General features: G+C 39.3%; 1 protein-coding gene and 1 long non-coding RNA gene across 6 annotated transcripts; both read right to left on the bottom strand.

The window, feature by feature from the left end:
• Window positions 1-7,335: 7,335 nt before the first annotated feature.
• LOC142181624 (uncharacterized) lies at window positions 7,336-23,713 on the bottom strand. 5 transcript variants are annotated; one of them, XR_012710385.1, is made up of 6 exons: window positions 23,189-23,713; window positions 21,545-21,605; window positions 21,003-21,054; window positions 8,936-8,996; window positions 8,394-8,445; window positions 7,336-7,686 (listed from the first exon to the last, which is right to left on the bottom strand). It is a non-coding gene; the product is annotated as an uncharacterized LOC142181624 (long non-coding RNA). The 5 variants fall into 5 exon arrangements; XR_012710384.1 differs by lacking the exon at window positions 8,936-8,996 and having other exon boundaries at window positions 23,189-23,701; XR_012710386.1 differs by lacking the exons at window positions 7,336-7,686; window positions 8,394-8,445; window positions 8,936-8,996 and adding exons at window positions 19,083-19,609; window positions 20,198-20,295 and having other exon boundaries at window positions 23,189-23,710.
• A 27,374-nt stretch (window positions 23,714-51,087) lies between these two features.
• On the bottom strand, window positions 51,088-56,147 carry LOC142181623 (uncharacterized). Its single transcript, XM_075254797.1, has 2 exons — window positions 55,648-56,147; window positions 51,088-52,569 (listed from the first exon to the last, which is right to left on the bottom strand). The coding sequence occupies exon 2, from the start codon at window positions 52,518-52,520 to the stop codon at window positions 51,579-51,581; it is 942 nt and encodes a 313-aa protein (XP_075110898.1). The 5' UTR covers window positions 52,521-52,569; window positions 55,648-56,147; the 3' UTR covers window positions 51,088-51,578.
• Between the last annotated feature and the right edge of the window lie 15,942 nt (window positions 56,148-72,089).

The following is a 72,089-nucleotide window of genomic DNA, read 5'->3' as shown; positions in this document are numbered from 1 at the left end:
TCGCGCTATTTTGGACTGTCATGCTAAGACAATGACATTGACTATGCCAAGTGTGCCACGGATTAAGTGGCGAGATTTGACTAATTATGTACCCAATAGGGTAATTTCATTCTTGAAGGCCCAGGTATGGTTGGGAAGGGTTGTCTTTCATATCTAGCCTTTGTGTGGGATTTCGGTGCAGAGACTCCTAGTATTGACTCTGTTCCTATTGTGAGGGATTTTCCCGATGTGTTTCCTGTAGACCTGCCCGCATGCCACCAGATAGGGATATTGATTTTGTGATTGACCTGGTGCTGGGCACTCATCCTATTTATATTCCGTCATATCGTATGGCACCATCAGAGTTGAAGGGGTTAAAGGAGTGAGAGTGCCTTTTGAAGTAACAATCAAGAACAAGTACCTTTTGCCTCGTATCGATGATTTGTTTGACCAGCTTCAGGGAGTGAGAGTGCTCTCCAAGATTGATCTTCATTCAAGTTATCACCAGTTTAAGATCAGGGACTTGGATATTCTTAAGACAACCTTCAGGACCAGATACAGTCATTATGAGTTCCTTGTTATGTCTTTCGGGCTGACCAATGCCCCGACAGTGTTCATGCATTTGATAAACAACGTGTTTCACCCTTATCTTGATTCATTCATGATTGTCTTTATTGATGATATTCTGGTGTACTTGCATAGTCAGGAGGAGCACGCGGAGCATTTGAGATTTGGGTTGCAGAGGTTGAGGGAGGAGAATCGTTATGTAAAGTTCTCCAAATGTGAGTTTTGGAATAGTTCAGTGGCATTCTTGGGGTACGTGGTGTCCAGCAAGGTTATTCAGGTTGATCCAAAGAAGATAGAGGCGGTTCAGAGTTGGCCCAGACCGTCCTCAGCTACAAAGATTCACACCTTTCTTGGTTTGGCAGGTTATTACCGGTGGTTTGTTCCAGGATTCTCATCTATCGCATCGCCCTTGACCGAGTTGACTAAAAAGGGTGCTCTATTCAGGTGGTCGGATGAGTGTGAGGAAAGCTTTCGAAGCTCAAGGCTGCCTTGACCACAGCTCCGGTATTAGTTTTGCCATCAGCTTCAGGTTCATATCCCATGTATTGTGATGATTCGAGAGTTGGTATTGGGTGTGTATTGATGTAGGAGGGAAGAGTTATTGCTTATGCTTCTCGTTAGTTGAAGCCCATTGAGAAGAACTACCCTGTTCATGATTTGGAGTTGGCTGCCTTTGTTCACGCATTGAAAATTTGGAGGCATTATTTGTATGATGTGTCTTGTGACGTGTTTACTGATCATCGTAGCCTCCAACACTTGTTCAAGCAGAAGGATCTCAATTTGAGGCAGCGAAAATGGTTGGAGTTGCTAAAGGATTATGATATTACTATTTTGTACCATCCGGGGAAGGACAATGTGGTGGCCGATGCTTTGAGTAGGAAGGCGTTGAGTATGGGGAGTTTGGCATATATTCCAGTTGGGGAGAGACCTCTTGCAGTTTATGTTCATGCCTTGGCTAATCAGTTCGTGAGGTTGGATATTTCGGAGCCCAGTCGGGTATTGGCTTGTGTGATTTCTCGGTCTTCCTTATATGATCGCATCAGAGAGTGCCAGTATGATGATCCTCATTTGCTTATCCTTAAGGACAGAGTTCAGCACGATGATGCCAGAGATGTGACTATTGGTGATGATGTGGTGTTGAGGATGCAGAGTCGGATGTGTGTGCCCAATGCAGATGTGCTTCAGGAATTGATTTTGGAAAAGGCCCACAACTCGTAGTATTCCATTCATCCGGGTGCCGCGAAGATGTATCAGGATCTGACACAGCATTATTAGTGGAGGAGAATGAAAAAGGACATTGTGGGATTTGTAGCTCGGTGTCTTAATTTTCAGCAGGTGAAATATGAGCATCAGAGACCGGGTGGCTTGCTTCAGCAGATGGATATTCCAGAGTGGAAGTGGGAGCGGATCACCATGGGCTCCCACGGACTTTGAAGAAGTTCGATGCTATTTGGGTGATTGTGGATCGACTGACCAAGTCTGCGCACTTCATTCCTGTGTGTACTAGTTATTCTTCAGAACGGTTGGCAGGGATCTATATTCGAGAGATTGTTCGTTTGCATGGTGTCCCGGTTTCAATCATTTCCGATAGAGGTACTAAGTTTACATTGCAGTTTTGGAGGTCTGTGCAGCGAGAGTTGGGTACTTAGGTTAAGTTGAGCACAGTTATTCACCCTCAGACGTACGGGTTGTCCGAGTGCACTATTAAGATATTGGAGGACATGTTACGTGCTTGTGTCATTAATTTTGGAGGGTCATGGGATCAGTTTCTACCGCTCGCAGAGTTTTCTTATAACAACAACTACCAATCAAGTATTTAGATGGCTCCATATGAGGCCTTGTATGGGAGGCGGTGTGGATCTCCAGTTGGTTGGTTTGAGCAGGGTGAGGCTATGCTATTGGGGACACATTTGGTACAGGATGCTTTAGAAAAGGTGAAAGTAATTCAGAAGAGGCTTCGTACAGTGCAATCGAGACAAAAGAGTTATGATGTCAGGAAGGTTCGGTATGTTTCCTACATGGTTGGTGAGAAGGTTCTGTTGAAGGTTTCACTCATGAAGAGTGTTATGTGATTTGGGAAGAACGGTAAATTGAGTCGTTCGTTCATTGGTCCTTTTGAGGTGTTTTAGAGGATTGGGGAGGTGGCTTACGAGCTTGCTTTACCACCCAGCTTATTGAGTGTGCATCCGGTATTTCATGTTTTTATGCTTCGGAAGTATATTAGCGATCTGTCTCATGTTTTGGATTTCAAAACAGTACAGTTAGATGAGGATTTGACTTATGATGTGGATCTAGTAGCTATTTTGGGGCGTCACGTTTGAAAGTTGAGGTCAAAGGATATAGCTTCAGTGAAAGTGCAGTGGAGAGGTCGGCCCGTGGATGAGGCTACCTGGGATACCTTGCGGGAGATGCAGAGCAAATATCCTCACCTATTTAAGGCTTTCTGTATGTTTCTTTACTCGTTCGAGGATGAACGTTTGTTTAAGAGGGGGAGAATGTGACGACCTGGCCAGTCGTCTCATGAGTTACCGCTTTGTTTCCTCCATTTCTGCTTCTTAGTGCTTTGTTTATCAATATTTTGTGTTATCGGGTTGGTTGGCTCGGGTTCAGAAAGGTTTTGGCGAGGTTTGAGACACTTAGTCTCTTTTGAGTGAGTTTAAGTTGGAAAAGTCAACCGGATGGTGACTTATATGAATTAGGGATCGAATGTGAATTCCAATAGTTTAAATAGCTTCGGGAGGTGATTTGGGACTTAGGAGCATGATCAGAATGTGTTTTGGAGATACAGAGTAGATTTAGGCTTGAATTGGCGAAACTGGAATTTTGGCATTTTCCGGTTGATAGGTGAGATTTTGATATAGGGGTCGGAATGGAATTCCGGGGGTTGCAGTAGGTCCGTTGTATCATTTGGGATGCGTGTGCAAACTTTTAGGTCATTCGACGTGGTTTGATAGACTTTTTGATCAAAAGCGGAATTTGGAAGATTTTGGAGTCTTAGGCTTGAATTCGATGTGATTTTGGTGTTTTGATGTTGTTTTGAGTGTTCCAAAGGTTGGAACGGCTTTGAATAAGGTTATGGGATATGTTGGTATGTTTTTTAAGGTCCCGAGGGCCTCGAGATGGATTCGGATGGTTGACGGGGAGTTTGAAGTTTTGGAGGAGCTGCAGAATTTTTCTGCTTCTGATATTTCCGCATCTGCGGATTAGGGATCGCAGGTGCGACGCTGCAGATGCGCTGAAGAGGTTGTATATGCGATCAAGGACGTAAGGGGCAGGAACCGCAGGTGCGGAGTGCTGAGTGCACCTGCGATGGCACAGGTGCGAAATGGTGACCACAGATGCGGTATGGAGATTTTAAGTGAAAACCACAGGTGCGGTGGGCTAGGCCGCAGAAGTGGGACCACTGAAGCTGAAAAAGGGGTTGCAGGTGCGAAAACCTTGGGCCAGAAAGTATAAAAGATTTACTTCGCAATTTTTTGGTTATTCCACCATTTCTAAGACTGGTTTTGGAGCTTTTTGGGAGATTTTAAAGAGGGATTCAAGGGATAACGTTTGGAGGTAAAAAATTTGAACCTAATAATCGATCCTATGGCATTATTTTACTGATTTGGCTTGAAATTAATGGAAATAAGGGTTAAAAATTAGGGATTAGGGGTTGGTATTGGAGACCTTGACTTGAGGATTTGAGGGGCCATTTGTGACTGGATTTTGGGACTTTTGATATAAATGAACTTGTGGAGTGATAAGGATTCCATTGATGTAAATTTATCGAATTCCGAGACGTGGTCCCAGGGATCGGGTTTGGTTAATTTCGGGATTAGCATGGTATTTTGATTACTTTTGAGTGGGCTTTGTTCCCTTAGCATATTTTGATGGTTATGTACTGATTTTGGCAAGATTTGGAGCATCCGGAGGCGATTCGATGTCCTGAGGGTATGAAACCCCGGATTACACATCGTTGTGATGTGTTGAGGTGACGCACATGCTATATGACGAGCGTGGGTTCGTGCACCGTTGGGGATTGGGACTTAGTCCATCCTGAATGACTATTTTCGGCGTATTTGATTAAAAACAATTTGCTATCATCATGTTTTGGGCTGAATTCCATATTTGGGCCTCGTGCCAACTATTTTGGACCCTTAGGGGATTTTTTTTAGCTATTTCCTCACTGTTTTGATTTTATATTTGTACTCAGTCATGCTAAATTCTACTATTTTCATAACTCAGCCATGTTTACTCTATTTTAAAACTTTAAATGATATTTTAGGTTGAGCATCATGTTTTACTGTGCCCGAGTGGCTTTTTGAGATTTTTGACTGAGTAGGGCCGAGGGCTTGTGATGTGACGTTATTTTGGGATCGGGCTGTACGCCGAAGCAGTGTTGTACTGATTTACGATTACAAGGCCGAGGGCCTGAGTTATTATGCCACGAGGTGGCTTGATATGAGGCCGAGAGCCTATCGATTATGCAACGAGATGGCTTGATATTGCGCTTGGGCAGTAAGGGGCCCCTCCCGGAGTCTGTACACCGCTAGTGAGCGCGAGTACCCAGTGTGATATGTGATATAGCCCGAGGGGCTGGAGTTGTTCCATGTTATTTCCCGAGGGGTTGATTCTGTTGATATATAGCCCTAGGGGCTAATTTTATGTGGTTATCTTTTCTCACTGCTTTTCATTTACTTGGTAACTGTTAAAAAGGTGTCTTAAAGAAACTTATACTGAACTAAGGTGTTTTTATAAGATGTCATTGTTTTATTGCATTGTATTGGTTTTTCACTGCCTCTTGTAGCATTTTGCTATGTTTTTGCGTGTTTTCTTATCACTCAATCTTCATTTATTTTTATTACTCACTGAGTTGGAGTACTCACTTTACTCCCTGCACCCTGTGTGCAAATTCAGGAGCTTTGGGTCCCACCAGTGAGGGTTTATTGCTCCCAACAGGCTATTCGGAGTCCACTAGGTATTTGCTCGGCGTTTGCAGCCCAGTGTTTCTCCATCCTATCTTACTTTATGTTTCTAGTTCTGTAATAAACTGTATAAACTCTTTCAGACTCTTAGAAATATGTGTAGATGCTCATGACTGGTGACACCCTGATGTCGAGCTGTGTTTGTTTCCGCAGCTGATATATTTCACTCTATTTTGGGAATTATCACTATTAATGACTTAGTTATGAATTATTATATCTGTTAATAAATTTGGGGGTTTGTGTCGGCTGGCCTTGTCTTCACGAAAGGTGCCATCACGACCGGGTCTGGATTTAGGGTCGTGACACTATGGAACTATTAAGAAATTCCACTTCTTTCATTCCTTATAGTGCAACATTAAATCAGCTTGAGGCGTATATCTAATATTCCTTTGCATCCCCTTGTGTATGATCTTGTGCACTCGGTATCAGCTATGTGCCGATGGTTCATGATGTTGCGGATAGACTACGATGGAGCCATAGATGCTCAATAATTGTCTCAACGTGTCGTCTAGACTGAGGATGCGAATGTATCGAGAGATCATTCAGTTGTTTACGTGGGGGTGTAGCGGGTTCTGGCATCTGATTGATAAGTACGAGCTTGGGAAGATTTATTTGGTTGCCTAATCATCGTGATCACGGTAGGGTCATGAGGTGGATGTTGATTTGAGGATAGTTGGTGGTATTAGAGACTTTGTTGTTCGTATAGGATTTCTACTCAGTGCAAGGTACGTATTATCATTCAAGGCACTAGAAGAAGCAAGTTTTTCTATCGCGAGTGTCACACCTCCTTTTTACCTACACCCCTGGGAAGGGTATATAAGGGAGTTATTTTCCAACTTAAAGTGACAATCGAAACGATATTTATTCGTTTAAAGATTAAGAGTCGCCACTTGGGATATTTTATAGTGTCCCAAGTCACCAGTTCAAATCCCGAATCGAGGAAAGATTGACTCTGTTTTACAGTCCGCGAACACAGAAATCCGGGTAAGGAATCCTGTTAACCCGGGAGAAGGTGTTAGGCATTCCCGAGTTTCGTGGTTCTAGCACGGTCGCTCAACTGTTATATTTGGCCTATTTTCTTGATTTAATATATGTTTTAGCCTATGGTGCAATTTTAACTAATTAACCGCTTTTAATCATTTTTAAGTAAGATTGCAACGTCATTTAAAATACGTCCTCAACCACCTCACATAAATACACCCACGGTCCCCGACATATTTTATCCAAAGTTGTTGAGATTTGGATTTGGGTCACATAAATGCTCACCCGAGTTTAGGAAGGTAAATTATTAACTAGCGCGCCTAAAGCAACTACACATTTTTAAGTTTGCGAGGGCCATGGAAAATTCGCTAAATGGCACACCTCGATTTCTAAAGGATTCAAAACTAATTCAATGAGGGCCATGCATTTAAGATTTTTGTTCGGCACGGCACACCTCAAATTATTTCAAAGGGGTTTTATTGTCTGAAATTGTTATGATCAGGTCACATGAAATGCACCCCCGAATTTGGAAATTATAAATCACAACTACGTCATAGGAACCATACTCGTAGCCATAATAATTTAATTATGTGCCTAAAGCAAACTACGATGATTTGTGATTATTTTTCCCACAAATAGATTAACCTTTCATTCAAACAAGATCCAATTTCAAATTTAATGTCTTCAACATAATTGGCATGAACTCAAATGTCACGACCCAAACTGGAGGGCCATGACTAACACCCGACCATACTTTCCGAGCACCAATGTACATTTCATCTAACCTTCATTATTATCTTTTAGGGCTGACGAGATCAATATAAATGGTAGACCTGGATCATGGACAACCAGCAATAAAATATGATGGCATGAACATACATAGCAGGGGATGACCAGACAATCAAGAAACTACATATAAGGTATGAGCTACCACGCTACCATGAAAGACTATATAACAAAAACCAGCCGACAAGGCATACCAAACTATACATGAGTCGACACTTGTCTATGAACCTCTAAATGAACATAAGTGCTGCAACATAGCCGGAACAGGGCCCCGACATACCCATAATGTCTATAACAAAAATGCATACCAAGACCAAGGCAAGTCCGGAGAAGGGATCTCGCCAATCACCGCTGAATTGGACAGCCTACTATGGTGGGGGAGTTGCACCTGCCTGTTTATCAGGACCTGCAACACGACATGCAGCACCAACAAATAAAAGGACGTCAGTACGAATAAAGTACTGAGTATGTAAGGCAGGGAACCATGAATACAATCAGTAATGTAAGCAAGGATAGAGAATATACAACCTATAACATTTTAGTACCTCTGAGGGCTACTGACATGAAATGCATGATACATATGTATAAATACATAAACCTTTAAAACATTCGCCTATGTGGGCATCATCATCATCATATCGTACCCGGCCATAATAGGCTCGGTAAAAAAATGTACCCGACCATCATAAGGCTCGGTAGAATCGTACCCGGCCACGTGGAGCTCGGTAAAACCCAAATGATCAGTGGTTGCACAATAGGTGTCATACCCGGCCAACTATAGCGTGGCTCGGTAGAGTAAAATAGATACATATATATAATGCATGCTCGACTCATGGAATCACATTCTAAACCTTTCGAAGTGACGTAAGGTCGGTATCCTCTGTACACGTTATTAGGAGTAACTCTTCACTATGAACCTTATAAGAATCAGGAAGTACCAACATCATTGACAACATAAGAATAAGAGAAGAAACATTAACATCAATCGTTCCATAAGAGGGAAAACAATGTAAGTACTGCTAGCTTCTAAGAGTAGAGTATCTTGGAAGCTCGTTCATTACATTATGTACAATCAGAGTCGTGCAAAAGAAGGAAAGGGATAGCCTCCCATACCTTGTATATACTGCCTCAATCTCAAGCCATGCAATTGTCAAAATTCCTTAGTCTACAATAAGAGAAACGATACTATCGTTATCATTTAAGCATCATAACTATTATGTATCGACCACAACCTATTTTACGATGAAACGGACAACACCTCCCCTATATATATGACTTCACACCAATCAAAACAGTCACCAAACAACCTAAACAACATCAATAATAAACATATTGAGCCTCCCAAAATAGTCCACGCACAGCCTAATCACTCCATACATACGACGACCACCGTAGTCATGTCAAACGACCCGGAAATGTTATGAATAACTATCATCCCACAACCCTACATATATATGGTGTTTCTACACACCCTTCCTCCTCCAAAACTCCACAAAACAGTAGTAAAATACGCAGCCCAACAGCAACGCAAAACAGTTCACAAAACAATAACATTACTACCAAGCCTTTCGATATATATTTCACAAGTTCTAGCTTCAATGGCTTAGCCGCAACTTGGATAATCTTAAATACATATAGAGTAATAGGTTCCTTACCTTTATACATAAATAACAACTCAAATTTGACCTTAAAGTTCCTTGAAATATCCCTCCAATGCTGCCACAACAACAAAAAAGCGAAACTAGCGATCAATTAGTATTTTTCGGCACTAGAATCACTTTAGAAGGCTTGAAATCACCTAGGATTGATATTAAGAACATGAGGGAGTATTTACAAAACATAAACCTTTTCAAAAAACCTCCCACACGAGCTGGAACAACACAAAAATGAGCAACAAGAAGAAGAACAAGAGACTTACTAGCGCCACGGAATTCCTGACACTTGATTTGTGTTGTTTGCCCTTTTTTTGGGTCTTGAATCTTAAGAGAACCTTGAGAGGATGTTCCTAGGGTTCTAAGGTCTGAAAATAGTGAGAAGAAATGACTTAAAACGGGTTGGAGGCATCCTATATAAGTCCAAATATCTTAAACCGCCTTAGTGGGCCCCATAGAGAGGTGCTTGGCGCAGTCTCGCAAAAATATAAATATCTCTCTACTCTGAGATCGTATCGATGAACGGTTTAATGCGTTGGAAACTAGACTCATAGATATTTAATTTGGTTGGTAGATTACCCCGTAATTCCTTGTAAATTAGGAGAAACAATTAGAAATATTTGACCTAATGTTTAAGTAAAATTATGAACCTAAGTTGAGACAACTTTTGTCGACTTTTGTTTCATAACTCATTTGACTTCAAGACTTATGATACGGATATTATATGATTAAAAATACCTTAATACATGACCTCTTGAGTGTATTAAGCACCGCTAGATTTACCTGAAAATACGAGTTACAACATCTTTGATTCATTTAACTTCTAATACCTGTTAATCACCCTTATACACTCTTGTATCACTTAAGACCAATAGGATTAACTTCTTATCATCTCAAAGATAATTTCTTCTTGGATTTATGTTAACTAATATATGGCATGAACTAACACATGTGGATATGTGTTGTAACACCCTCCCCCCCTTAGGAACATTCGTCATCGAATGTAAGGGTTCATGGGGAGTTTAAATCATCGTGGATTCCAATGGAAATTTCCGATCAATTTTCCCCTATAAAATGGTCACTAGCAAAACTTGCAAGCAATTAAGCCCAACATATGGCTTCACAAGGCTACACAAAGCATTATGCATATTTACATTATCTACATATCACCATTTTGTATTAAGGAGGAGTATTCTCAAATTATTACTTACCTCATAGAGTCATTTCACCTTCCAATGTATCCTGTCTTCCACCAGCATCCTTCTTATCTTCATTCTGGAATAGGTAAGGGTATTTAGACTTCATCTCCTCTTCTGCTTCCCATGTCATTTCTTCTATATTTTTGTTCCTCCACAATACTTTGACGGAAGCAACATCTTTTGTTCTCAGCTTGCGGACTTGTCGATCTAATATCGCCACTGGAACTTCTTCATATGATAGGTCCTCTGTAACTTGTACATCTTTGATAGGGACGACTCGAGAAGGGTCTCCAATACATTTCCTCAACATAGATACATGGAATACCGAGTGGACAAATTCCAATTCGGATGGCAATTCTAACTCATAAGCAACCTGTCCAATCCGTCGAAGAATTTTATATGGCCCGATATACCTTGGACTCAGCTTACCTTTCTTCCCAAAACGCATAATACCCTTCATTGGTGATATCCTCAGGAAAACCCAATCACCAACCTCAAACTCCAGATCACGACGTCGGACATCGGAATAAGATTTTTGCCTGCTTTGTGCCGTCCTCAATCGCTCCTGTATCACTTTCACCTTCTCAATAGCTTGGTGAATCAAATCTGGCCCATATAATTCTGTTTCACCGACTTCGAACCATCCAACTGGTGATCTACATCTTCTCCCGTATAATGCCTCGTATGGGGCCATTTTAATACTGGAATGGTCGCTATTATTGTAGGCGAATTCTATGAGTGGAAGATGGTCATCCCAATTTCCCTTAAAATATTGAACACATGCTCGTAGCATATCTTCCAGTGTCTGAATGGTACGTTCAGCCTGTCCGTCAGTGTACGGATGAAATGCAGTGCTGAGATTCACTTGTGTGCCTAAACCCTTCTGAAAAGACCTCCAAAAGTTAGCTGTAAATTGAGCTCCTCGTTCTGATATAATAGATACCGGCACACCATGAAGCCTAACAATCTCCTTGATATACAACTTCACATAATCTTCAGCCGTGTAAGTTGTCTTAACTGGCAGAAAATGGGCACATTTTGTAAGTCGATCAATTATCACCCAGATGGAGTCAAACTTATGATAAGAGCGAGGTAATCCAATAATGAAGTCCATATTAATCACCTCCCTTTTTCAGGTCGGAATCTCTATATTCTGAAGCAATCCACCGGGTTTCTTATGTTCTATCTTTACTTGTTGACAATTGGGACACTGGGCTACAAATTCTGCAATAGACTTCTTCATGTTATCCCACCAATACTGCTCCTTGACATCATGATACATCTTTGTCGAGCCGGGATGGATGGAATATCGAGATTGATGAATCTCATTCATAATCTTCTCTCGCAACCCTGCCACATTAGGCACACATAATCGGCCCTGGTATCTCAGTGCCCCATCTCTTCCGATCTCAAAGGCCATACTTTTACACTACTGAATGCTCTCTCTTAATCGTACTAAGATAGGATCTTCATATTGCCGTGCTTTTACCTAGGCTACCAAATATGATTCTGATGTATTCTGTACAGTAACACCTCCGTCATCAGAGTCTAACAATCTGATTCTCATATTGGCTAGCTGATGAAGCTCTTTAGTCAACCCCCATCTATATGCCTCAATATGTACTAAGCTTCCCATTGATTTATGGCTGAGAGCATCTGCCACAACATTGGCTTTACCGGAATGATACAATATCTCGACGTCGTAGTTTTTCAATAATTCGAGCCACCTACGCTGCCTCAAATTCAACTCTTTCTGCTTGAAGATGTATTGTAAACTCTTGTGATCTGTGTAGATGTCAACATGGATGCCGTATAAGTAGTGCTGCCATATCTTCAAAGCATATATTACTGCAGCCAATTCCAAATCATGGGTTGGATAATTCTTTTCATGCTTCTTCAATTGTCTTGATGCATAAGCAATCACCTTCCCACGCTGCATCAATACGCACCCCAAACCTATACCTGAGGCATCACAATATACCATATAACCTTCTGTTCCTTCAGGAAGAGTGAGCACTAGTGCGGATGTCAATCGATTCTTCAGCTCCTGAAAACTACGTTCACAAGTGTCAGACCACTGGAACTTGGTAGCTTTCTGTGTTAACTTAGTCAATGGTGATGATATAGAGGAAAACCCTTCCACAAACTGCCTATAATATCCTGCTAGCCCTAGGAAGCTGCGGACTTCTGATGGTGTTGTAGGTCTCGTCCAATTCTTTACTGCATCGATCTTCTGAGTGTCGACACTAATACCCTCGTCAGATATCACATGGCCAAGGAATGCTACTGAGTTCAGCCAAAATTCACATTTGGAGAGCATAGCATATAACTTACGATCCTGAAGCGTCTGTAATACTATCCGCAAGTGGCATGCATGTTCCACCACCGAACGAGAATATACTAGAATGTCATCAATGAATACAATCACGAACACATCAAGATAGGGCCTAAATATAGTATTCATGATATTTATAAAAGCTGCTGGGGCATTTGTTAGCCCGAACGACATCACCAAGAACTCAAAGTGCCCGTATCTTGTCCGGAAGGCCGTCTTTGGAATATCCTTCTCCTTAACCCTCACCTGATGATACCCTGAACGTAAATCAATCTTGGAGAAATACTTGGCACCCTGGAGTTTGTCAAACAGGTCATCAATTCTTGGAAGTGGATACTTGTTCTTTATAGTAGACTTATTCAACTGTCGATAGTCGATACACATTCGTAACGACCCATCTTTCTTCCGCACGAATAGGATTGGTGCACCCCAAGGTTAGGTGCTAGGCCTAATGAAGCCCTTATCCAGCAAGTCCTTCAACTGCACCTTCAACTCTCGCAACTCTGCCGGGGCCATTCTATATGGAGGGATAGAGATCGGTTGAGTTTCAGGCAACACATCAATGCTAAACTCAATCTCCCTTTCAAGAGGAAGGCCTGGGAGTTCATCTGGGAAAATCTGGAAATTTGTTGACCACGGGGATTAATTGTAGAGTAGGCGGCTTCGCCTCCGCATCCCTAACGTGAATGAGATGATAAATGTAACCTTTGAGATCATTTTCCTTGCCTTAAGATATGAAATAAACCTACCTTTCGGTGTAGCAATGTTCCCTTTCCATTCAACGATGGGTTCACCCGGAAATTGGAACCTAACCATCTTCGTACGGCAGTCAACATTTGCATAGCATGAGGCCAACCAGTCCATTCCCATTATCACATCAAAATCAACCATTTCTAACTCAAATTAATTTGCCGAGGTTTGACGACTACAAATCATCACAGTGCAACCTCTATATACCCTTCTAGCAATCACAGAATCTCCTATCGGAGTAGATACCGTAAGGGGTTTACTTATAAATTCAGGATCAATGCCAAACTTATTAGCCACAAAGGGTGTAACATATGATAATGTAGATCCCGGATCAATCAGCGCATATACATCATAAGAAAACACAAATATAATACCTGTAACAACATCTGGAGACGACTCGAGATCATGTCGACCTTCTAGAGCATAGGTTCGATTTTGAGCACCACTCGAACTCGGCAGTGCACCTCTACTCCTACCACGACCTGTCGACTGCTGAAAACCCTGTGCTGGAGGTCGAACTGATGAGGAAGAACCAGACATAGATCTAGTCGGTTGAGCCATAACATCACCTCCTCTGTTAGGACAATCCCGCATCATATGGCCAGGATGTCCGCACGAATGGCACGCATCAGAACCTCGACGGTACAGTCCAAAGTGGGCCTTGCCGCACTGATCACAATGTGGTGTTGGGGGTCTCATCTGACTAGTATCCCTGTGATGTTGCGAGCCATATGCCCGCGAACTCTGACCTGGACCAGAATAGGATCAATCATATCGAGGCCTCTGAAATTGTAGAGGAGCACTAGCTACAGGTGGTGCCGAACTCCTTGAAAACTGTGGCCTGATGCTGCCTCTGGAGTCATCAGAATACCCTGCAAATCTCGCCCTCTTATATTGGCCCCTATTCTGCTCCCTAACTTCCCTCTGCTGGCACTTACGATCCTCTAGGGTCTGGGCATAAGCCTGAATACGGGAAATATCCATGCCCTCCACCAAGGAGGCTGTCGTGCACTCATTTATCAGATGTGGTCCCAATCCGTTCACGGACAAATGCACCCTATCACTCATCTCGGCCACCATATGGGGAGCATACCTTGCCAAAGAATCAAACTGCATACTGTACTCTTGCACACTCATATTACCTTGTCTAAGGTTCAAGAACTTATCAGCTCTAGCTCTTCGAATCTCAACTGGCAAGTAGTGACAAAGAAAGGCCTCAGAAAATTCCTTCCACACAGCTGGAGGAGTGTTCGGACCCCTAGATCTCTCCCAAATATCATACCAGAGAACCGCTAAATCCCGTAGCCGATAAGAAGCCAACTCTACTGCCTTTGTATCACTAACATGCATAACCCGAAGTGTACGATGAACCTGGTCAATAAAAGTCTGTGGGTCCTCCTTGGGGTCTGATCCGGTAAACACTGGAGGGTCTAAATTAATAAAATCACGAACTCTCGTACTAACTGGTTTCTCAGCTAATGCTGCTCGGTGGGCCGGGCCTGAACCGGACCGGACCGGGCCCGCGGTCCTAACGGGCCTGGTGGGCCTGGTGGGCCGGTCCTGGGTGGGCCGGTCTTGGTGGGCCTCTGAGCCCGTCACGGGCTGGTCTCCATGGTTGAGCCCACGAGCCCGGGACCGTTTGGCCCGGGACCGGCAGGCGGGCCTGGGCCGGTCCTGGCGGGCCTGGCGGGCCCAACGGCTATTTTAAAAAAAAAAAAAAAAAAAAAAAAAATCAAACGGCCATATTTAAAATCTAGCCGTTTGGGCTGAAAATATGACCGTTTTTTAAGTTAAAAAAATGGCCATTTGGCCCCCAAACTTTATTTTAACCCCAAACTTTATATAATTACACTTTTCCCCATTTCTCAACTATAAATACCCCCTCATTCTTTCATTTTTATTCACCAATTCATCAATATCTCTCAATATCTCTCAATCTCTCTCAATCTCTCTACTACAATTACTTAATTTATTGTTGAAATTTCGTGAAAAATTGTGAAGTTGTTGAATTGAAGTTTTCAAGTGTTCAACGATTTTCAATTTTCAAGAAGTTGTTCGGCAATCCGGTAAACTCGTTTCAACTCTTACGTTTTTATAATATATTTTTGTGTGGTTTAGTTTGCATAATTATAATTAATATGGCATTTACTTTGAAAAAAATGTTTGGTAAAGGAAAAGATAAAACCGGTGAAAGTAGTGGCCAACCAACTACCCTTCCCCCGGCTCCCCGACCTAGAAAAGATAAGCAAGTTGAAAGTAGTCGCCAACCTAGACGTCCTCCTCCTTCCGTAATTCTTGATAGTGATCACCCTTGTTTTCAATTTACCGATAGTGAATTTTATCATAATGTTGCACCAGGTGATAGATTAGATGATGAAATTATGAATGCTCTTTATCCTAATGAAACCATCTTAGAAAATAATGAGGAAAATGAGGATGATGATGAAACTCAAGCACCGGATTTAGATGATACACCTACTAGTCCTCTTAATAACCCAAGTGATGCACCGGTCGACCCACCTGTAGAAACTCCTACTTTTAATAGAGAACCTGCTAAACGCTTAGAAACATCATTAGTTTGGAATTTTTTTACTCAAGTAAGAGAAAAAAATAAGGCTAAGTGTAAAACTTGTGGGAAATTAATGTCGCATAAATATGTAGGAGACCGTAGCGGCACAGGTAGTTTGACTAGGCACATAAAAACACACCCTAGAGATAAGGCTAGATTTTTTCAAATGAAAGCGCATCTAGAGGGGACAAGTGTAGATTCTGCGATTAACCCTAGTACAGGTTCAAATCTAGTTCAACCAGGAATTAACACTGTCACTGGAGGTATTTTATATTACGATCCAAATAGAGATCGTGAAGAATTAGCAAAGATGATTACTGTTATGTGCTTACCTTATACTTTTGCTTCTAATCCTAATTGGGTTCATTATATTAGAAGAGTGTTTAATCCTACTTATAAAGGTTGGCCTCGCGCAACAGTTAAGAGTGATATTTATAAATTCAAACATGAATATGAACAATATTTGCGTTATTTATTTACTCATATACCTAATCGGATTTCTATTACTACTGATATTGGTAGAAGTGGTAATGATTGTGATTACCTAACTGTTACAAGTCATTGGATAGATGAAGAATGGATAATGCAAAAACGCATAATTGCATATAGAATAATTAATTCGCGTCACACAGGTAAATTTATAGCTAACACTGTTGCAGATATTTGTAGATATTTTTGCTTTAGCGATAAAATAATGGCAATTTCAATGGATAATGCTTCTAGTAACACCAGTGCTATAGGCATGCTTACAACAACACTAAATCCTGCATTTACTAATATTTTCCATGTTAGATGTATTTGTCATATTTATCATTTAATTGTCGGTGATGGTATGCGAATATTAAACATAGAAATTGAAAAGGTTAGAATGGCTCTTAATTGGCTTTTTTATTCAAACCGTAGAAGTAGACTTAGAGAGTATTTTAAAAAATGTGATGAATATGGCCTTAGAGAAAGAAAGGTTCCTAAACCTTGCCCGACTAGATGGAATTGTATGTACGAAAGTTTAGTAGTAGCATATGAATATAGAAACCCAATTAATGCAACGTTTAATTCTCGGGTAGGTGGTGAAGATGATGATGAAATGCTTACCACTCAAGATTGGACTAATGTTAAAATTCTTTTAGATTTTTTAGAACATTTTCAAATTGCAACAAATGCATTTTCTGGGCAATATTATCCTACTATTTCAAACTGTTTAGTTTATATTGCAGCACTATCTGATTTGTTTGTTGAATTTAGTGAGGGTGGGGATATTTATGAACTTGCTATAAATGAAATGAAACAAAAGTTTAAAAAATATTTTTTCCTATCCCTCCTATTTATGGTCTTGCTGCAATGCTAAATCCTACAATGAAATTGGGAGGTCCTCATTTTTGGTATTCAAATATTTATAAGGCTTTAGATCTTTCAAATGAGGAAATTGCGACACTTGCAGATGCAAAAGCTTCAATTAAGATTAACGCTCAAACAGTTTATAATGCTTATCAACTTGCCTTAGAGCATGCTAGGCCAACTATTCCAACCCCTACTTCGTCTAGCTCACAATCCTCTAAAAGAGTTGCGGGCTTAAAAGCTCTTAAATCTTGGACGGAGTTCAGGGGGTCTCAAGGTGAAAATTATGATGAAACTTCACATCTAAATGAGCTTCAAGTTTATTTGTCTCAGGGACTTGAAAAGGAGAATCCAGACGGCTCTTTTGATCTTTTGGAATGGTGGAAGGCAAGGGAAAAACATTTTCCTGTTCTTGCAAGGATGGCTCGGGATATTTTATCAATTCAAGCTTCAACTGTTGCATCAGAGAGCGCTTTCAGTCAAGCAAGACTGCAAATAGGTGATCATAGAGCGTCTATGAGGGATAGCTTGGAAAAATCAGTATTGTTTAGAGATTGGATCCGCTCGGAAAGAAGAAACTTTGGAATTGCAGAAGCACAACCGGCGATAGATGAAGCTTATGAAGAAATGATAGCGGAACTTACGGAGGATTCGGCTTCGCCCGGAAGTGGTGATGAACAAGCTTCTTTTCCACCACCACCAACGCAACCTCCTCCGAACCTTGAAGGATTTATGAGATTTGTTAGAGATAATACATAGAATAATATGTAACTTGTATTTTGGCACATCTTCCTTAGTTTTTTTCCTTCTAATGGTGGTATTAGTACCTTGTTGTGCTCATTCCATTGGGGGAAGGATGACTAAGAAAGATATGTCATTTTTTGGTAATAAAATTTATTGCTTCTACCCATGAGCTTCTTTTCGCAATATTTCTTTGTCTATACTTAGAATTATTTATATGCTACAATATATACATAATATACAATATATATACTACAAGAAAATATATTTATAAGATACAATATATACATAAGATACAATATATATACTACAAGAAAATATATAAGAGAATATATATACATAAGATACAATATAATATACTACAAGAAAATATATTATGCTACAATATATACATAATATACAATATATATACTACAAGAAAATATATAAGAGAATATATATACATAAGATACAATATAATATACTACAAGAAAATATATTATGCTACAATATATACATAATATACAATATATATACTACAAGAAAATATATTTATAAGCTACAATATATACATAAGATACAATATATATACTACAAGAAAATATATAAGAGAATATATATACATAAGATACAATATAATATACTACAAGCAAATATATAAGAGAATATATATACATAAGATACAATATAATATACTACAAGCAAATATATTATGCTACAATATATACATAATATACAATATATATACTACAAGAAAATATATTTATAAGCTACAATATATACATAATATACAATATATATACTACAAGAAAATATATAAGAGAATATATATACATAAGATACAATATATATACTACAAGAAAATATATTATGCTACAATATATACATAATATACAATATATATACTACAAGAAAATATATAAGAGAATATATATACATAAGATACAATATAATATACTACAAGAAAATATATTATGCTACAATATATACATAATATACAATATATATACTACAAGAAAATATATTTATAAGCTACAATATATACATAAGATACAATATATATACTAAAAGAAAATATATAAGAGAATATATATACATAAGATACAATATAATATCAAGAAGTGATATTTATGCATGACAATTTAGTGTTTTACTATTGTTTTGTTATTTTCTTTTTCGTCAAGCACTTTAATAATTAGATATACATATATACTACATATTAATATAGCCATGATACTACAAGAAATTGTCTTTAAAAAAAAAAAAAAAACCCGCTAGGCCCGCGAAGCCCACGAGCCCGGCCCGTTAAGCACAGGACCATGTGGGCTTAGGCCCGTCACGGGCCGGTTCCACCCATTAGGCCCACGAAGACCGGGACCGCCAGGCCCGGGACCGCCAGAGCCCGGGACCACGAAGCCCGGGACCGCGAGGCCCGGCCCGTTAGGCCCACTAAGGCCCGGGCCCGGGACAAAATACAGCCCTATTCTCAGCAGCACCTATATTCTGCCTCTGAGCCTGAGTAGCTACCAAACTAGTCAATAACTGCAAAGCACTCCGCATATCCTAGTCTGTAGTGCCAGACGGAGGAACTGGAGGTGTTGGGTGCCTCCTAATATCCTCTGGAGGAGACGGGGTAGATGAGGTATGAGACGGCATCTCACTCTGAGCCTCACTTTGGCCTGCTCTGGCTTGGGGCACCTGACTGGTACCCTCTCCCACAGCTGTATCAAGCCGTCTACTAATTGTTTGCTTCCTAGTCGAAGGCATCGCTGAAAGAAAACAAGGTGAATATTAGAGACAAACACTTACGACTCAACTCTACGCACGATCTAGATTCAGGAAGAAGGTAATAACCCTAGATGTCATGTAGCCTCCTGATTATAAATGTGGCGCGCTACACATCCATAATCAAGACTCTACTAGACATGGCTCATAGACAATCCCTAGGACAGACTTGCTCTGATACCAAGTTTGTCACGACCCAAACTGGAGGGCCATGACTAGCACCCGACCATACTTGCCGAGCACCAACGTACATTTCATCTAACCTTCATTATTATCTTTTAGGGCTGACGAGATCAATATAAATGGTAGACCTGGATCATGGACAACCAGCAATAAAATATGACGGCATGAACATACATAGCAGGGGATGACCAGACAATCAAGAAACTACATATAAGGTATGAGCTACCACGCTACTATGAAAGACTATATAACAAAAACCAGCCGACAAGGCATACCAAACTATACATGAGTCGACACTTGTCTATGAGCCTCTAAATGAACATAAGTGTTGCAACATAGCCAGAACAGGGCCCCGACATACCCATAATGTCTATAACAACAATGCATACCAAGACCAAGGCAAATTCGGAGAAGGGATCTCGCCAATCACCGCTAAACTGGATAGCCTACTATGGTGGGGGAGCTGCACCTGCCTGTCTATCAGGACCTGCAGCACGACATGCAGCGTCCACAAATAAAAGGACGTCAGTACGAATAAAGTACTGAGTATGTAAGGCAGGGAACCATGAATACGATCAGTAATGTAAGCAAGGATAGAGAATATACAACCTGTAACATCTTAGTACCTCTGAGGGCTACTGACATGAAATGCATGATACATATGTATAAATACATAAACCTTTAAAACATTCGCCTCTGTGGGCATCATCATCATCATATCGTACCTGGCCATAATAGGCTCAGTAAAAAAACGTACCCAGCCATCATAAGGCTCGGTAGAATCGTACCCGGCAATGTGGAGCTCGGTAAAACCCAACTGATCAATGGTTGCACAATAGGTGCCGTACCCGGCCAACTATAGTGTGGCTCGGTAGAGTAAAATAGATACATATATATAATGCATGCTCGACTCATGGAATCACATTCTAAACCTTTCGGAGTGACGTAAGGTCGGTATCCTCTGTACACGTTATTAGGACTAACTCTTCATTATGAACCTTATAAGAATCAGGAAGTACCAACAACATTGATAACATAAGAATAAGAGAAGCAACATTAACATCAATCGTTCCATAAGAGGGAAAACAATGTAAGTACTGCTAGCTTCTAAGAGTAGAGTATCTTGGAAGCTCGTTCATTACATTATGTACAATCAGAGTCGTGCAAAAGAAGGAAAGGGATAGCCTCACATACCTTGTATATACTGCCCCAATATCAAGCTATGCAATTTTCAAAACTCCTTAGTCTACAATAAGAGAAACGATACTATCGTTATCATTTAAGCATCATAACTATTATGTATCGACCACAACCTATTTTACGATGAAACGGACAGCACCTCCCCTATATATATGACTTCACACCATTCAAAACAGTCACCAAACAGCCCAAACAACATCAATAATAAACATATTGAGCCTCCCAAAATAGTCCACGCACAGCCTAATCACTCCATACATACGACGACCACCGTAGTCGTGTCAAACGACCCGGAAATGTTACGAATAACTATCATCCCACAACCCTACATATATATGGTGTTTCTCCACACCCTTCCTCCTCCAAAACTCCACAAAACAGTAGTAAAATACGCATCCCAACAGCAACGCAAAACAGTCCACAAAACAATAACATTACTACCAAGCCTTTCGATATATATTTCACAAGTTCTAGCTTCAATGGCTTAGCCGCAACTTGGATAATCTTAAATACATATAGAGTAAGAGGTTCCTTACCTTTATACAGAAAGAACAACTCCAATTTTACCTTAAATTTCCATGAAATATCCCTCCAATGCTGCCACAACAACAAAAAACGAAACTAGCGATCAATTAGTGTTTTTCGGCACTAGAATCACTTTAGAAGGCTTGAAATCACTTAGGATTGATGTAAAGAACATGAGGGAGTATTTACAGAACATAAACCCTTTAAAACAACCTCCCACACGAGCTGGAACGACACAAAAATGAGCAACAACAAGAAGAACAAGAGACTTACTAGTGCCACGGAATTCCCGACACTTGATTTGTGTTGTTTGCCCTTTTTTTGGGTCTTGAATCTTGAGATAACCTTGAGAAGATGTTACTAGGGTTCTAAGGTCTGAAAATAGTGAGAATAAATGACTTAAAATGGGTTGGAGGCATCCTATATAAGTCCAAATATCTTAAACCGCCTTAGTGGGCCCAATAGAGAGGTGTTTGGCGCGGTCTCGCGAAAATACAAATATCTCTCTACTCCGAGATCGTATCGATGAACGGTTTAATGATTTGGAAACTAGACTCATATATCTTTAATTTGGTTGGTAGATCACCCCGTAATTACTTGTAAATTAGGATAAAAGATTAGAAACATTTTACCTAATGTTTAAGTAAAATTATGAACCTAAGTTGAGACAACCTTTGTCGACTTTTGTTTCATAACTCGTTTGACTTCAATACTTATGATACGGATATTATATGATTACAATACCTTAATAAATGACCTCTTGAGTGTATTAAGCACTGCTAGATTTACCTGAAAATACGAGTTACAACATCCTTGATTCATTTAACTTCTAATACTTGTTAATCACCCTTATACACTCTTGTATCACTTAAGACCAATAGGATTGACTTCTTATCATCTCAAAGATAATTCTTTCTTGGATTTATGTTAACTAATATATGGCATGAACTAACACATGTGGATATGGGTTGTAACATCAAATAATCAGAATACTCCAAGTTTAATCACGGTTCACTCAAAACGCAAAATTAACATCACATGGATTAACTTTTTTTTGTCAATTTGAGAACATAAAACTTAAACCCAATAGCATAGACTAAAACGATATGTGATGCTGCCAACCATATTTTTGAGTTGTATATCATATGCTTATTCGGCTCACTTTTCTTTACTATAAAAATACACTAATTAAAGCACTATCTTTTCCAGTTCAGCCACATCAATTTTTTTTTTGCCAATTCAATCAGTTTCTTTTGATGGCACTCCAAATACCTCTACTGCCTTATAGGAAAGGAAAAACAATTTTTTTTATGAGTCATGGAAATCAGTGTGAAGTACATCTGATACGTTCTATTATAAATTTCACATCGGTATTGCAAATTAAACACAATTTCAACCCAAGGTCTCCATAAATCAGATTAAATACCAAATAAAGCAATTAATAGATCTCAAATTAGAGAGGCGTGAGTGGACCTTTAATGTTTAACTCGACCAAATAAAAGCCTTCAATCAGAGACAGAGACTTAATCAGCAGAACAAAACGATAATATGACAACGCCGCCGATCACAAACGGAACTTCGAACAGAACCTCACATTCATAACATTATAATAACATTGTAATAGAACCATAATAAAATGAAAGAAGTAATCTTACCACCAAAAATGGAAACCTCGAACCAGACCAGAAAACCTGCCGGAACCGTGACAAAAATCCACAACGGCCCTCGTCGGAACCACGGACAGAACCTCGTCGTGAACTCAACCCGACTCAAACTCCGAACTCGCCAGATTCCAGGGTTTTAAATCGACAATCAGAAGAAGAAACTAACATTTGAAACAACAATCAAAGGACTTGAATCCGAAGTCCGTCCTCCATTTTTGCCGTTCGTCCCTTCACCACAAAATCCCCAAGTTTATTTTGCTATGTCACTATGTGTTTATATGAAGAATCCCCAATTGAATAAAGTGTTTTTTGTTTGAGAAGAAAATTTCAAATGTATGGCTGCCGTGATATTTGAAGAAGGAGGTGCCTCTTTTATCCCTAAGTCAGCTTTTTGGTCTTTTCTTGGCAATTTAGCTGACGAATTTTTGGGAGTCGACCATGGGAATGACGGATTCCATTTTTGCAGAGTGTTTTTTGGCCTCCTCCCTCATTTAGGGATTAGGTACTATTATATAGGTTTAGGGATTAGGTTAGGGGTATGGGCCTAGGAATTATGGGCTTGGGAATTATGGGTTAGGTCCAAAATTAGGCCTAAATATGGGTTGCTTGAGCTCAAGTTTTATTCTTTCCCCGCGAACGAGATTAAAATATGATCTCATTTATTAATTAGTCCTACTTAAGTAAAATAGCTGTTAAAATAAAACTGACCATTAAAATAAATTATTTTTTTTGGTATTTTTAAAAATGACTACAAAACATTAATGGAATAATTTTTGTAATTTTTATTTTTCTTGTAATAAAATAAAGCAAAAGAGTCAAAATTAATTAAAATAGCCATATTAGGCCTAAATTAACTATTTACGTACTAAAATATGAAAATCTTGGGGAGGGTCAAAAATCACATGTCTACAGCTACTCCTCTTTGACTGGAAAGATGAAGTATTTTCAGACAAAGAACGACTAGACAGGTTTTTTGACCCGACCCTTATTTAAGGAGACTAAAACTAAAAGAAAAGAGAATGTGACCGAGCCCTGGTATCTGAGCTGCCTACATATCCTTGGCTATAAAGGAATCAAGCCACGTGTAGTTCAGAAGTGAATGAGGTGATGGAGTACCGAGGTTGAGAGCCGACTGGGGTGCCGTCGAGGTTCCGGTCCACGGTCCCGTTATAACGTCAAAATTAAAAATGAAAAAGACTAACTAATCCTATCAGCTACAAGTTACAAAATTCCTATCTATGAGTCTTCTGAAGCTTGATCCTGAGTCTTGGTTGGTTCTTCATACGGACCCTGATCTGAATCTTGATGCTTGTTAGCTGTAGGTGCTGGTTCTTTCCTTTTTAACTTTTAGGATCAAAACCGGACACACCATGCTTGTGACCTCAGTCATGTCTTAAGCATCTCACATCTTTCATCAACTTCTGCATTTTGAGTTCACTTCTTGCCTTTCTTTTTGTTTTTTTTGTTTTTATTCTGGATTGTGACTAACTTCTGTTGATCATCTCGGACTGCTGACTCGCATTCTTGACACGAGCTTCTTTTATTGCTGACTTGAATTGCATTCTGAAGTGAATTCCCTTGTTCTCCGGGTAGGCGCCTGATTGCTGAACTTGAACCGTCTTCTCTTGTTACTTGAAACTGTTTTCCCTTACACCTTGAACAATTTTCCCTTAGAAACTTAAACCGTCTCCCTTTAAAACTGTTTTCCCTTGAAACTTGAGTTGTCTTCCTTCAAAACTGCTTTCCCTTGAAACTTGAGTTGTCTTCCCTTGTTCTCCAGGTGGGCGCCTGATTGCTGAACTTGACTTGTCTTCCTTTGAAACTTGAATCGTTTTCCCTTAAAACTTGAACTATCTTCCCTTGTTCTCCCGGTGGGCGCCTGATTGTTGAACTTGACATGCTTTCCTCTAAAACTGCTTTCCCTTGAATCTTGAACTGTCTTCCCTTATTCTCCAAGTGGGCACCTGATTGCTGAACTCGAACTGATTCCCCTTGAAACTTGAGCTGTTTTCCCTTGTTCTTGAACCATTTTCCCTTGTTTTCCAGGTGGGCGCCTGATTACAACAAAACAGACAAAACAAAAGAAATTTTTTTGCCCCAGTTTGATATTGGGAACATCTGTGAGTGTTAATCGAATCCTGTTATCCAAAAGAGTTTTATGAATTTAAAAGTTAAATCCCAGTATCCAGGAAGGTCCTGATTTCGAGACAGCTAATGATTGATAACTCAAGAAACTAAAATTGACCCCTTCTCTTTTTTCTTTTCTTTTTTTCAAATCCAGACTTCTTTTTTTCAAATTATCCTAGGAGAAAATTCGTCTGACTAGGTTTTCTATCTTAGGAGAGAGATTCATTAGACTAAAATTTCTATCCTAGGAGAAAATTCATCAGACTAGGTTTCTTTTTTTTTGGTATCTTAGGAGAAAGATTCATCAGACTAAGATTTATATCCTAGGAGCAAGTTCATCAGACTAGGTCTTCTATCTTAGGAGAAAAATTCATCAGACTAAGATTTTGATCCTAGGAGAAAATTCATCAGACTAGGTTTTCTTATCTTAGGAGAAAAATTCATCAGACTAAGACGTTTATCCTAGGAGAAAGTTCATCAGACTAGGTTTTCTATATTAGGAGAAAAATTCATCAGACTAAGACGTTTATCCTAGGAGAAAGTTCATCAGACCAGGTTTCTTATCTTTTTTTTGTATCTTAGGAGAAAGATTCATCAGACTAAGATTTCTATCATAGGAGAAAGTTCATTAGACTAAGATGTCTATCCTAGGAAGTTCATCAAACTAGGTTTTCTATCTTAGGAGAAAAATTCATCAGACTAAGACATTTATTTTTTGTATCTTAGGAGAAAGACTCATCAGACTAAGATGTTTATCCTAGGAGAAAGTTCATCAGACTAGGTTTTCTATCTTAGGAGAAGGTTCATCAGACTAAGACATTTATCTTAGGAGAAAGGTTCATCAGACTAGGTTTTCTTATCTTAGGAGAAAGATTCATCAGACTAAGACATTTATCCTAGGAGAAAATTCATCAGACTAGGACTTTTATCCTATGAGGAAAAATCTAAAGATCAATGGCAAGATTTTATGCACAATAGCAAGACAAATAAAGGCAAAGATTTGAGAAACTTCCCTTTGTAGTCTCTCCTCATCTTTTCTTTTCCTTCTCTTTTTTTTTTGTTTTTTTCTTTTCTTTTTCTTCTTTTTTTTTTCTTTTTTTTGAACCACTTTCCTTGCACTACTTTGTTCCTGTTTCACATAAAGAAAAATTGGTCAGTTTTGAAAATGGTGGTCGGTTTGTGGCCTTGAGTCTTAACCAGCTTGGCTTCTGCTCAATCAGCTTGAGTCGGTCTCAAAAGACATTTGTTCTGTACCAACTCTGATTGTTTCACACCAGTACCATTTGTATTTGCAGCTCAAACAACCTTATCCCAATTGGAGATCTTTGCTTATGTGACCTTTTCCGATATTTTCAATGACTTCCTGGTTTTGAGCAATTTGTCTGTCAGAGAGAATCACAAGTTATCTTTGCTTATGCCAAATAGGCTGACAAGACTCTTTTGGGGGAGCCTTTGCATGAATCCTCAAGGCACGTTGACAGTGACAACCGAGTGTACTGGCCAAATTTACTTTGTGCGACTGAAAAGCTGGTAGCAGATTTTGAAATCTTTTCTTGCTTGTTTTGACAAGGACTGACTCAGAGGGAAGACACAATGCTATAAAGAAACAATATTAACAAGAAATGCCTATGTCGGGAAGGATAGAAGGAAGGGTTTTTTTTGTTTTGTTTCCAATAACTAGTTTTAATGATCATAACATGCATTTTGGACTTAACGGTCGATCTACCAAACTAGTCCAATCTTTCTTTTTACCATTATTATGACCTTTGAAGTCGGGCTGTTTATGCCAATTCTTCGCATCAGCTTCATAACTCACTTTTGACAAGTAGTGCCCGAGGGTTTTTTACCAACAAGTCTCTCTCATTTATTTCTCTCTGCTTACCGTCGCCTTACAGTGTCCGTGAAGGTTTTCACTAGTAAGACTCTCTCATTTTCCTTATTTTTCTTTTCTTTTACTTTCTTGTGCGAGCAACTTGACAGTGTTCTATATCGCATGACAGCCGTTTCTCATTGCATGCTTCTCTTGGCATTCTTGAAGGCATATTGGGAGGTCTTTATTTCGACGATTTTGGATAGGGTTGGACAGAAAAAAAGAAAGCTCAAAATAGACTCAAAATAAAGGGGGTTGTAGACTTATAACTCTTGGAATTGACTCTTTCAAAAGTGAAATAAAATCTTTGCCCCAGTTTCAACTATTGGGGATTTTTTTGAATTATTTTTCTTTTAAATTCTTAATTGGTTGGACCGAACCGTGAGGTTGCCTACGTATCCTTTTTTAAGGAATCGGGTCTAATGTAGTTCAAACATCTGACTAACTAATTTTTTCATTTTTATTTCTGTTGTTTTCTTTTTTTTTCTTTTCTTTTCTTTTCTTTCTTTTTCTTTTGTTTTCAATACAAATTGCCCCAGCTCCTATTTTTTAGGACATGAACCTTTGGCAAATCTTTTCTTCTTTTTTTTTTTTGAACTTTCTAAGAATTGCCCCAGTTTGTACTCTTGGGACATGGATTTTTTTTTTGGACTCTAAACTTGATTCCAAAAGAGGGTGGTAAAAGAAAATAACACAGGCTCAAAAGGGATAGCGAATGATATAGAGTGTTTGGGTAGTAGAAAAAGGGCCTCCCAACCTCGAGAACGTCAAATATGGTATCTTTTCGCGATCACAACATTGAAGAACATGTCTGTCTTATTGGTGTGCCGTGGTCACAAGACATTTTTTCATCCCTTAGTGACAAACTTTCCAACAAACTTCAATTGATTAAACATCCTCAAGCCCGATCTTCACAATGATTTGAAGGTAAATTTTACTCGACCTTAGTTCCGAAGTATTCCAACTATTTATTCATCCTCAAAAGTATATTTTTTTTAGGTATCGAACTCCACATTAAATCAGTTCCTAAGATCTGGCCAAAATTTCCGCATGCATGTCATGTCATTAGAACTTGCGAGAAAAGAACTAGGAACAGAATCACACAAAAGGACAAACTATATTTTATTGAGTTAAGGGTGAAAGGGTTTTACAACTAAACAAGCAACCCAAAATACGAGTTACAACCCTAAAATAACCCGAATAATGAAAATAGCAATAGAACAGACAGACAAGACTCACACAAACATAATGGAGAGATAGAAGGATTTGACTCAATAAAACAAATAAAATCTGGATCACAACCCTGAAATAACCCAAATAATAGAAAAAACATCAAAACAATCTACCAAGATTCCTTCCTAGTGAGGAGGGAATGACTTTTCAATTGCTAGGCTTGATATTTAGCCATAAATTTGCTCATCAGAATCAGTAGAGGCTTCTCCAATTTCAAAATCATTAACTTCAGTTAGAAAATTCCTGAGAGGATTCTCATACTCCCTGTCACCATGCATCATCCCCACAAAGTGTGCATTATCATGTGCAGGTGAAGGATTCTGCGCGATATTCTGGGTGTCACTGTCTTGGATCACAATCAGGTTTTCCTGGATCATCCTTTCTATTTCTCTTTTCAAATCCCGACAGCTTTCAACATTGTGCCCCTGGGCATTGGAATGGTATTCACACCTTTTAGAAGGGTCAAATCTTCTCTCACATGGGTCCACATGATTTAAAGGAATATGTGCAATCATGTCATAATGCTTTAACTTCTCAAATAAGCTTGCATAGGACTCTCCTATTTGTGTAAAATTATCTTTCAACCTTTGTTCCCCTTTATACCTCTGGCTTGGATGTGGGTTATAGGTGTCACACCTCTCCTTTACACAACATCCCGGAGGAGGGTTAAGTAAAGAGAGTTTTTCCGATTAAAGGACAATCGAAACGGGATTCTTTATTAATTTCAGAGTCGCCACCTGGGAATTTTATGGCGTCCCAAGTCACCGGTTTTAATCCCGAATCGAGGAAAATATGACTCTGTTTACCATTCTGCGAACCAAAAATCCGAGTAAGGAATTCTGTTAATCCGGGAGAAGGTGTTAGGCATTCCCGAATTCCGTGGTTCTAGCACGGTCGCTTAACCATTTATACTTGGCCTAATTATCTTGATTTACTAAATACATTTTTTTTAACTTGTTGCATGATTTTATTACCGCTTTTGGTTAGATTGTTTATAATTATAGACCTACCTTGAAACGAATCACGCGTACGTATATTCGTATTTTTTATATATATATAAATGTAAATAATCGTGTCACGCATACGTGTACACAATAAGATTGATAGCATATTTTTATTTTTTATTATAAAAAATGAATTTATGGCCGAAATTGTGCGTGATTAAAATAAAATTATGAACACTCGTCACTCTTGTATGATTAAATGGTGAACTGCTCATCTCGGGTTATATGAAATAAATTAATTTAATAACCTCCAAAAAAAACCTTTTCTATTAAGAAGATTTGCTCGAAGTTGCGCGAACGCATACTCCGAATTGTCTTTAGAAATATAATCATGTCACGCGAACGTGTCCACGACTACACAATAATATTCTTAATGGCGCTATAAATTTTCAAAAAATGTTTATTATGTCCATCTATATTAAATGAAAGCCATGGGAAATTACTGAGTTGAGTGCCTTGAGATTTCCAGAAAATCAAAATTTATTAGGTGTTGACCACGGGTAATCTGTTTATGTGCCCTAGAGCTTGATAATCAAATGCACAAGTTATTCATTATCTTCTTATGCTTAGGACTAAATGTATGTGTCTTAAAATTTGCCAAGTGATTTACTTACAAAGCTAGGAAAAAGTTAATTGACAAGCAAACTAGTTATTTCCATAGAATTCCCATTATTCTACTCGAAGCGAACTCTACTTTGTATATCTTTTACTTAAAATACCGCGATCGGTATTCATAAATCCAATCTTCTTCTACTCAACTTGTTTTTAGTCCAAAGTTCTAATTATTTTGTTAATTTGCTTACGATGATTGAATTCGGAACAGATAAAATCAATCCAATTTATCTCGGCTTATGCAAGCTATTTACAAATACTAAATCTATACTTTGTAATAACATTGACATTATTTTTATATACTATTTTTATAAGAAAATGAGCTAATAGCATTCCTAAAATAAATGGGCCATTTATTGTTAAGAAAGAAAACTAATTTACAAATTGATTAAATAAATTGACATTTCATATACCGCAAATACACATCTGAACCCTTCGGAATATTCCATATCTTAAACGTAACGGATTATGTCAATTTTCCTCTCACTTATGGTTATACACATAACTGTTAACATGCCATATACAAACAAGAAAACTTACATCAACTAGATTTAAACAAAAATTTGATGCTTGACGAGATAAATGTACAAAAATCACAAGAAAAGCAATAGCTTCTATTTGAAAGAACAAAACAACAATTTCAGCTCTATTTCATAGGCTTTTGATCTAGATTTACTTGAAGGTTCAAATGTCTTTACGTATGGAAATGAAAGTCAAAAGGAAGTAAGATCAACAAGCATAACATCAGCTATCACCAGCAGCAACAAACAGCCCCAATCAAACAATATCTCGTACAGCTTTAAACCAAATTTGAAGACCAATTCTAAAACCTTTCTCCCTCAGGTGAACTGAGATTGTTTCAGAAGTTTAAAAAAAATAATTCTCAATCAGTTAAAAAAACTTTAATGGAACAGCAAAATTGTCTTCCTGTGTGTGTATATCCGTGTATGTCTTAGCCCTCAATTTTTAGAATTTTTTAGAGTTTTAAATCTCTTTCTCCTAAATCTCTTCAGCTCTCCCTCTCTCTCTCTCTGTATTTTTTTCTTCTCTTTCTTTGTTCTTAAAATCCCCTCCTTCTCTCTCTCTCTCTCTCTCTCTTGAATCTGTTCCTAACACACCCTTTTATACAACTTGTTTTCCCCTCCTCCAGCCTACTGCCCGGACCCTCTTTTTAAAATCAGAAAATTCCCACTTAAGTATGATTTTTCACTTTTTATTCCACTAAGAAAGTTTTTTCCTTATTATCAGCCCCTCACTCCCTTTTGTCCCCCATTATTGCATTAATTAATACCCTATTGACAAAGCACTAAGGATAAAGTATCACACTTACTGTTTTATTCCCTAAATCACCCCTGAAATTTCCTTACTATTACTGCCCTAAACCAAACTGCCTAAACTGAACGATTATCTACTAATCTGTCTAACAGCTAACAACCAATTCCTAAAGTCTTACAACAGAAAATACAAAGATCTCCAATTTAGGACAAAATTTCAACTAATCGGGCAGTTAACAATCAGAACTAAAACCAAACAGAATGTTGAATGATTCAATCTATACAAACAAACTAATCAATGAAACTTAAACAATTAATTACGTATTATAACTGACATTGATCAGCAAACAATGAAAACAGGCAATTCAAATAATTTCAGTATTATTGTCAGAATAAAGGATTAAATGGAAACTAATTAATCGACGCAACTTATTAATCGATTACACACATAACAATCATAGCATACATAAACAAATGACAGAATTGGACAAAATAAAAAGTCCACTGAAGATGAGCAGAATTAATTGCTAGGAAAATGGAAAAAATTAATAATACTAAATTAATCAGATACATAGATAGAAAATCATGAATACAAAAATGAAGTAAAATACCTCGGAAATATTCTGACCCCAGCTCGAATCCAAATTTGGACACTTTGAGGTCGAACAGACTTTAATCGAAGTATTCTCGATTGAGAATACCTCGATTAAGGTCTATTAGACCCCAATCTTTTATTTAATTTGGACATATTCCATGGTTTGGATTTTTAGGGTTTTATTTTTCTTCGGATTTGGGGTTTGAACATTTTTGGGCAGATTCGAAGGGAACCAATGACGACTTATGCGTGAGGGAGGCCTAGGGGTCATTTGGTATGAATTTGGGACGGATCTGAGTGAGTTCATGTTTGGCTCAAATCTTCAAATGAAGATTCGAGAAGCTCTGAGATGATTCGAGCCAAACGGTTTGAAGATCCGTGTTGGGGGTGGCTGGAAGGTTACTGGGTGTTAGTTTGGTGGTCATCGGAGACGGTCGTGTCCTCAGGCCCACCTTCGATTTAAGATTCGAAGAGCTGGGGCCTGATTCGAGGGGAGTTATGGTGATGGTTAGAAAGAGGAGGTCGAGGGGGTTCAGGGGTGTTAAGGTGGTGACCGGCGGCGTCGTTGCCGCCGGGTTTCTGGTGAAAGGGAATTAGGGCGGCTAGGGTTTTGGGGGAGGTTGTCTCAGAGACGACGATGAACAGGAAGGTGGGGGGTGTTTGGTTAGGGGGCTAGGGTATGAATTTAGCTTATATAGGGGAGGGGTGGTCTGATCTCGTCCGTTGGATCAGGTAAGATCTACGGTCTGGATCAATTCATTTGACTAAACGGTGTCGTTTTGGTTTAGTGGGGATTGGGTCAGTCTTAGATGCAGGTGGGTCGGGTCATGGGGAAAGGCCTGGAACCATCAGATCAAAAATCAATGAACGGTCCCGATTAAATACAATCATGCGACATCGTTTGGTTTAATGAAAGAACTGAACTAGATCGTCGGATCTATTTGATCAACGGTCCAGATGGAAAATGCCAATGCGACGTCGTTTGGTTGTCTTGAGATTACCCAGACGGCACCATCAAAACGACGTAGCTCCTGCCCTATACTACGTCGTTTGATGGCTTTTGGGTTGACAGATCTGGGCTGGGTAGGAAGTGCAATTCTTGGGCCTAAAACAGGCCCAGTCCGAATCTTTTCTTCATTTTTTGAATTCTTTTCCTTTTTCTTCTTTAATTTTCTGATTTAAATACAATTCCTAATTAATTGTAAAATCTAAATACAACTACAAATATTAATTAATACTTACAATAATTAACACGCAAAACAAAGAAAATGAAATCACACAAGAGCACATTTAAATGACAAAATTACAACAATTACATATTTTTGTGATTTTCCTTTTTTTTGTAAAACAAACCTGTTAATTCCTAAATTGAAAAAACTAAATCCTAAATGCACATGCAACACATATTACATTATATTATTTTTTGTATTTTTAAATGCATTAATAAAATTACACACGCACATATACCTATGCAAACAAACAGGAAAACCGTACAATATTTCCTAAAAATAACACATAATTAAAGAAAAGACCTAATTTCGATAGTTATTTTGGAGTAATTCGTATGAGGCAAAAATCACGTGCTCACAGCTGCCCCTCTTTGTCCGGAAACACGAAGAGTTTTCGTGCAAAGATAAAGTGAGCGGATACGAGCGATTTTTGCCTTTTTGAATACTCTGTGGGAAGCATTTTTTTTTTGAAAGATTTGACCGAACCTCTGCTTCAAAGGTTTCTTACATATCCTTGGCTATAAAGGAAATCAGGTCAATGTAGTTCGGGAAGTTTTGGTAGCTGGGAATACCATGGGACTGCGATGTTACTGCTGTTGCATGCTACTTTTACTGCTTGCTGACCTCCTTATTACACCCTGCTTAAAGAAAAACAAAAAGCTAGACTAGACCATGGTATATGAATTACAAAATCTTATTCAGATCATGCCCTTGTGTCTCTTGTTGCTTTGATGTCTTGGTGACTCCTTTGGTATCTTTTGCTTCCGATTTGTCTTGTATTCTCCTTAGACTATCGATCTTGAACTGCTTATTTCCTTTTTGCATTGTTTTTTTTTCATCGAGTCTAGTACTTCCTTCCTCTACTTGGGATTCTTGTTGTTTCCCGCTGGGGATTCCGGTTGGATTCCTCTGCCTTATTGACTCTAGGTGTATTCCTCTATTATATGGGCGGCCTCCTGACCTCAATCAACAATGTCAAAAATAAATCGCCATTCTGTTTTTCAGGGGGGCTCCTGACCTCGGCAACATCTTTTGAAAATAAATTGCCATTCCTTTCTTCGGGGGGGGGGGGGGGTGACCTCTTGAAATTTGAATTATATTCCCTTGTTCTCCAGGTGGACGCCTGATTGCTAATACTTCAAATGTTCTTGCTTATTCTCCAGGTGGACGCCTGATTGCTGATACTTCAACTGTTCTTCCTTGTTCTCCAGGTGGATGTCTGCTTGCTGATACTTCCAACTGTTCTTCCTTGTTCTCCAGGTGGATGCCTGCGTGCTGATACTTCCAACTGTTCTTCCTTGTTCTCCAGGTGGACGCCTGATTGCTGATACTTCCATTGCTCTTCCTTGTTCTCCAGGTGGACGCCTGCTTGCTACTACTTCCACTGTTCTTCCTTGTTCTCCAGGTGGACGCCTGCTTGCTGATACTTCCATTGCTCTTCCTTGTTCTCCAGGTGGACGCCTGCTTGCTGATACTTCCACTGCTTTTCCTTGTTCTCCAGGTGGACGCCTGCTTTCTACTACTTCCACTGTTCTTCCTTGTTCTCTAGGTGGACGCCTGATTGCTGATACTTCCATTGCTCTTCCTTGTTCTCCAGGTGGACGCCTGCTTGCTGATACTTCCACTGCTCTTCCTTATTCTCCAGGTGGAAGCCTGCTTGCTACTACTTCCCTCACCGGGTGTTTCCTGAAACAAATATTGTTTTTTCCCCTGTTTCAAATCAAGGAAAATCTTGTTAGTTTAAGGCGTGGTGGTTAGTTGTGGCATTCTTGCTGGGGGTGGGTTTCTCTTTGTCCTGTTTTACTGCCTTGAAGCGGTTGAAAAGACTGTTTTGTCCTCATAATTGATCCTTAACCGTAGGATCCCCAGCTGTTGTTTTCACTTCAAACCATTTCAATCGTAACCATATGTCTCTCATGACATTACTGAACCACTTCTCTAATTCAACTTTTGCTCAGACCCATATCTTATTTTCATCCTATTACCTCCCGCCTATCATGGCCGTATTTTGCATTGTGCAATTTTGAATCTTGGTAGTATACCTTGACATTCCTTTTTATTTGTTGGAACAAAACTTACCTCAAAAGCTTTAGATGAGTAAGATTATTAATGATGAAACATGACGATTTTGACAATTAAGAATGAAAAGAAAATCCAAATTTGGATGAATGTTGGAGATAGGAACAAGGAACTTATCTGATTGGAGTCACTGGCACCAATGATCAGGGTATGCATTTTGGATTAATCAGCCCAGTCTATTTAACCAGTCTCCTTTTCAATTGTTTTACTTTGCTTTCCAAAATTTCCACAACCCAATTTTACTTTTTGCCAACTTACGGACCTTGTTCGACTTGCAGTGTCCTAAAGAGTTTTCACCGACAAACCTCCTTCATTTGTTTATTTCTTAATTCCTTTTCGCCTTATGGTTCCTGCGAAGGTTTTCACCAATAAGACTCTCTCATTTTACTTTCTCTCAGCTTCCGTCGTCTCATGGTGCCCGTGAGGGTTTTCACTTATAAGACTCTCTCATTTTCATCGCTTTTTCCTATTTGGACCAGAGTGTTATGAATCAACTCCATTTGCTCGACTCGGCATTTTTCTAAGATTGATCGAAAGGTCTTTTGGGATGTGGTTGGAATGAAAGGGTATCAAAAGCCAAAACAATTTGATATGGGTTTAAAATTACAACTCTTGGAATCATTTTTCTTATTGCCAGTACAATTCCTGCCCCAGTTTCTTGCTTGGGGGTATTTTGATGTTTTATTTTACTATGTTACACTATGCACATTATGCATATTATGCACCCTGTGACCGAGCCGTGAGGTGCCTACGTATCCTCTTTGAGGAATCAGGTCAAACGTAGTTCACACTAAATTTTTTTATTATTATTATTATTATTGATTCCAAAAGAGGGTAGGAAAGAAACAAATGTGGCTCAAAGGGGGAACAAAGGATGCAGTGTTTAGATAGCAGAATAAATTGCCTTCGTCATTCAAATCTTCGAAATAATGCCAAATACAGACATTCAATAATTATACCAAAGAAAAATCATGCATAATATCTCTTTACTGCATCAGAATTGATAGCCATGTCTATGCCTTTTCCTTCAATATCTGTTAAACATAATGCCCCATTGGACAATACTCTGGTCACAATGAACGGTCCTTTCCAATTCGGGGCAAACTTGCCCTTTGCTTCAACCTGATGTGGAAGAATACGTTTCAGCACCTGTTGACCCACTTCAAACTTTCCGGGACGCACCTTTTTGTTGTATGCTCTTGCTATTCTTCTTTGATACAATTGGCCATGACATACTGCTGCCAATCATTTTTCATCAATCAAGTTCAACTGCTCCAAACGGGTTTTGACCCATTCATTATCATCAATCTTAGCTTCGGCGACGATCCGAAGGGAAGGAATTTCAACTTCTGCAGGAATTACCGCCTCAGTGCCATATACCAACAAATAAGGAGTTGCTCCTACCGAAGTGCGAACAGTAGTGCGATATCCCAACAACGCAAATGGTAATTTTTCGTGCCATTATATTGAACCTTCTACCATTTTCCGAAGTATCTTCTTTATGTTTTTGTTAGCTGCCTCGACTGCTCCATTCGCCTTGGGCCGATATGGGGTAGAATTGCGATGTATAATCTTAAACTGTTGACATACCTCTCTCATTAAGTTACTGTTAAGATTAGCACCGTTATCTGTGATGATCACCTTTGGGATTCCGAATCGACATATGATATTTGAGTGAACAAAATCGACCACAGCTTTCTTGGTCACCGATTTGAATGTTTTGGCCTCAACTCATTTGGTGAAATAATCAATGGCTACCAGAATGAACCTGTGCCCATTGGATGCTGCCGGCTCAATTGGTCCAATAATATCCATGCCCCAAGCGACGAAGGGCCATGGTGCCGACATTGTGTGCAACTCGGATGGTGGAGAATGAATCAAATCTCCGTGTATCTGGCATTGATGACATTTGCGCACAAAACTGATACAATCTCGCTCCATGGTAAGCCAATAGTAACCAGCTCGGAGAATTTTCTTTGCCAACACATATCCGCTCATGTGGGGTCCGCAAACTCCCGAATGTACTTCAGACATGACAGCCGTAGCTTGTCTAGCATCTATGCATCTTAATAATCCAAGGTCTGGTGTTCTTTTATACAAAACTCCTCCACTTAAGAAGAATCCATTTGCCAACCATCTAATGGTTCTCTTTTGATCCCTTGTGGCTTGTGCTGGATATATCCCCATTCTGATATACTCCTTGATGTCGTGGAACCATGGTTCACCATCAAATTCTTCTTCAACCATGTTGCAGTAAACGTGCTGATCATGGACTTGAATATGCAGTGGATCCACATAAGCTTTGTCCGGATGGTGCAACATTGATGCCAGGGTAGCCAATGCATCGGCGACTTCATTATGGATCCTTGGAATATGCCTGAACTCCACTGATCGAAACCGTTGACACAGATCATGTAAACATTGTCGGTAGGGTATGAGCTTCAAGTCTCGCGTTTCCCATTCTCCTTGAATTTGATGTACCAGAAGATCTGAGTCTCCCAAAACCAAGATTTCCTGGATATCCATGTCTGCAGCTAACCTTAACCCCAAAATACAAGCTTCATACTCAGCCATATTATTGGTGCAATAAAACCGAAGTTGAGCCGTAACAGGATAGTGATGCCCGGTTTCAGAAATAATCACAGCTCTTATCCCGACTCCTTTCATGTTAGCATCCCCATCAAAGAAAAGTTTCCAGCCAGTTTTTTCAATTTGCTCCATCTCATCGATATGCATCACTTCTTCATCGGGAAAATAAGTTCTCAATGGCTCGTAATCTTCGTCGACCGGGTTTTCGGCTAATTGATCGGCTAATGCTTGGGCTTTTATTGCAGTCCGAGTCACATAGATGATGTCAAATTCTATGAGCAATATCTGCCATTTTGCAAGTCTCCCTGTTGGCATAGGCTTTTGAAAAATATATTTCAACGGATCCAGACGCGAAATGAGGTAAGTAGTGTAGGATGACAAATAGTGTTTCAATTTCTGAGCTACCCAAGTTAGGGCGCAACATGTCCTTTCCAGATGAGTGTACTTAACCTCATAAGTTGTGAACTTCTTGCTAAGATAATAGATGGCCTGTTCCTTTCTGCCGGTGATGTCATGTTGCCCCAGTACACAACCAAATGAATTTTCCAAGACTGTCAAGTAAAGAATCAAAGGTCTTCCTGGTTCTAGCGGAACCAACACGGGTGGGTTTGACAAGTATCCTTTTATCTTATCAAACGCTTCTTGACACTCATCAGTCAACCTGACCGCAGCATCCTTCTTCATCAATTTGAAAATAGGCTCACAAGTTGTCGTGAGCTGAGCAATAAACCTACTGATGTAGTTCAACCTCCCTAACAAACTCATTACTTCAGTCTTATTCCTTGGAGGTGGCAATTCTTGGATGGCTTTGATCTTTGATGTGTCTAACTCGATGCCTCGCCGACTGACTATGAATCCCAACAGCTTTCCAGATGGAACACCAAATGCGCATTTGGCAGGGTTAAGCTTGAGGTTGTACCTGCGAAGTCTCAGGAAATTTTTTCTCAAATCCCCAACGTGGTCGGCTTGATGCTTTGATTTTATGATCACATCGTCCACGTATACCTCAATCTCCTTATGCATCATATCATGAAACACCGTAGTCATTGCTCTCATGTAAGTTGCCCCAGCGTTCTTCAAACCAAATGGCATTACCCGGTAGCAATAAGTTCCCCATGGTGTGATGAATGTCGTCTTTTCTGCATCTTCTTCATCCATTAGAATTTGATGATACCCGGCATAACAATCCACAAAAGATCCTATCTCATGCTTGGCAAAATTATCGATCAAAATATGGATATTGGGTAATGGGAAGTTATCCTTTGGACTTGCTTTGTTGAGATTGCGGTAATCGACGTATACTCTAATCTTGCCATCTTTCTTTGGCACAGGAACGATATTAGCCAACCAAACAGGATATCGAGTGACCCGAATGACCTTTGCATCCAACTGTTTGGTGATTTATTCTTTAATTTTCACACTCATATCAGTCTTGAACTTCCTCAATTTTTGCTTGACAGGAGGCACCATTGGATCAGTGGGCAATTTGTGAACCACTAAATCAGTGCTCAAGCCTGGCATGTCGTCATATGACCATGCAAAAACATCTTTGAATTCGATGAGTTCTTTAATTAACTCTTCCCGGATCTTTGGTTTGAGGTGGACACTTATTTTAATTTCTCGGATATTATTTGTGTCTCCTAAATTGACGTCTTCTGTATCACTCAGGTTGGGTTTGGTTTTTTCTTCAAATGAATTAACTCTTTACTAATCTCTTCGAAAGCCTCATCCTCATCATATTCTGATTCATAATCACAATATACTTCTTGAATTATTATTTCGGAATCAAATTGATTTTTAAGACTGGCCTGAGGATTCCTTATGCATGCCATATCACTAGAGCCAGCGTAAAAAGGACTGTACAGAAAAAGAAAAAAAGAAAAGAAAACTATCAGGAATGATAATGAAAAGGAAACTGTATTTCATTGGATGATGAAAGATAACAAGGTTTGCACACTTCAAACAAACTGTAAGATAAAAATTTGGATTACAACCCTAAAGTAACCCAAACAAACTGAAGGAAAATCAAAATAAACTACCAAGACTCCTTTCGAATGGGGAGAGGAGTGGCTTTCCAGTTATTAAGCTTTGTCTCTGGCCCAACGAATTGAACTTCTGCATCGCTAGAACCTTCACCGCTTTCCACCATGTTCACATCGTCAAACAGCTTTTCAAATCTTTCAATTAATTCCTCCTCAGGATTAATCATGGATTTAGGAATTGTTGTTATCGGGTGATTTCTGGTACCGGACTTGACAAAAGATTTTGACAGATGTGGGACTGGCTTTGGAAGGACTCATGCCTTCTGTTTTGGCTTTCTGGCCTTTCTCACGTCTGTGACAGTGGGTATGAATCCCAAACCAAATATTCCCAAGTTCTCGGGAAGAGATACTGGTTGTATAATGCCTTCCAAAGATGATCCCAAACCTTTGCCGAGTACAAAACCATTCTTCAACATTTCATAGGCTACCATGACTGATGCAGCGGTTATCTTTGGATTCGGAATGTATTTCCCCTCCGGAATTTTCTCTACCAACATTGTGTCAGAAACCTGGTAAACCCATGGTCCCTGGTCATTTTTTATTCCCTCAACCGGTACAATGGCACTGTTGTGAGCATCTAAGCTGTCTTTCTCATGCACAACTATTTCTTGTTTATCCCATTCAAACTTGACCACCTGGTGTAGTGTTGATGGGACTGTTTTAGCAGCATGGATCCATGGTCGACCCAACAGTAAATTATAGGAAACAGCTATATCCAACACCTGAAACTCCATATTGAATTCAACTGGCCCTATTGTCAGTTCCAGCACTATGTCGCCAAATGAATCTCTGCTTCCACCGTCAAATCCCCGTACGCAAATACTATTCTTGTGGATCCTCTCCTCTTTTATTTTCAACTTGCTCAGAGTGGAGAGAGGGCAGATGTTTGCGCTTGACCCGTTGTCAACCAATACCTGGGTCACTACGGAGTTTTCACATTTCAATGTGAGGTAAAGAGCTTTGTTGTGCTCAGTACCTTCCACGGGCAATTCATCATCAGAAAATGTGATTCTGTTTGCCTCAAAGATTTTGTTGGCTATTTTTTCCAAGTGATTCACGGAGATCTTATCAGGAACGTGTGCCTCATTCAAGATCTTCATTAAAGCTTGACGGTGCTCGTCCGAATGGATCAGCAATGACAATAATAAAATTTGAGCGGGCGTCCTTTTCAATTGTTCCACGATAGAATAGTCATGCAGCTTCATTTTTCTCAAGAATTCTTCCGCTTCTTCTTCAGTTACGACTTTCTTCATTGGTGTTGGTTTAGTTTTTATTAACTCTTCGGGAGTAAAACATCTTCCCGAGCGAGTCAAGCCTTGCACTCCACAGACTTCTTCCTTGACTTCTTTTCCTTTGTACATTACCATCACCCGTTCGTAGTTCCATGGAATAGGCTTGTTGTTGATCACTGGTAACTGGGTTACTGGCTTGATAATAACCCGATCTACACGGGCTCCTTCCACGACTATGATGGGTTTGCTGGCCACCCCTGGTACAATCAACTTTAACCCTTCCTGCTTCGTGGCAACTTTGCTCGAAGATCCCTTCTCAACTACCACAGATGGCTCATCACCGTTTTTGTTCTGCTTAGGTACCAACTTCTCATCTGTTAACTGTTCATCTATCTTGGCTTCATGAGACCGAATCATCATGACGGTTTGTGACGGCTTCTTTGTTTCCCCATCAGCCCATACTATTTCTATTATATTGGCCTCCTGATGGGCTGGCATTGGATTTCTATTGATATTGGGAGCTTCGGGGGTTTGAACTTCAATTTTATTAGTATCAATCAGCTCTTGTATTGCATTTTTTAAATGCCAGCACTTTTCTGTATCATGGCCTGGTGTACCAGAACAATACTCACAGCTAACGGTGTAGTCCAGATTCTTTGGAGGAGGATTTGGCAGCTTGGATTGTATCGGCCTTAGCATATCTAGTTGTCTTAGCCTGTGGAACAGACTAGTGTAGGATTCTCCCAATGGAGTAAAGGTTTTCTTTTTCTGCAACCTTTCACCCTTGAGTGCTTGATTAGGCCTGAAACCTGGTCCAGGATAGGTTCGCGGATATGGGTAGGTACTTGGTATGACATGAGCACGCCAATGAGCGTGGGCGGGTGGTTGATTGTATGCTTGCGCATGGTGGACGGAAAATGAGGTTCCGATGGGTGATAGTAGTGTTGGGGTGAATTGTGATGATAAGTTGGTTGGTGGGATCGAGGTTGATTGTAGTAATGAGGTGAACCTCTGGATCCGGACCAAGATCCTGAATCAACCATTGCCGCTTCCTCTCTTTTCTTCTTTCCAATCCCTCCTACTCCGCCTTGAATAGCTTGAGTAGTTGCTTTGATAGCCGAATAGCTCATGATTTTATTCAACTTGAGGCCTCCTTCCACCATACCTCCCATCTTCACTACTTCGTTGAATGATTTTCCTATCGCTGAAACCAAATGGCCATAGTAAGTAGGTTCCAAGGCTTGTAGGAAGTAATCTACCATCTCACTTTCCTTCATTGGGGGATCCACCCTTGCTGCCTGTTCCCTCCACCGGAAACCATACTCTCTAAAGCTTTCACTATGCTTTTTCTCAAATTTTGTCAAGGATAGTTGATCTGGGATGATTTCCAGATTATATTGGAAGTGACAAGCAAATGCCTGTGCCAGGTCATCCCAGGTGTACCATCTCCCATGGCCTTGGCGGGTATACCATTCCAAAGCTGATCCGCTCAAACTCTGACTGAAGTAAGCCATTAATAATTCGTCTCTTCCCCCAGCTCCCCTCATCTTGCTGCAAAAACCCCTCAAGTGGGCTACTGGATCGCCGTGCCCGTTGTATAGGTCGAACTTGGGCATCTTGAAACCAGCTGGTAATTGCACATTTGGGAACAAACATAGGTCTTTGTAGGCCACACTAACCTGCCCTCCTAACCCTCGCATGTCTCGGAACGATTGTTCTAAGCTTTTAACCTTCCTGAACATCTCTTCTTGTTCGGTATTTTTGACTGGCTTGTCAATTTCTGTTGGGAGGTCAAAACGAGGAGTAAATGAATGGATTTCTGAAGCTTTGAAAGTGGGTTCCGGGGGGTAGTATTGGTTGTCCTGGGCCTGGAACATAGGATCACTAGGAGATTTGTGGAGTGTAGCTGGGGGAGGTGCTACGAAGACAAGAGTTACTGGTGGAGGAGGGTATGAAACTGGTTTAAGGGGTGGAGACTGTGGTGTATGAGAAGTGGTGCCTCGGTAGTGCTGGTAGATGGGGAAACTCGGGAATAGTTCAGTGGTAGGATTATCCTGAGTTTGGGCTAGTGGTGGGGTGGAGGCAGGGTTAGCTGGGTAAGATGGGGGTGATTGTCCTGTAGACCAAGCCCGATACATCTCGGCCATCTGTTTCTTAAGTTTAAGCATTTCTTCTTTCATTTTACCGACATCCAACTCCTCTATCTCAATACCTGTGTCGACATCCGGGATAGACATGTTTTCGGGTATCGGTCCTTTTGATCTGGTTTGATAATGATAATGTGTCAGTATACTCTAGATAAACTAACTGCTTGAATTTTGGAAATGAACAAAATTGTTAGTTTTGAGAGTTTAACACATATACAATTACACGTTGAGATGCAATGTTCCTAGACAATTAACCATTTTCTATCATGTATTTGCTCGGTTGCTTGTGTCATCCCAGCTTTTCTTGATCTTTCTTTTTATTGTCACTCGCTCTTTATTTTATTCCTTTTTTTGATTGTGGTCGAATCTTATAGAGATTGCCTACGTATCATGTCCCCGCATGAATCAGACCGTGCGTAGTTCCGGCATAAGGCAATTATCAACACTTTTATTTATTCTTGAAACAATATAAAGATGGAAAGGACATTACATTTGGAAAACTTTATAATAAAATGGTTTAAAAGACTCGACACAAACCCAAATCAAACAAAAAGACATAATTCTTAAACAATTGTGAATATGCTCCACTCCCCACTTTTGTTTTCAATCATTGGATCATCTACTCACGGTGGGGCTTGACCCGGCTGACCTCCTAGTGTACGATACATTCTTTCTAACTCCATTGCCAGATGACGGGAAAAAATAGGTGCATAGTCTATAAACCTTTCATAATCCATCCCTTGGCAGTTCACATAACTTTGAGAGGTGTAAACCGCCAAATCATTGATTTGTGCCCTGAAATCTTGGAGACGTTGGTCTTGGTTTTGCAGTTGTTGTTGGCGAGTGGTGGATATATCTCTTATACGGTCTTCGCGATCTAAAGCTGACTCCAATTGAGCTCGAAGTCTGGCCTGATCGAGTCTTGCCTGTGCTCTTTCTCTGTCGATATATGCGTGCTGATGTTCTCTATTGTACCTTCTCGTTTCTTCCAATTGTGCATGGAGTTGAGCTTCTGAATGTATCCAACGGTCCTTCTCTTTCTTGAATTGTGCCCTGTCTTCTTTGGATCGCATTACTTGGCGTTCCTTATTAGATTTGGCCTCCTCATTTAATTGTATGATTCTTTCCTTAGCTTTGCCTAACGCCTTTTCAGTCTTTGCCAAAATGGAGTCATAATCTTGCATTTTTTCCATCAGATTGGCAATGATTTTTTGATCTTTCCAACTTCTCACTGGTGCTTCAGAAGCTTTCTTCATTTGTTGAAATTGAGCGTGGAGATTTTTATTTTCACAAATCAGACTCTTCTTTTCACCTTCTGCTTCTTGTCCTTGTAAGTTTTTCTCCAAATTGAGGTTCCTCAGACTTTCCTTTAAGGCATGAATAGTTGCTTTGTATCCCTTTTCCTTTTATCCCCAAACCAATCGTTCTTGGATTTTATCGTTAAAGGTTTGAACATGTGGTCTTTTTATAGGCCTTCTAAGATCGAGTTCTGGTGCATCATCCACGCGGGATCTTTTCTCAAACCACCTAGCATATCCTGGATTTATCTCGCCCTTTGCAGGATCTGTAACTTGAGTATCATCTTTCAAGTATCGACATCCATTCCACATCTGCTGAATTAAAGCCTCGGGAAGAGTGGCTTCGGGGTGTAACTCGATTACTTGCATACTCAAATCCTCATCATCAGGCACCACTTGGTACTCCCTAGTTGTCTTAGAACTCTCTGTGGCGCATATGGCTGGACGCTTCTCAAACCCAATAGCAGCAAATAACTATTCAAGGTTTACATATGTATCACTTCTCTTACCGGGAGCCATCCCAAAGTCCACTCAATTTGACTTGTCGTTAAAGATCTTAGACGAGATATCCAGGCTTCCACCCCTTCTGGAGATTTATAATCTTTTATTCTTTCTTCATAACTCTCGATGAAATTGTCATTGCTTGGACCATACTGCATGAACTTGGGGTGATGTCGGAGATGTTCGATCATCCACATTTGCAACAAAATTTTGCACCCTTCGAAGACTTTTGCCCCTGATTTACATAAAGTCAACGCCCGATAAATGCCTGAGAGAATGATCGGGGCAAGGGTGTGATTTTCCTTGGTAGTGAGGACCTGTACGACTCTCGTTGGGCGAATATCAATTGTTCGTTCTTTGTTTGGGAAGACCATGATTCCCAGAAAAGTCACCATGAAAGCGAAGCGACGGTGAATCTGCCAGGTGTCTTTGTTCTGTTTGTTAGTAAGGCCCTTTTCATGAATTTCAAATCCATCCGGCTTTCTGAACCTTGAATACAGGAAGTTGAAAGAACAACACCCTTTGACAACGTTGCTTTTTCTGATTTGATTACTGATGTTCAGAAGACCAAAGAATCGATGCACTGAGGGAGCCTTTGGGAATATAAGATTTTGGTTTCTCAAATCTCCGTCAAAACTGGCATATCCAGCTATCTCTTCTAATGTGGGAGTAAGCTCGAAATCAGAGAAGCGAAAGACATTGTGAACAGGGTCCCAAAAAGTTACTAACGCTGCAATCAAATCATCGCGTGGTTTAACTTTCATAATATCTGTGAGAGTTCCCAAATACTTAACGACCCATTTCTGACCATCTTCTCCTAAATCATGCCACCATATCTGAAGCCGAAATAGAAACTCATCTACATTTGCGAATGGTGGGTTTTGGGTGGTGCTCATTTTGTAGCTGCGATTAATTTTAACAAAATCAAGACTCCTTTTGAAAACAGACACTCATAAAAAAATCATTTTTTTAAAAAAAAAATATTTTTTATTATTTAACACTTCTTCTCTTTTTTTCAAAATTTAAAACTATTTTGGGAATTTTCTAAAACAGCCCATTTTATTTCTCGGCTCTCACAATGATTTTTTTTTATCCTTTCCCAATTAAGCTGGTCAACATGCAAATCCGAGGCAAATGAATGCACAAGTAGCAAGTAAGATGCATCAGGATGGTCTTTTCATTTCGGGTGCACCTGTCCTAGACAGACCCAACCCCTGTGTTGAGTCTCCAAGGTCAAATGCACATGATGCAAACAGACGTTCCTACTAGGGATCCGGTACGAGGGTGAGTTATTCTAAGTGCAAAACCTGAGGCATATTGTTCTAGACCTGGCTTACCCAAACGGACAGCTTGAGCCGAAGTGGGGGCAACGTACCGGGAGCACGAAAGTCTACCCGGCCTAGTTACTTGTCCCAACTTCGTCTTATTTGGTATGACTTCTAACAAAAAGGTGGGCCACGCGCACGTGTGCACCATAAATTCAGAAGACTCAGAAGGAAGAAGGATTTCGTAGCAGTTTTATATGCACAATTCAGATAATATTAAAGCGGTAAAAAGCAACATTTAGCACTTTAAGCATAAATATGTAAAAAAAATCAGATAACAAACAAAGCCAATCATAACAGTTATTTTAAGCTCAAATTCTTGAACCATGAACCAGATATTCTGGGTTCGTATCCCCAGCAGAGTCGCCAGAGCTGTCACACCTCTCTTTTACACAACATCCCGGAGGAGGGTTAAGTAAAGAGAGTTTTTCCGATTAAAGGACAATCGAAACAGGATTCTTTATTAATTTCAGAGTCGCCACCTGGGAATTATATGGCATCCCAAGTCACCGGTTTTAATCTCGAATCGAGGAAAATATGACTCTGTTTACCATTCTGCGAACCAGAAATCCGAGTAAGGAATTCTGTTAATTCGGGAGAAGGTGTTAGCCATTCCCGAATTTTGTGGTTCTAGCACGGTCGCTTAACCATTTATACTTGGCCTAATTATCTTGATTTACTAAATACATTTTTTTAACTTGTTGCATGATTTTATTACCGCTTTTGGTTAGATTGTTTATAATTATAGACCTACCTTGAAACGAATCACGCGTACGTATATTCGTATTTTTTTTATATATATAAATGAAAAGAATCGTATCACGCATACGTGTACACAATAAGATTGATAGCATATTTTTATTTTTTATTATAAAAAATGAATTTATGGCCGAAATTGTGCGTGATTAAAATAAAATTATGAACTCTCGTCACTCTTGTATGATTAAATGGTGAACTGCTCATCTCGGGTTATATGAAATAAATTAATTTAATAACCTCCAAAAAAAACCTTTTCTATTAAGAAGATTTGCTCGAAGTTGCGCGAACGCATACTCCGAATTGTCTTTAGAAATGTAATCATGTCACGCGAACGTGTCCACAACTACACAATAATATTCTTAATGGCGCTATAAATTTTCAACAAATGTTTATTATGTCCGTCTATATTAAATGAAAACCATGAGAAATTACTGAGTTGAGTGCCTTGAGATTTCCAGAAAATCAAAATTTATTAGGTGTTGACCACGGGTTATATGATTTAAATGTGTCCATCTATATTAAATGAAAGCCATGGGAAATTACTGAGTTGAGTGCCTTGAGATTTCCAGAAAATCAAAATTTATTAGGTGTTGACCACGGGTAATCTGTTTATGTGCCCTAGAGCTTGATAATCAAATGCACAAGTTATTCATTATCTTCTTATGCTTAGGACTAAATGTATGTGTCTTAAAATTTGTCAAGTGATTTACTTGCAAAGCTAGGAAAAAGTTAATTGACAAGCAAACTAGTTATTTCCATAGAATTCCCATTATTCTACTCGAAGCGAACTCTACTTTGTATATCTTTTACTTAAAATACCGCGATCGGTATTCATAAATCCAATCTTCTTCTACTCAACTTGTTTTTAGTCCAAAGTTCTAATTATTTTGTTAATTTGCTTACGATGATTGAATTCGGAACAGATAAAATCAATCCAATTTATCTCGGCTTATGCAAGCTATTTACAAATACTAAATCTATACTTTGTAATAACATTGACATTATTTTTATATACTATTTTTATAAGAAAATGAGTTAATCGCATTCCTAAAATAAATGGGCCATTTATTGTTAAGAAAGAAAACTAATTTACAAATTGATTAAATAAATTGACATTTCATATACCGCAAATACACATCTGAACCCTTGGGAATATTCCATATCTTAAACGTAACGGATTATGTCAATTTTCCTCTCACTTATGGTTATACACATAACTGTTAACATGCCATATACAAACAAGAAAACTTACATCAACTAGATTTAAACAAAAATCTGATGCTTGACGAGATAAATGTACAGAAATCAAAAGAAAAGCAATAGCTTCTATTTGAAAGAACAAAACAACAATTTCAGCTCTATTTCATAGGCTTTTGATCTAGATTTACTTCAAGGTTCAAATGTCTTTACGTAGCTAGAAATGAAAGTCAAAAGGAAGTAAGATCAACAAGCATAACATCAGCTATCACCAGCAGCAACAAACAGCCCCAATCAAACAATATCTCGTACATCTTTAAACCAAATTTGAAGACCAAGTCTAAAACCTTTCTCCCTCAGGTGAACTGAGATTGTTTCAGAAGTTTAAAAAAAACAATTCTCAATCAGTAAAAAAACTTCAATGGAACAGCAGAATTGTCTTCCTGTGTGTGTATATCCATGTATGTCTTAGCCCTCAATTTTCAGAATTTTTTAGAGTTTTAAATCTCTTTCTCCTAAATCTCTTCAGCTCTCCCTCTCTCTCTGTGTTTTTTTCTTCTCTTTCTTTGTTCTTAAAATCCCCTTCTTCGCTCTCTCTCTTGAATCTGTTCCTAACACACCCTTTTATACAACTTGTTTTCCCCTCCTCCAGCCTACTGCCCGGACCCCCTTTTTAAAATCAGAAATTTCCCACTTAGGTCTGATTTTTCACTTTTTATTCCACTAAGAAAGCTTTTTCCTTATTATCAGCCCCTCACTCCCTTTTGTCCCCCATTATTGCATTAATTAATACCTTATTGACAAAGCACTAAGGATAAAGTATCACACTTACTGTTTTATTCCCTAAATCACCCCTGAAATTCCCTTGCTATTACTGCCCTAAACCAAACTGCCTAAACTGAACAATTATCTACTAATCTGTCTAACAGCTAACAACCAATTCCTAAAGTCTTACAACAGAAAATACAAAGATCTCCGATTTAGGACAGAATTTCAACTAATCGGGCAGTTAACAATCAGAACTAAAACCAAACAGAATGTTGAATGATTCAATCTATACAAACAAACTAATCAATGAAGCTTAATGAAATGATTACGTATTATAACTGACATTGATCAGCAAACAATGAAAATAGGCAATTCAAATAATTTCAGTAATATTGCCAGAATCAAGGATTAAATGGAAACTAATTAATCAACGCAACTTATTAATCTATTACACACATAACAATCATAGCATACATAAACAAATGACAGAATTGGACAAAATAAAAAGTCCACTGAAGATGAGCAGAATTAATTGCTAGGAAAATGGAAAAAATTAATAAAACTAAATTAATCAGATACATAGATAGAAAATCATGAACACAAAAATGAAGTAAAATACCTCGAAAATATTCTGACCCCAGCTTGAATCCAAATTTGGACACTTTGAGGTCGAACAGACTTTAATCGAAGTATTCTCGATTGAGAATACCTCGATTAAGGTCTATTAGACCCCAATCTTTTATTTAATTTGGACAGATTCCATGGTTTGGATTTTTAGGGTTTTGTTTTTCTTCGGATTTGGGGTTTGAACATTTTTGGGCAGATTCGAAGGGAACCAATGACGACTTATGCGTGAGGGAGGCCTAGGGGTCATTTGGTATGAATTTGGGACGGATCTGAGTGAGTTCATGTTTGGCTCAAATCTTCAAATGAAGATTCGAGAAGCTCTGAGATGATTCGAGCCAAACGGTTTGAAGATCCGTGTTGGGGGTGGCTGGAAGGTTACTGGGTGTTAGTTTGGTGGTCATCGGAGACGGTCGTGTCCTCAGGCCCACCTTCTATTTAAGATTCGAAGAGCTGGGGCCTGATTCGAGGGGAGTTATGGTGATGGTTAGAAAGAGGAGGTCGAGGGGGTTCAGGGGTGTTAAGGTGGTGACCGGCGGCGTCGTTGCCGCCGGGTTTCTGGTGAAAGGGAATTAGGGCGGCTAGGGTTTTGGGGGAGGTTGTCTCAGAGAAGACGATGAATAGGAAGGTGGGGGGTGTTTGGTTAGGGGGCTAGGGTATGAATTTAGCTTATATAGGGGAGGGGTGGTCTGATCTCGTCCGTTGGATCAGGTAAGATCTACGGTCTGGATCAATTCATTTGACTAAACGGTGTCGTTTTGGTTTAGTGGGGACTGGGTCGGTCTTAGATGCAGGTGGGTCGGGTCATGGGCAAAGGCCTGGAACCATCAGATCAAAAATCAATGAACGGTCCCGATTAAATACAATCATGCGACGTCGTTTGGTTTAATGAAAGAACTGAACTAGACCGTCGGATCTATTTGATCAACGGTCCAGATGGAAAATGCCAATGCGACGTCATTTGGTTGTCTTGAGATTACCTAGACGGCACCATCAAAATGACGTAACTCCTGCCCTATACTACGTCGTTTGATGGCTTTTGGGTTGACAGATCTGGGCTGGGTAGGAAGTGCAATTCTTGGGCCTAAAACAGGCCCAGTCCGAATCTTTTCTTCATTTTTTGAATTCTTTTCCTTTTTCTTCTTTAATTTTCTGATTTAAATACAATTCCTAATTAATTGTAAAATCTAAATACAACTACAAATATTAATTAATACTTACAATAATTAACACGCAAAACAAAGAAAATAAAATCACACAAGAGCACATTTAAATGACAAAATTACAACAATTACATATTTTTTGTGATTTTCCTTTTTTTGTAAAACAAACCTGTTAATTCCTAAATTGAAAAAACTAAATCCTAAATGCACATGCAACACATATTACATTATATTATTTTTTGTATTTTTAAATGCATTAATAAAATTACACACGCACATATACCTATGCAAACAAACAGGAAAACCGTACAATATTTCCTAAAAATAACACATAATTAAAGAAAAGACCTAATTTCAGGAGTTATTTTGGAGTAATTCGTATGAGGCAAAAATCACGTGCTCACAATAGGGCACTTGAAAATTTTGTGGAGGCCGTTGGAGATTTCGTGATGCTCGTGCTCGCCTTCTGGGGTGTTTTGGTGGCTGGACAACATACTGAGGTGGAGTGACAGAGTATTGAGGGTTCTGAGGTGGATAATACTGCTCAGTGGAGTCATGGAAAACTTGAGGAGGCTGCTCATACCTTTGAGATGTTCTCCTAGGACCTCTTCTCGACCCTGATGTCATCATGATTTCTTCAACCTTCTTATTTGTGTCGCTAAAATTATCAGACTCAATGAATATATATCAAGATATATCAAGATATATCAGACTCAATTATCAGACTCAATTCGGACAGCTTGAGTTGCGGCTTTAAAAATTGCTTGACTTATAATTTTGCCTGTCTTAAGACCATTCTGTACCATTTCTCCCATTTTGATTGCTTCCGAAAAGGATTTGCCAACTGCGAACATCATGTTTTGAAAGTAATCTGGCCCTTGCTCTTGAAGGAAGACAGTGATTAGCTTGTGGTCATCCATGGGTGGCTTAACTCTAGCTGCTTGCTCTCTCCATTTAATGGCATATTCCCTGAAACTTTCACTTGGTTTCTTCTTCAGGTTTGAAAGGCAAATGCGGTCTGGGGCAATGTCGATGTTGTATTGGAACTGATTGACAAAGGCCTGTGCCATGTCATTCCAAATGTACCAGCGAGATGGGTCTTGATCCAAAAACCATTCGAATGCTACTCCCGTAAGGCTTTCCCCAAAATAAGCCATCAGCAATTCTTCGTTTCTTCCCGCACCTCTCAGTTGATTAAAATACCTTTTCAGGTGGGCTATGGGGTCTCCATGTCCATCATACTTTTCAAATTTGGGAGTCTTGAAACCAGGCGGCAAGTGGACATCGGGGAACATGCATAGAACTTTGAAGGCAACACTCTTTTGACCTGCCAACCCTTGCATGTTTTTTAACCGTTGTTCTAAGCTTTTCACTCTTTGGGTCATTTCTTCCTGTACTATCTTTCGGGCAGGCTTCTCAATGTTTGCAAGAAGATCAAACGAGTACGAGTGGTACTCAGGAGAGTGGTACTGCTCTTGTTGTGTAGCAAATTGTGACTCATGACGAGGCTGTCCTTGACCACTGGCCCATGCTTGACACATTTCGGTCATTTGTTGTTTCAGTATTCTATTTTTCTCGAACATAATAGACTCTTGTTGAACCTTCTGACCCTGAGTCTCTTGAGCACTTGTAACAGCTTCGATTTCAGTTATCATTTTTCCTTGGATCTTGTGTTTCCAGCTTACCACAAATCGACCACCTCAACTTTATTCACAATTCAAAATAAAACATGTTAGAATGGACTCAGTCGGTCCTTATTATTATCAATATTTTTTCATTTTTTCTTTTTTTTCAATGGTGATCGAACCTGATGTGGGTTGCCTACGTATCATGTGGGAACATGAAACAGATCTTGCGTAGTTCGGGAAGATCATGTATAAAGTAAATAAACTAACCTTTTTTTGAATTTTTAATTTATTTTTTCGAAAGAAAAACTTATAAAGAAGAAAGGGAATATTTTTTGATTATGATTTTTCTTCAGCATTTTTGCAAAGAAAGACTTCTAAAGACGAAAGATTTTTATTTTTGAATTTTTTCTGGATTTCGAAAGAAAAACTTCTAAAGAAGAAAGAAAATATTTTTGGACTTTTATTTTGAATTTATGAAAGAAATACTTCTAAAAAAGAAAATATTTTTGAATTTTGAAAGAAGAATGAAAATATTTTTTTTTTTTTGGATTTTTGGAAGAAATTAAAAGAAAATATTTTTGTATATTCTTTTTAAAAAAAACAATTAAGGTCTAAAAGAAAGGCTTTCTAAAGAAGCAAGTAATGAAAAATATTTTTGGATTTTTTGAAAATTGGAGTCTAAAAAAAAGACTTTTCTAGAGAGGAAGTAAAGGAAAATATTTTTGGTTTCTTTTTTTAAAAATTATGGGCCGGAACCGATGAGGTTTGCCTATGTATCTCACATCCGGTGAGAATCAGACCCGCGTAGTTCGCCCAGTTTTGACGGAACAGGAAAACATGACACTTGAAAATTTTGGCTCGTTTTGAAATGACTTTTTTTCAGAATTTTGGCAGATTTTCAGAATTTTCTAAATACCTACCTCTCACTTTTTGTTTCTTTTTCTTCTTTCTCCTCTTTATTGATTTTCTTTTTTTTTTTCTTTTTCTTTCCCTATTCTAGAAGCTAGTCAACATGCAAGCCGAAACAGACAGATACGCAAGTAGCACGTAAGATGCATCAAGATGATCTTTTGATTTTTGGGTACATCTGTCCTAGACAGACCCAATCCCTGTGTTGAGTCTCCAAAGTTAAATGCACATGATGCAAACAAACGTTCCTACTAGGGATCCGGCATGAGGCTGAGTTATTCTAGGTTTAAAACCTGGGTGTATTGTTCTAGACCTAGCTTATCTGAGCGGACAACTCGAGCCGAGGAGGGGCTGCGTACCGGTAACCAAAAGATCATCCGGCTTTGCAACTTGTCCGATCCTCGTTCTATTTGGGATATAACACTAACAAAAAGAAGTCACGACCAGCGTGCACTCCTCGGGAGAAAGAAGAGAGGGGTTTCGTAGTAGTTTATATACAATTCAGATAATATCAAAGAGGTAAAAGCAACATTTAGCACATTAGGCCCAAACATGTAATAAAATCAAATAATAAATAAACCCAAATACAACAATTCATCTAATCTCGAATTCTGAACCCTGAACCAGAGATTTTGGGTTCATTCCCCAGCAGAGTCGCCAGAGCTGTCACACCTCCTTTTTACCTACACCCCCGGGAAGGGTATATAAGGGAGTTTTTTCCAACTTAAAGTGACAATCGAAACGGGATTTATTTGTTTAAAGATTCAGAGTCGCCACTTGGGATATTTTTTGGTGTCCCAAGTCCACAGTTCATATCCCGAATCGTGGAAAGATTGACTCTGTTTTACAGTCCGCGAACACAGAAATCCGGGTAAGGAATTCTGTTAACCCGGGAGAAGGTGTTAGGCATTCCCGAGTTTTGTGGTTCTAGCACGGTCGCTCAACTGTTATATTTGGCCTATTTTCTTGATTTAAATACATGTTTCAGCCTATGGTGCAATTTTAACTAATTAACCGCTTTTAATCATTTTTAAGGAATAGCAACATCATTTAAAATACGTCCTGAACCACGTCATATAAATGCACTCACGGTCCCTGACACATTTTATCCAACGTTGTTGAGATTTGGATTTGGGTCACATAAATGCGCACCCGAGTTTAGGAAGATAAATTATTAACTAGCGCGCCTAAAGCAACTATGCATTTTTAAGTTTGCGAGGGCCATGGAAAATTCGCTAAATGGCACACCTAGATTTCTAAAGGATTCAAAATTAATTCAATGAGGGACATTCATTTGAGATTTTTGTTCGGCACGGCACACCTCAAATTATTTCAAAGGGGTTTTATAATCCGAAATTGTTATGATCAGGTCACATGAAATGCACCTTCGAATTTGGAAATTATAAATCACAACTACGTCACGGGAACCATACCCGTAGCCATAATAATTTAATTATGTGCCTAAAGCAAACTACGATGATTTGTTATTATTTTTCCTACAAATAGATTAACCTTTCATTCAAACAAGATCCAATTTCAAACTTAATGTCTTCAACATAATTGGCATGAACTTAAATAATCATAATACTCCAAGTTTAATCACGGTTCACTCAAAATGCAAAATTAACATCACATGGATTAACTTTTTGTCAATTTGAGAACATAAAACTTAAACCCAATAGCATAGACTAAAATGATATGTGATGCTGCCAACCATATTTCTAAGCTATATATCATATGCTTATTTGGCTCACTTTTATTTGCTATAAAAATACACTAATTAAAGCACTATCTTTTCCAATTCAGCCACATCAATTTTTTTTTGCCAATTCAATCAGTTTCTTTTGATGGCACTCCAAATACCTCTACTGCCTTATAGGAAAGGAAAACAATTTTTTTTATGAGTCATGGAAATCAGTGTGAAGTACATCTGATACGTTCTATTATAAATTTCACATCGTCATTGCAAATTAAACACAATTTAAACCCAAGGTCTCCATGAATCAGATTCAATACCAAATAAAGCAATTAACAGATCTCAAATTAGATAGGCGTGAGTGGACCTTTGATGTTTAACTCGACCAAACAAAAGCCTTCAATCAGAGATGGAAACTTAATTAGCAGAACAAAACGATAATAGGACAACACCGTCGATCACAAACGGAACTTCGAACAGAACCTCACATTCATAACATTGTAATAACATTTTAATAGAACTAGAATAAAATGAAAGAAGTAATCTTACCACCAAAAATGGAAATCTCGAACCAGACCAGAAAAACCGTCGGAACCGCGACAAAACTCCACAACGGGCCTCGTCAGAACCACGGACAGAACCTTATCGTTAACTCAACCCGACTAAAACTTCGAACTCGCCGGATTCCAGGGTTTTAAATCGACAATCAGAAGAAGAAACTAATATTTGAAACAAAAATCAAAGGACTTGAATCTGAAGTCCGTCCTCTGTTTTCGCCGTTCGTCCCTTCACCACAAAATCCCCAAGTTTCTTTTGCTATGTCACTATGTGTTTATATGAAGAATCCCCAATTGAATAAAGTATTTTTTGTTTGAGAAGAAAATTTCAAATGTATGGTTGCCGTGATATTTGAAGAAGGAGGTGCCTCCTTTATCCCTAAGTCAGCTTTTTGGTTTTTTCTTGGCATTTTAGCTGACGAATTTTCTGGAGTCGACCATGGGAACGACAGATTCCATTTTTGCAGAGTGTATTTTTGCCTCCTCCCTCATTTAGGGATTAGGTACTATTATATAGGGGTAGGGATTAGGTTAGGGGTATGGGCCTAGGAATTATGGGCTTGGGAATTATGGGTTAGGTCCAAAATTAGGCCTAAAAATGGGTTGCTCGAGCCCAAGTTTTATTCTTTTCCCGAGAACGAGACTAAAATATGATCTCATTTATTAATTAGTCCTACTTAAGTAAAATAACTGTTAAAATAAGACTGGCTATTAAAATAAATTATTTTTTTTGGTATTTTTAAAAATTACTACAAAACATTAATAGAATAATTTTTGCAATTTTCATTTTTCTTGTAATAAAATAAAGTAAAAGATTCAAAATTAATTAAAATAGCTATATTAGGCCTAAACTAAATATTTACGTGCTAATATATGAAAATTTTGGGAAGGGTCAAAAATCACATGTCTACGACGAGGCTGGACATGCTCTTAGTAGATGATTTGAGTTATCTTATGGTTGGTGTTGCATGAGCTACGAAGGTTGGTATTGTGGATCATCGGATTCTATGTCATATAGCTTTGTTCCAAGTGGGGGAGACCACTATCGACGATCAAATTACAGGGTTATATGTTATATCAGTTTTGGCTTGAGATGTGTATGGGGTGTTAAAGGGTTCCCCTGGAACTTGTATATGATTAAGATCTGAGGTTTGCATGGGATAATGCTGGGACTTGTTGTATTTATGCATAATTAATAATTCTACACTTCAATATCAGAGAGGTTAGAGAAACAACTTCAGATTCACACAAGGTCTTTTTAGAGTGGGGGTCATGGTTACGGGATTATGTGGTGCTTCATAGGAAATACAGTGGTGTATGAGTTTTGATTTTGGGATCTTGTTGTGTACCGATAGGGAAAAATGTTACCTTGAAGAAAAGTCGAGGAGGATTCGAAGAAAGAGGTGAGCTCGATGGTGTTAGGTCAGCATAGCAATAAAGGTAATTGGTCCTTTTAGGGTGGTAATTCTTTACCGGTGTTTGTGGTAGTACTCTTTGGTTGGATGGTTTGCATGACTCGGTTGAGTTGGGGAGATTCAATTCTGATGGCTTGGTTATGTGCGGATGTGTTTCGGAGAGTTCTCGACAGTGTGAACCATGCTTGAGCTAGCTGTCAGCTAGTAACATAAGGAGTATGTTGTGTATTATGGTTTTCTCCTAGATAGATATCACAAGTTAAGAGAATGTTATCACTGTTGGACATTGCATGTAGAGAGCGTGTATTTTAGGAGGCACCTTGTGTTTTGACTTGCGGATGCTTGACTAGTGTTATGGTAATCGCCTAGTTTTAGGCTTCTGAGGTTCAGGTTGTGCTATGTGGCATGAAAGGTCTATGTGGATGTTTTCCGTAAGATGCAGTATGAGTGATTTATCAACCATTTGGGTAGCGAAGTTGAGATCAGGTATAGAGATTCTGTATTCATGAGGTTTAGGGGCTAGATGTCCTCATAGACAGACTATTCCTTAATTGCAGATTGTGAAGAAATGCTGAGAATTGAAAAACTAATAGTATGAGTTAAGGATTGGTTGTTATGGAATTTTGGGGAGGTTATTCATCTATTTTGGGATGATCGGAATTGGTTTGGGGGCTATTTGTAAGCCTAATGAGAATATGTATTCTATATATAAATTCAACTTTGGTTACTCTCATGTAATTGCTATCCTGGGTATAGTACCAGGCAGAATGGATGTTATTCCTGCCCCAATCTATTTTATGTGCTTCTCTGTTATGCTATGATGGGTTGTGAAGTTACATGATTATTCGCATGCATGTTGTAATCTCGTTCAGGCCTTATGGCGATATGAGCGAGTTAGCCCTCGTAATGTTGATTTGCTTATTGCATATTAGTTGTGCTTGTTTTTCTACGTATTTTATTATTCCTATTTATCTTTCCACAGTTATATTGATATTGGCATACATGTTATTGGTGATCCTGGGCATTTAGGCTCGATGTGTATCCCTATGTGGATTGATATATTTGGGATCCGGTTGCTCATCCCAATGAATGTTATGTGGGATACCCTTCCTTGTATTTATTTCGTGTTTTATTTTCCCTCTGTGGGATGAGTTAATGAAATTGTACTTTTGTTTTTGTATCTGTTATGCTTGTTAAAGAGTCCTCGTACCTTGCTTTCTTTCTATTGTTAGATAATTTCTTTTTGAGTTGTTGCTTGTTTGGTGTATGGATGGTGTTGTGTGAGAACCCATGTGATTTTGATGTGACTTGTCAACTGAGCTGCTTGTATTATCTGAGATGAGGTTTATAGACCTAAGATTTACACTATCGTATCTGGATTAGGAGTGTTTGGAAGAGTGATACTCCCTCTGTTCCAGTTTATGTGAACCTATTTCCTTTTTGGTCCGTTCCAAAAAGAATGAACCCTTTCTAAATTTGGTAACAATTTAGCTTAAAGTTACAACTTTACCCTTAATGAGAAGCTTTTATAACCACACAAATACTCTGGGCCCCATTTGAACTTGTTTAGGACCACAAATTCCAAAAGTCTTCATTTTTTACTTAAACTTCGTGCCCAGTCAAACAGGTTCACATAAATTGGAACGGAGGAAGTACCATATTTTCGCTCAGAATTGGCCAATGATCCCTTATCGGACGAGAGAGCTTCTTGGCTTGTTGATTTCATGAGTGGTTATGAGTTTCTGCATGTTTTATTTATCATAGGCAGCATTGCGAAGGTCCAGAACGAGGTTTTATTGGATATGAAGAGTATTACCAGTACCAAGATTGTTATTCAGCAGCTACGGTGGTTGAAAGTTATTGCTATGGGCATCTGAGTTATGTGTAATATTAGGTGATTATACCTTGGGTTAAGGTTGTGACTTGATTCAGATTGTACAGAGTTGTACAGTGCATAGATACAAGAATCGGGTCATATAATGAGTTTCGAATGTTGGAAATTTAGGTTTTAAGTTTAGGGACTAAGGTTGAAGTAAGGATCCTCTATTAGGTGGTGTTGTCGGGCTTATATGGATTAAGGTAATGTCGGATCACCCATGGTTGTGTGTATGGTGGGATCACCCATGCTGGATGTCTGCTACTTGGCATAAGGAATATGTTGTGCATTATGGGTTTCTCCTGGATGGATATCAAAAGTTAATAGAATACTAAAACTATTGGACATCGCATGTGAATAGCGTGCATTTTAGGAGGCACCCTGCGTTTTGACTTGCACATGCTTGACTAGTGTTATGGTGATCGCCGGGTTTTGGGCTTCCGAGGCACCTTGCGTTTTGACTTCCCTCAAGTCAAGGTTGGACACAACACTTACCTTTTTTTGCAATCAAATCAATACTCAACCATAGCCTTTCCTTAAGAATTAGCCTCCAAACCAGTCAAATCTAGCCAAATATAGTTCAAATAATTCAAAATAAGCTTTAGAAACTACATACGAGTGAAAAAGATTAGATCTGTAATGAAATTGAAAAAGTCAACAAAAGTTAATCCCGAGCTTGCTTGTCAAAATCCGAGATTTGGATCAAAACTTGATTACTCATTCACCCCCGAGCCCGATTATGTGATTTGTTTCCAAATCCGACCTCAATTTGGGGTCTAAATCTCAATTTTGCAAAATCCCTAATTTCTACCCAAAACCCCTAATTTCTACCATGAAATTAATAGATTAAAGGTTTTAAATCAATGGGTGACTATAAAAATACATTAAAACTAGTTAAAATCACTAACCAATAAAGTGGGGATGAAATTCCTCTTGAAAACCGCCTCTAGGCCAAGCTCTATCTTTTAAAATGGTTAAAAATGGTCAAATCCTAACTGTCAGCACTTTAAATATCTCGGCGTCAGGTGTTCTTCGTGTTTCGTGTTCCCGATGCATGGCCAATTGTCCTTCGCGTTTGCAAAGGCTTCTCCCCTGCAAGCCTTCGTGTTCTCAACCATGTTCGCATTCGCGAAGAAGAGCCAATAGTCCTCCCCCCGCTATCCCCAAAACATCGCTTTCGTGAGATGCCTATCACGTTCGTGAAGGGTAAGCCCCCCACTACTTCGCGTTAGCAGCTGGCCTCTTGTGTTCACGAAGAGAAACCAGCCCCAACCCCAGTTTCCCCTTCGCAATCGCAAAGTACAAAGCACCAGACACCAGAAATAGCGAATTTACAAGTCCGAAATGATCTGAGACCTATCTGAAACTCACCCGAGCCCCTCGGGCTCCCAACTGACACATGCATACAAGTGTAATAACATCATAAAACTCTCTCACATAATAAAAATACCAAAATAAAATCTATAACCACGAATCAGACTTCAAAACACACGAAATTTAAAAGAAAACTCATGAACCTCTAAAATCACAACCAAGCGTCGAATCCTATCAAACAAACTCTGAATTGTACCAAATTTTGCAAACAAGTTTCAAATAACAAAATAGACCTATACCAAGTTCTAAAACCAAAATCTGAACCCGATAACCATAAAGTCCACCTATAGTCAAACGTAGAGAATTTCAAAACATTCAAATTGCTAACTATCGACAAAACGAGTCAAATCAACCTAGGACTTCCAAATTCAATTTCGAGCATATGCCCAAGTCTAAAATCACAATACAAACTAATGGAATTATCAAAATACCGATCCTGAATTGTTTACCCAAAATGTTGACCGTAGTTAGTTCAAGTTGTTTTTAAACCTAAAATCACATTTTCTTCAAATTTTACGTAAACACTTTTTAGAAAAAGACATGAACCATGCACACAAATCAAGAATCACTAAATGAGGCTAGTGGAGGTCTCGGAATTTAAAATTAACGGCTAGTACTCAAAACGACTTATCGGTCGTCACAACGGTCCTTTTATCATAATTTGATACTCAAAATTTACTTTTAGAAAAGATTAACCAAACACAATTTTCTTATCAAATATTGTAAAAGTACTTCTCAAACGAATTGGCCAAACACAAACTGCTAATATCCAAAAGTACTTTTTTCAAAAAGCACTTTTAAACAAAAGTATTTTTTAAAATAAGTAGTTTTTGACAAATTGGCCAAACAAATAATATACAAAAATATATACATTTGCCAACTATTATTTTGGAGGACCGAGTTAATTATCCATGCCTTGATGATTTTCAAGTCGGTTAGCTGTTGGCAAACCAAACCTATATAGCTCAGTGCCATATTCTTCAAAGATTGTTTCACATATTTTTTCCCTATTAGTTTTTAGACACGCGTTGCGCGTGTAATCTTTATTAATGAGAATAATTTTTTTAAGCATCAAAGCAATCTGCAAGGAATGTAATTATGATAGTTTTAATGGAAATACTAAGAAATATGTTCACAATATAGTACCTGAAAAAAGGGGAAAATGCATAATCGCATTACATATATAGAAAATGGCTTTTTTAACCAAAATAATCATCATTTGACTATTCTATAGTTTGATGATTAAGACATGTTAAAAAAGAAAACACGTGAATGTGATTGTATGTCGCGACCCGGTCGGTCGTTTTGAGAATAATAGCCCTGATCCCCTATTTACTACTTTCTCCATATCTTTTTCTGCTTATGTGACTTGCCGAGAGGTTTTGTTTTTGGTTTCGGAGTGAACTAGGATACTTAATCCCTAAAACAGAAGCTTAAGTTCTAGGGTTTTGTCTGTAGTTGGAACCATCTGAAGACGACTCCGGAATGGAGTTTCGTCAGTTCTGTTAGCTCCGTTGGGTGATTTTGGAATAAGGAGCATGTCTAGATTGTGAATTAGAGGTATGTAGCTGAATTAGGCTTAAAATGGCAAAAGCTGAAATTTTTGGGAAGTTTGACTGGAAGTGTACTTTTTGATATCAGGGTTAGATTTCGATTTTAGAAGTTTGATTAGGTCTGTAATGTCAATTATGACTTGTGTACAAAATTGGGGTCAATCGGACGTGATTTGATAGGTTTCGGCATCGGTTGTAGAAGTTTAAAGTTTCAAAGTTCATTAAGTTTGGATTGGAGAGTGATTCATATTTTTGTTGATGTTTGATGTGTTTTGAGGGCTCGACTAAATTCGTATAATATTTTCGGACTTGGTGGTATATTTGGTTGAGGTCCTGGGGGTCTCGGGCGGATTCTGGATGGTTCATCGAAAAAAATTGGACATGTTGAAGTTGCAGAATGTTCGGTGTTTCCAGTTGTTGATTTTCTTCTTCGTGTTCGCGAGGGAAGTACCGCGTTCACGAATGGGAGTTGGAGATAGGAGAGGATTTGTGCTTCATATTCGCAATGAAGGTCTCGCATTTGTGAAGCTCTAAGGTAATAAGTCTACGCGTTCGCGATGAGGGTCCTGCCTTCGCATAGAGAAAGCTGGTCAACAGAGTCTCCAGGCAATTTGCCTACGCATTCGCGATGATGGTCCCGTGTCTGCGTAGGGTCGAGCTGAGTAAGCTTCGCGTTTGCGATTAGGACATCATGTTTGCGATAAAGAATTTTGGACTAAAGCAATTTTGTGCTTCACGAACGTGAGGGTTCTTCTGCGTTTGCAAAGAAGGGATCACTGGGCAGTTATAAACATTTCAGAAACGAGGATTTAGCCATTTTTATATAAACTTGAGATAAAGAGCTTGGATTTGGACGAAATTGTCACGACCCAAACTGATGGGCCGCGACAGGCACCCGTTACCTTAATCAACCGAGTACCAACATAATGTATCTTTTCATGTCATACTATTATAGATAATTGAGCTGGAATGCTGCCGTGAGATAAGTAGAATACAACATGTGATACCAACTTATACATAAGACATACGGTCCTATAAGACCAAAATGACCACTCGTACACTAAACATTTGAACATAGGCCGACAAGGCCATACAATCTTTTACATACATGTCATCTATCTACAAGCCTCTAAGAATACATAATTTTCATAAAGGTCGGGATAGAGTCCCACCATACTAAACAATACACGTCCAAATCATACTAACCAAACAAGCAACTTCGAAGCAAATGGAGTGTACCAACATCTTTCGCTGAGCTGATAGTCTACTTGGAGGGCTCTCGACCTATCTATCGGGACTTGTGGGCATGAAACGCAGCGTCCCTATGCAAAAGGGATGTTAGTACAAATAATGTACCGAGTATGTAAGGAATGAAACTAAGTAAATAATAGACATGAGAGAAACATGGAGTAAAAGACTTAACATGTATATCTGAATAGCTCTAAATCATGAAATACTTATAGTGTCATGCATATGCGTATGAATGCCATGTTGTGCATAGGTACATGTGTTTATAACATCATCAAGCCTCTGAGGGCATCCCATCATATTATCTTGGTCTCTGTGGGCAAAATTATCAATGTATACCAGCTGATCAAGTGGTGGTGCAGATATAAAGTCGTAACCCATATCCCATATACATATATATATATATATATATATATATATATATATATATATATATATATATATACGTGTATATAATGTCATCTAGTCATGGGTCAATGTACATGAATGCAATGCATGAGAATTGCGTCAATAAAATATCTCGGAGTGTCATAAGACCATTATGCCTTGAGTAGTATCATGAAGTAAACCTTTTTTTCAACTTATGTATTTTTCTGAACTCATGAACAGACGATAGAATAAAATGACACATGGGGAGTCAAGAACATAAGTATTTCTAGTATTTCTATGAATAGAGTCATTTATGAAAATTGTGCATTTGCTCGTTTCGTTTGTGTCGTATAGATCATGCCAAAAAAAAGAAGGGATAGCCTTGACATACCTGGAGTAGGAAAAAATTTGTATGATATTTTTGAGAAGGATTGCACCGTACTCCCTTAGAATCACAAATCCCACGTTGCTATAGTATTAAATAGTGTTCGTATGAAATTCTTGAAGCAATAACGTTGCCATTTTAAAATTTATTCTTGCTGAAGCTTTTGCTTAAGGTATGAACAATTGATAACATTGCTATTATAAAGTTTATTCTGACAGAGGCTTGTTCTTAAAAGATGAGAAATGCAGTTGTGAATTAGAAAGGTTAACCTTTAGGTGGGCTCCACTTGATAGGATGACTAATCCATATGATTCTCTAAAGGTGACACATTAATTTTTGACTTAAGAGTCATATTTAAGAATGTTTCTTGGTTGCCACGTTGGGGCCTTTAAACCTTATCCAAGATCTTGAATTATTTAACCACCAATTCATTAATTAATTGTTAACCTCCCACTAAAATCAATAATTACTTGGTTATCCACATAATAAAGAATTATCTCAAATTACTTAAAATACTACTCACCTTTAACACGCCTTATTATCATGTCCATGTGGTACCTTATTTTGTACTAGTCCATAAATATCGGGTATTTAGCTCGGGCCGTATTTTATCCCAAAATGCCAAACTTCGACAAAACTCTTTTTTTTTCGATTTGCTTACCCTCTCACATTCATGAATTTACTTATACCTTGTCTGAAATAGCATAATACTTATAATACCAGGTGACGAGTGTGTACACGTGCTAATTTTTGACAAAGTAGTTTTTACCGAGTAGTCTCCTGTTTCAACTTAATTGAGTTACAGCAGCATGTGTTGTTATCCCGTTTAGCCTAATATCGCATCTCTATGTATCTTAAATGCTTATTTGAACTCCGTGCAACATGCTTAGTTGATTTTCTATTTTTTCTTGGTTTGTATCAGTTTTAACTATAGAATTCTTGTTATTAATTGTTGTATTAATCGGTTTTGAGCTGTGTGTTTACTTTTGGGACTGCGAGGCGGTACCTCAGGAGATCCCCCTGCACATTTACTTTTGAGACTACAAAGCGGTGCATCAGGAGATCTCCCTGCACATTGACTTTTGAGATAATGAGGCGGTACCTCGGGAGATCTCCCTGCACATTTACTTTTGAGACTACGAGGCGGTACCTCGGGAGATCTTCTTGCATATTTACTTTTGGGACTACGAGAGGTATCTCGGGAGATCCCCCGATTTTTATCTTTGTGTGTTGTGGTGCTATTTTTCTATGGTTTTCTCTTTGTTGAAAGTCTCTTATTACATTGCTATACTTGTTCAGTCTTTTTATTTATTCCAGTAGGGCTTTGACCTGGCATCATCATTACTCTACTGAGGTTAGGCTTGGCTCTTACTGGGTACTATTATGGTGTACTCATGCTACTCTTTTGCACATATTTTGTGTGTAGATCCAGGTACTTTTTATCAGCCTCGTTATCAGTGAGCAGCGAGATTTTGGAGACTTCAAGGTATATCTGCCCGCGTCCGCAGACCTCGGAGTCCCCCTATATTCCCTCCTATGTCGTTTAGCTTTTCATACTTTCTTAGGCTCTGGTGTATAGAGATACTAGTTTTCTTTTGTAGCTTGTGACTTATGATTACTAGGTTTTGGGAATATTATGTATACTCGAGTGTTGGGTTACTTGTACATGCCGAGCATCATTTTATCATTTTATAGTTATTTGTTGTAGTCTAGTTGTTAAACTCTATTTTCATTTTTGTTATTCCGTAATTTTTTAGGCTTACCTAGTCGTAGAGACTAGGTGCTGTCACGATGTCTTACGGTGGGAGATTTGGGTCATGACAAGTTAGTATCAGCGCTCTAGTTCATAGGTGTCGTGAGTCACAAGCAGGTTTAGTAGAGTCTCGTGGATTGGTACAGAGACGACTGCACTTATCTTGGGGAGGCTATGGAACTATTTGGAAAATTTCACTTCTTTTGATTCCCTTGTCCTATGAAATTGTTGACTTCAACATTCTAAACTTATGTCTTCTATTCTCTCACAGAGGGTGATGACACGTATAGATGGATCAGATGACCAGGCACCCATGCCCCTGTTAGAGCCGCGAGAGGCTGGGGCCAGGGTAGAAGCCGAGGATGTCCACGTGGTGTAGTAAGGGCACTCGCACGAGCTTCTATAGAGGAGCCCCCAGTAGCTCCAGTCGGAGAGCAGGCACCTGAGACGCTTGTTAGCGCACCAGCTCTTCAGAAGACCCTTGCAAAGTTCCTGAGCATGTTCAGTACTCTAGCTCAGGCAGGGTTGATTCCACTTTCTCCTACCACATCTCACGCCGAGGGAGGAGAACAGACTCCCACCGCCCACACCCTAAAGCAGCGGGTTCAGGTCGATCAGATTCCGGAGGTTATACAAGTATAGCCGGTAGCCCCAGTTAGGCCCGAGGGTATGGCATCAGCTTATGAGGGGGATGAGCTTAGGCTCTAGAGATACGAGAAGTACCACCCTCCTACTTTTAGTGGCTTGCCGTCAGAGGACGCCCAGGGTTTTCTCGATGAGTGTTACCGTATCCTTCGAACTACCGCTGTAGCGTAGTCGAGTGGGGGTTCTTTCACTACGTTCTATCTTAGAGGAAAGTCCTATCAGTGGTAGAATTCTTATGAGTTTGGTAGTCCGACTGAGGCAGCTTCACTTACTTGGACTCAGTTCTCGGATATGTTTTTGAGGGAGTATGTTCCCCAGAGCCTCAGAGATGCATGGCGCGCCGAGTTTGAGCAGTTGTGCTAGGATGCTAAGACTATGTCATAGTATGCGGTTCGTTTCAGTGATTTGGCTAGGCATGCACCAGCCTTGGTTGCTACAGTTCGAGAGAGGGTCCGTCGATTTATTAAAGGGCTCCACCCTAGTATCAGGCTTATCATGGCCCAAGAGTTGGATATGGATATTTCATACCAGCAGGTTGTGGGTATTGCTAGGAGAGTGGAGGGTATGCTTGCTAGGGAGAGAGTGGAGAGGCCAAGAGGTCTCGAGAGTCTGGAACTTATAGAGGTACTCATTCCCCAACTGCAATTCGTCATTGTAGGGGATATATGAGTCACCCTGTTCATTTAGCATTATTAGTCGCCAGTAGTATTCTGGCTACTCCTAAGCCTAGGAGCCTTATTATGCACCGCCAGTATCTAGTGCACCTCCTGCACGGGGTACTTTCAGTCGTCAGTCCAGCAGACCTGGCCCTAGCTAGCCACAATAGCCATGCTTTTTGAGATCTTGTTTTGAGTGTGGCAACACTCACCATATGGTGAGGGATTGCCCCAGACTTAGGAGGGTGCACCTCCACAGACTTCTTAGGCACCACATGCTCCACCGGGTCCTCAAGCTATGATTACAGCACTAGCTACCACTCTACCTGCTTAGCCAGCTCGAGGTGGAGGTCGGGCAAGCAGAAGTCACCCTAGAGGGGGAGTACAAGCCAGATATTATGTCGTTCCCGCTCGTACAAAGGCAGTTGCATCCGAATCTATCATTATCGGTATTGTTACGATCTATCATAAAGATGTGTTAGTTTTATTTGATCTAGGCTCCCCCTATTCCTATGTGTCCTCTTATTTTTCCCGTATTTGGGAATATCTCGTGATTCTATTCTCCTATTTATGTGTCTACACATCTTGGAGATTTTATTGTTGTTGATCGTGTGTATTGGTCGGGTTTGGTTGTTCTTAGTGATTTTTAGACCAGAGTCGATCTATTATTTCTCAGTATGGTAAATTTTGATATTATTTTGGGCATGGACTAGTTGTCACCCCATTATGCTATTCTTGATTGTCATGCCAAGACCGTGAAGCTGGCTATGCCAGGGTTACCGTGATTAAAGTGGAGAGGTACCTTAGATTATACTTCGAGCAGAGTTATTTCATTTCTTAAAATTCAATGAATGGTTTAGAAGGGGTGTGACGCGTATCTAGCTTATGTGAGAGATGTCAGTATTGATACCCCTACAGTTCAGTCAGTTTTAGTAGTGAGAGATTTCCCATGTGTATTTCCAGCTAATCTTTCGGGCATGTCGCCCGGCAGAGATATCGACTTTGGTATTAATTTCTTGCAGGGCACTTAGCCCATCTCTATTCCCCCATATCGTATGGCCTCTCCAGAGTTGAAGGAGTTGAAGGAACAATTACAAAAATTGCTTGATAAGGGCTTCATTCGACTCAGTGTGTCACCTTGGGGTGCTCCGGTCTTGTTTGTGAAGAAAAAGAATGGTTCTATGCGTATGTGCATTGATTATCTCCAAGTTACAGTGAAGAACATGTATCCCTTTCCTCGTATTAATGACTTATTTGATCAGTTACAGGGTACCCGAGTGTTTTCAAGACTGACTTACATTTAGGTTAGTATCAATTAAAGATTCGGGAGCCAGATATCACAAAGACTGCTTGCAAGACTTGGTATGTTCACTACGAGTCCCTTGTGATGTCATTTGGGTTGACCAATGCCCCAACAACATTTGTGCATTTGATACACAGTGTATTCAGGCCCTATCTTAACTCATTTGTCATTATTTTTATTGAGGACATTCTGGTGTACTCCCGGAGTCGAGAGGATCATGACAGCACCTGAGGACTATGCTTCAGACCTTGAGAGAAAAGAAGTTATATGTAAAATTCTCAAAGTGTGAGTTCTAGTTAGACTCAGTGGTGTTTTTGGGTCACATAGTGTCGAGTGGGGGAATCAAGGTGGATCTGAAGAAGGTGAAAGCAGTGCAGAGTTGGCCCAGACCGTCCTCAGCTACGGAGATCCGGAGTTTCCTTGATTTGGCGGGTATTAACGTCGATTTGTAGAGGGTTTCTCATCTATTGTAGCGCCTATGACCAGGCTGACCCAGAAGGATGCTCTGTTCATATGGATAGAAGAGTGTGAGAAGAGCTTTCAAAAGCTCAAGACAGTTTTGACTACATCCCCAGTATTGGTATTGCCTACAGGTTCAGGGTCTTATACTGTATATTGTGATGTGTCGCATGTTGGTCTTGGCGTGGTGTTGATGCAGGACCGTAGGGTGATTGCCTACGCGTACAAACAGTTGAAGGTGCATGAAAAGAACTATCCTATCCACGACCTTGAGCTAACAGCTATTGTTCATGCCTTGAAGATTTGGCGGCAGTATTTGTACGGAGTCCCTTGTGAGATCTATACTGATCACCAGTGTTTGTGGCATCTGTTCAAGCAGAAGGATCTTGACTTGCGTCAACGGAGGTAGTTAGAGATGCTTAAGGATTATGATATCACTATTCTATGTCATCCCGAAAAGGCCAATATGGTAGCCGATTCCTTGGGTCACAAGGTGAAGAGTTTGGGGAGCTTAGCATGTCTACCAGTAGCAGAGAGGTTGTTGGCATTGGATGTTCAGGCCTTGGCCAACCAGTTTGTCAGATTGGATATTTTTTATCCGAGTCGCGATTTGGCTTGTATGGTCTCCCAATCTTCTCGTTATGATCGTATTAGGGAGCATCAGTATGTTGACCCCCATCTGCTTGTCCTTAAGGACACAGTTCAGTATGGTGATGCTAAGGAGCTCCCTATTGGTGATGATGGTGCATTGAGGATGCAGGGTAGGCTATGTGTGCCCAATGTAAATGGTTTTCATGAGTTGATTCTCCAGGAGGCTCACAGTGCGTGGTATTCCATTCATCATGGTGCCGCAAATAGGTATTAGGACTTGAGGCAGCATTATTGGTGGAGGAGAATGAAGAAGTACATAGTGGAATATGTAGCTTGGTGTCTAAATTGCCAGCAAGTGATGTATGAGCATCAGCGGCCAGGTGGGTTGCTTTAGAAGTTAGAGAATTCAGAGTGGAAATGAGAGAGGATCACTATGGATTTTGTCTTTGAGCTTCCACGGACTTAGTGAAAGTTTGATGCAGTTTGGGTGATTGTGGATAGGCTGACCAAGTCAGCTCATTTCATTCCTGTGATGACTACTTATTCTTTCGAGCATCTGGCTCGAGTTTATATCCGCGAGATTGTCAGACTTCATGGCATTCCGGTATCTATCATATCTGACTGGGGTGTGTAGTTTACATTGCAGTTTTAGAGGGTTATACAATATGAGTTAGGTACTTGGGTTGAGTTGAGCACAACATTTCACCCTCAGATGGAGGGACAGTCCGAGCACACTATTCAGATACTAGAAGATATGCCTCATGCTTGTGTGATGGAGTTTGGGGTTATTGGGATCATTTCTTTCCACTTGCGGAGTTTGCCTACAATAACAGTTATCAATCGAGCATTCAGATGGCACCGTATGAGGCTTTATATATTAGATGGTGTCGGTCTCCAGTGGGTTTGTTCGAGCTGGGCGAGGCTAGATTATTGGGTACAGACTTGGTTCAGGATGCTTTGGAGAAGGTTAAGGTGATTCAGGATCGACTTCGCATAGCGCAATCCATATAGAAGAGTTATGCGGATCAAAAGGTTCGCGATGTTGCATTCATGGTTGGAGAGCAGGTCTTGCTCCAGGTATCTCCCATGAAGGGCGTTATGAGGTTCGGAAAGAAGGGCAAGTTGAGCCCAAGGTTTATTAGCCCATTCGAGGTGTTGCGGCGAGTTGGGGAGGTTGCTTAAGAGCTTGCCTTGCCTCCCAATGTAGCAGGAGTTCATCCAATATTCCATGTTTCTATGCTTTGTAAGTATCATGGCGATCCATCTCATGTGTTCGTTGATCTTAGTCTAGTTGGACAAGGATCTGTCTTATGTTGAGAAGCCGGTGGTTATTTTGGACAGGCAGGTTCCAAGTTGAGGTCAAAGAACATTACTTCAGTGAAGGTTCAGTGAAGGGGTCAGCCGGTCAAGGAGGCGACTTGGGAGACTGAGCACGATATGTGCAGCCGTTATCCTCATCTATTCACCACTTTAGGTATGTCTCTATACTCATTCGAGGATGAACGATTGTTTTAAGAGGGGGATGATGTCACGACCCGGCCAGTCATTTTGAGAGTAATAGCCTCGATCACCTATTTACTGCTTTTCCCGTATCTTTTTCTGCAATTATGTGACTTGTTGGGAATTCCTATTTTTTGGTTTCGGAGTAAATTGGGAAACTTAGTCCCTAAAATGGAAGCTTAAGTTCTAGAATTTTGACCGTAGTTGGAACTGTGTGAAGACGACTCTGGAATGGAGTATTTTCGGTTTTGTTAGCTTTATTGGGTGATTTTGGACTTAGGAGCGTGTCAGAATTGTGAATTGGAGATCTGTAGCTGAATTAGGCTTGACATGGTGAAAATTAAATTTTTGGAAAGTTTGACCGGAAGTAACTTTTTGATATCGGGGTAGGATTCTGATTCCGAAAATTAAAGTAGGTTTGTAAGGTCTATTATGACTTGTGTACAAAATTTTGGGTCAATCGGACGTGATTTGATAGGTTTCGGCATCGGTTGTAGAAGTTTGAGTTTCAAAATTCATTAAGTTTGGATTGAAGGGTTGTTGTTATTTGATGTATTTTGAGGGCTCGACTAAATTTGTATGATGTTTTAGGATATGTTGGCGTAATTGGTTGAGGTCCCTAGGGCCTTAGGTAGATTCCGGGTGGTTAACGGACAAAAATTGGACTTGTTGAAGTTGCAGAATTTCTGGTGTTTCTAGTTGCTGGTTTCCTTCTTCGCGTTTGCGATGGAAGTACCGCATTCATGAAGCTCTGAGGTAATAAGTCTACGCGTTCGCGATGAGGGTCCCGCGTTCGCGTAGAGAAAGCTGGTCAACTGAGTTTCAAGGCAATTTGCCTACGCGTTCGCAATGATGGTCCCACGTTCGTGTGGGGTCGAGCTGAGTAAGAATTGTATTTGCAATGAAGAATTTTGGATTGAAGCAATTATGTGCTTCGCAAACGCGAGGGTTCTTCCGCGTTCGCGAAGAAGAGATCACTTGGCAGTTATAAACATTTCAAAAACGAGGATTTAGCTATTTTTATCAAAACTTGTGATAGAGAGATCGGATGTGAACGAAATTTTGAGGGATTTTCAGAGACATCGATTAGGTAAGTATTTTTCACTTGTTTTGGGTTATATTCCACTAATCTATCATTAATTTCATCCTTCAATTTTGGATTTAAGTTGAGAAATTTGGAAAAAATGAGAAAAGTTCTTCAACCAAATTTTGAAGTTTTGATTGAGATTTTGATATCGGATTTGAGTGGTTTTGGTACGAGTAAACTCGTGGGTGAATGAGTGTTCGTATTTTGTGACTTTTACCCG

Source organism: Nicotiana tabacum, chromosome 6, assembly GCF_000715075.1.
Source record: "Nicotiana tabacum cultivar K326 chromosome 6, ASM71507v2, whole genome shotgun sequence".
NCBI classification, from domain to species: Eukaryota; Viridiplantae; Streptophyta; class Magnoliopsida; order Solanales; family Solanaceae; genus Nicotiana; species Nicotiana tabacum.
The sequence above is the reverse complement of the archived record's forward strand: the minus strand, read 5'-3'. Positions and strand labels throughout refer to the sequence as shown.

What these genes read in the sequence shown, in the direction of transcription:
- LOC142181623 (XM_075254797.1), bottom strand. Translation starts at nt 52,520, where the DNA reads ATGATAACTGAAATCGAAGCTGTTACAAGTGCTCAAGAGACTCAGGGT.